This window comes from Pristiophorus japonicus, chromosome 14 (assembly GCF_044704955.1).
Source record: "Pristiophorus japonicus isolate sPriJap1 chromosome 14, sPriJap1.hap1, whole genome shotgun sequence".
NCBI lineage: Eukaryota > Metazoa > Chordata > Chondrichthyes > Pristiophoridae > Pristiophorus > Pristiophorus japonicus.
Genome location: NC_091990.1, coordinates 160,518,986 through 160,586,912, shown reverse-complemented (window position 1 = coordinate 160,586,912; position 67,927 = coordinate 160,518,986). Strand labels below are relative to the sequence as shown.

The following is a 67,927-nucleotide window of genomic DNA, read 5'->3' as shown; positions in this document are numbered from 1 at the left end:
ACATTCGTGGGGCAGAGATTTGGGCTATTTGCCCAACTCTTGCCCAGCGAATGTCCTTCAAACTCTTGCGCCTGGTAAAAGCAGGTGTATAGCTTACTTTTATCAGCGTAACACTTTTAAAACATAGAAAAATGTAATCATTCATTTTTATATTTAAAAGCTCTGTCCATCAAGGTAAGTTTATTTTTTAACCATATCAACACATAGGGGGAGAGGAACTTAATACAATCACAATCGCCAAGGAGCTGGTACTCAGTAAGATAATGGGACTAAAGGCAGATAAATCCCCTGGACCTGATGGCTTGCATCCAAGGGTTTTAAGAGAAGTAGCGGCAGGGATGGTGGATGCATTGATTGTAATTTACCAAAATTCCCTGGATTCTGGGGAGGTCCCAGCAGATTGGAAAACTGCAAATGTAACGCCCCTATTTAAAAAAGGAAGCAGACAAAAAGCAGGAAATTATAGACCAGTTAGCCAAACATTGTGTTTGGGAAAATGTTGGAGTCCATTATTAAAGAAGCAGTAGCAGGACATTTGGATAAGCAAAATTTGGTCAGGCAGAGTCAGCATGGATTTATGAAGGGGAAGTCATGTTTGACAAATTTGCTGGAATTCTTTGAGGATGTAATGAACAGGGTGGATAAAGGGGAACCAGTGGATGTGATGTATTTCATCTTCCAGAAGGCATTTGACAAGGTGCCACATAAAAGATTACTGCACAAGATAAAAGTTCACGGGGTTGGGGGTAATATATTAGCATGGATAGAGGATTGACTAACTAACAGAGAACAGGTGGTCGGGATAAATGGTTCGTTCTCTGGTTGGCAATCAGTAACTAGTGGAGTGCCGCAGGGATCAGTGCTGGGACACCCACTATTTACAATCTATATTAACGACTTGGAAGAAGGGACTGAGTGTAACGTAGCCAAGTTTGCTGATGATACAAAGATGGGAGGAAAAGCAACGTGTGAGGAGGACTCAAAAAATCTGCAAAAGGACATAGGCTAAGTGAGTGGGCAAAAATTTGGCAGATGGAGTTTAATGTCGGAAAGTGTGAGGTCATGCACTTGGGCAGAAAAAAATCAAAGAGCAAGTTATTATTTAAATGGAGAAAGATTGCAAAGTGCCGCAGTACAGCGGGACCTGGGGGTACTTGTGCATGAAACACAAAAGGTTAGTATGCAGGTACAGCAAGTGATCAGGAAGGCCAATGGAATCTTGGCCTTTATTGCAAAGGGGATGGAGTATAAAAGCAGGGAAGTCTTGCTACAGCTATACAAGTTATTGGTGAGGCCACATCTGGAATACTGCGTGCAGTTTTGGTTTCCATATTTACAAAAGGATATACTTGCTTCAGAGGTAGTTCAGAGAAGGTTCACTCGGTTGATTTCGGGGATGAGGGGGTTGACTTATGAGGAAAGGTTGAGTAGGTTGGGCCTCTACTCATTGGAATTCAGAAGAATGAGAGGTGATCTTATCAAAATGTATAAGATTATGAGGGGGCTTGACAAGGTGGATGCAGAGAGAATGTTTCCACTGATGGGGGAGACTAGAACGAGAGGGCATGATCTTAGAATAAGGGGCCGCCCATTTAAAACAGAGATGAGGAGGAATTTCTTCTCTCAGAGAGTTGTAAATCTGTGGAATTCGCTGCCTCAGAGAGCTGTGGAAGCTGGGACATTGAATAAATTTAAGACAGAAATGGACAGTTTCTTAAACGATAAGGGGTTATGGGGAAATGGGTGGGGAAGTGGAGCTGAGTCCATGATCAGATCAGCCATTATCTTATTGAATGGCGGATCAGGCTCGAGGGGCCGTATGGTCTACTCCTGTTCCTTTTTCTTCTGTTGTTGATACGTCCTTACTATACAGTATAAATGCACACGAGGCCCATGCTTGAGAGAAGGTCAGTCTGTGACCTGTGCTTTATTCCTTAGCACTCAAGTGATGAAGGTGGGTGGAGCTTCCCCTTTTATACCTGAAGGTCCAGGTTAGGAGTGTCTCCCACCTAGTGGTCAGTGTTCTCACGGTGTACAACTTAGATCAGATTATACATGGGTTACAATGCTGGTTGAATACATGACATCACCTTCCCCCCCCAAAGTCTTATTGGGATCACAGGTTAAGTCACTCTGGTGGTTTACGCTCTCTTGTAGAGCGCCTGAGTTGGGGCTCCGGTTGCTGGGCGCTGGTCTGAGTGTCTGCTATTTGCGGTGCCTCAGGCTTATCCAGACTGCCCACAGTGATTGGGCTCTCCTCCCTTTGGTTCCGGTGTTCGGTCACGTGCGGTGGAGTGAACTCTACATCGTGTTCTTCCTCTGCTTCTTCTATGGGGTTGCTGAACCTCCTTTTTGTTTGATCCACGTGTTTGCGGCAGATTTGTCCATTGGTAAGTTTAACTACCAGAATCCTATTTCCCTCTTTGGCAATCACAGTGCCTGCGAGCCATTTGGGCCCTGCAGAGTAGTTGAGGACAAAAACAGGATCATTTACATCAATACATCGCGCCCCCGCATTCCTGTCATGGTAGTCATATTGTGGCTGGCGCCTGCTCTCGACAATTTCTTTCATGGTGGGGTGTATAAGGGATAGCCGGGTTTTGAGCGTCCTTTTCATTAGCAGCTCTGCGGGTGGAACCCCTGTGAGCGAGTGTGGTCGGGATCTATAGGCCAACAGGAGGCGTGATAACCGCCTTTGTAGGGAACCCCCTTGGATTCTGAGCATCCCCTGTTTGATTATCTGCACTGCTCGTTCTGCCTGGCCGTTTGAGGCCGGCTTGAACGGTGCCGTTCTGACATGGTTCATTCCATTGCCTGCCATGAAGTCCTGGAATTCAGTGCTTGTGAAGCACGGGCCATTGTCGCTGACCAAGACGTCCGGTAGACCGTGGGCGGCGAACATTGCCCGTAGACTTTCTACCGTGGCAGAGGATCTGCTTGAATTTAAAATGTCACACTCGATCCATTTGGAGTAGGCGTCTACTACAACAAAAAAAATTTTCCCATGAAAGGACCTGTGTAGTCCACATGGATGCTTGACCAAGGCTTAGCGGGCCATGGCCAGGGGCTAAGGGGGGCTTCCCTGGGCGCATTGCCCAGCTGGGCACACGTGTTGCACCTGCGAACACAAAGTTCCAGATCTGCGTCTATCCCTGGCCACCAAACGTGTGACCTGGCAATTGCCTTCATCATGACAATGCCCGGGTGCTCATTGTGGAGTTCTCTGATGAACACCTCTCTGCCCATCTGGGGCATGACTACGCGGTTTCCCCACAGTAGGCAATCGGCCTGAATCGAGAGTTCATCCCTGCGCCTGTGGAATGGTTTAAATTCCTCAGGGCATGCCCTGTACGTGGCTGCCCAGTCCCCATTTTGGACACATTTCTTGACTAGAGACAATAGCGGGTCTCTATTTGTTCAGACTTTAATCTGACGGGCTGTCACGGGTGAGCCTTCGCTTCCGAAAGCTTCAACAGCCATGACGATCTCAGCAGCATGCTTGGTAGCCCCCTCAGTGGTGGCTAGTGGGAGCCTGCTGAGTGCATCGGCGCAGTTTTCAGTGCCCGGTCTGTGCCGAATTGTATAGTCATAGGCGGCTAACGTGAGTGCCCACCTCTGTATGCGGGCCGATGCGTTTGCATTTATGGCCTTGTTGTTGGCTAAAAGAGACGTTAGGGGTTTGTGATCTGTCTCCAGCTCAAATTTCCTGCCAAACAGGTACTGGTGCATTTTCTTTACCGCATATATACATGCGAGCGCCTCCTTTTCTACCATCCCGTAACCCCTTTCTGCCTGGGACAGACTCCTGGAGGCATAAGCTACCGGCTGTAACTGACCCTTGACACTGACATGCTGCAACACACACCCGACACCATAGGACGATGCATCGCACGTTAACACAAGTTTCTTACATGGGTCGTATAGTGTTAACAGAGTGTTGGAACATAACAAATTGCGTGCTCTATTAAAAGCCCTTTCCTGGCTGTCCCCCCAGACCCATTCGCGACCTTTGCGTAGGAGCACGTGTAGCGACTCTTGCAACGTGTTCAATTTGGAAAGAAAGTTACCAAAATAGTTCAGGAGCCCCAGGAACGAACGCAGCTCCGTCGTGTTACGGGGTCTGGGTGCTCTCTGGATTGCTTCCGTCTTGGACGCAGTAGGGCTGATCCCGTCTGCTGCTACCCTCAACCCCAGGAATTCTACCTCTGAAGCTAGGAAGACGCACTTCGCCTTTTTCAGTCGCAGCCCTACCCGGTCCAGTCTGCGTAGCACCTCCTCCAGGTTGTGAAGGAGTTCTTCAGTATCGTAACCCGTGATGAGGATGTCGTCCTTAAAAACCACCGTCCCTGGAATTGACTTGAGGAGGCTTTCCATATTTCGTTGGAAGATCGCGGCGGCAGAGCGAATCCCGAACGGACATCTGTTGTACTCAAATAACCCCTTGTGTTTCGTGATGGTGGTCAGCTTCTTCGACTCACTCGCCAGCTCCTGGGTCATGTAAGCTGAGGTCAGGTCCAATTTTGAAAAAAGTTTGCCACCGGATAGCGTCGCAAAGAGGTCCTCTGCCCTCGGTAGCGGGTACTGGTCTTGGAGTGACACCCGATTGATGGTGGCCTTGTAATCACCACATATCCTGACCGATCCATCCGCCTTGAGCACCAGCACGATCGGGCTCGCCCAGTCACTGAATTCGACTGGTGAGATGATGCCTTCCCTCATTTCGCCTTCTATCTTTTCCCGCATCATATACGGCACCGCTCTGGCCTTGTGGTGTACTGGCCTGGCGTCCGGGTTTATGTGAATCACTACCTTAGCCCCCATGAAAGTGCCGTTGCCGGGTTGAAATAATGAGTCAAATTTGTCCAGGATCTGTGAGCATGATACTTGCTTCACAGAGGAAATTGCATTGACATCGCTCCATTTCCAGTTCATGACAGCAAGCCAACTCCTCCCCAGTAGTGCGGGATCGTCCCCCGGGACAATCCAGAGTGGCAACCTGTTCTTCGAATCTTTGTGGATCACGACTACCGTGGCGCTACCTAGCACCGGAATGATCTGCTTTGTGTAAGTCCGTAGCTGTGCGTCAATTGCCGATAATTTTGGCCTCCTGGCCTTGGACGCCCACAACTTTTCGAACTGTTTGATACCCATCAGGGACTGGCTGGCCCCTGTGTCTAGCTCCATTGAGGAGCACTTCCATCATTATCAGTGGCGTCCTGGTGTATGAACTATAAACGTGCTCCACATGAACTTCAGCTTCCAGCGATTTACCCCAGCGTTCATTTCTGCAATTTCTGCAGGTATTTTGCTCATCTCTGCAAACTCCGGCTGAGTGTGTGCCTCCACGCCTCCAACATGAGCTGCTGTTGGAAACAAAAGGTCCCTTGTCAGTCGATCGTCCCTGACTGCCCCTGTGACTGTCCTTGAGTGCGCCATTAACAGGTGTTGATGGCCCCATTACTGGCCGCATTGTCCCTTGCAATGGCGTGAATCGCCGTTCAACTTGCCATTGTCTCTGTCGAACTCCCCCTCTGGGTTTCGACTACATGTTGGGGCATGCCTGACTGCCCTTGTCTGCCTGGAGAACTGTGTGCTGCTTTAACAATGTTGAATCTCTGTCCCAACCATTCCTTAACACAGTACCTCTCGTCTGTTCTGCTAGTGGCCATGTTCGTGTGGTTTAAATCCCAGTTTCTCGTCGCCATTGATACGTCCTTACTATACAGTATAAATGCACACGAGGCCCATGCTTGAGAGAAGGTCAGTCTGTGACCTGTCCTTTATTCCTTAGCACTCAAGTGATGAAGGTGGGTGGAGCTTCCCTTTTCATACCTGAAGGTCCAGGTTAGGAGTGTCTCCCACCTAGTGGTCATTGTTCTCACAGTGTACAACTTAGGTCATATCATACATGGGTTACAATGCTGGTTGAATACATGACACTTATATTTAAAAACATTTCAATTTTAAATACGTGAGGTGTTTTTTTATTTATTGTGTTGTTTCTGTATTTTTGGGGGTATTCTCATTGATAGTAATGTTAGCTCGTACAAACAGAACTCACCATTACTATCAATAAGAATATTACATTGCGATTGGTCATCCAGGCCCACGTGATCCCAGGTTGCGCTTGCGTTCCTGTGATGTGTGAGCCCATACGCTGGGCTGCGCCTCTAGACCTCGGACCGCTAGTCTACGTTCCTCCAGGACCACCAGGTACTTCCGGAAAATACATTTTGGTCAGAGATGTCCTCCCGTAATTTTCGGGCCAGTGTGATCTGGCTATCTGGCTGTGGGTTGGCGGGGAACAGCGCAGCTGAGGTCGATCTTGTCCGCATCCAAAGGATAGAGATAGACTCGCCTGCTGTCGCTCCATCGTGCTCTTCAGCTTGAGTTGCTGGACCGAGATCGAAAGGGAGCAATCACTGACCTTCTTTTCTGTCTCCTTATCATGGAGAATTTAAAAAAACATTTTATGAGGAGAGTACACCATTGTATTCTGTTGACTTGAGAAAGTGGGACTGAATAATTGTGGAGATCCTCTTCATGAGGGCGTCTTAAATTTTGGAGTTGAAGACCCAGCAAGTAGTCTTCTGTTTAGAACACTGGTATGAAACCATAAGAAAGCAGTCGACTTTTTAATATTTTAGTCTGTGAACTATGTGGTGTAGGTCCTTTAATCTCTCGAACCTGCAGTGGTAACACCAATACCGTATACAGCCTTTAACATACAAAACAATCCCTCGGCACCTTACAGATGAGTAGCTAGATGAATGGGGATCACGTTAGAGGAGGTGATTGAAGGCTTGGGAGAAGATGGGTTTTGTGACGGTTTATAAAGGAAGGGAGATTGGGAAAAGGTTTGAGAAGTCGATTGTTTTGATGGATTAGCAAGGTGCTGGGGTAATATTTAGCTTTCCAAGTACAGTGGTAACTTAATTACGATGTGAGAGTTGTGATGGTTGTATTTGAGGAATTCTGGAACCTCAAGACATCCAGAATCAATAGCAAAAGAAAGAAAAAGTAACAACCTGACTCAACGTGCAACATTGCCACTTCTTGAAACTTTATACAGCTTTGTCTTTGGAATAAAATGTGGATAGCAGAGTTTAGAATGAGTTAGGGCTTGAATATGGTGGAGCTTAGGAAGGTGACGAGAAGGGTGATGGACTCATTACCAAAGCTGTCTAGCATGCTGCAGCATGGAATGGTTGAACATGTGTTCATGTCCACAATCTACTTGATTGCATTCTAATTTCAAGTGTGCTGTATTGGAGAAACACCCAGTGAACGTCAGTCATTTTCCCCACAGGGACGAAAATAATTAGAGGCTGGTTACTCTACATTTCTGTCGTGCGTGTCTTAATGGCTAGCTGCAGATTGACATTGGCAGGCCTCGGGGTTAGGTCCTCTTGGTTAGCAAAAATATTAAGAGGAGACTTTTTGGAATGGATGAAAATAAATTCACTATCTCGTGATGTGTGTTCCTCACTTTAAACTACTGTCTTTTATAAAACCCAAGAGGTTCCTGCACGGCAATGCACTGTATTGCCTCAGTGGTTATGAAGGAAATGAGCACTTGTGTCACATCAGAGTATTTCTCTCTTTACTTCCCGATAGAACATACCACAGCTGGTTTCCTTCAAAGGTCATCCTCGAGTAAGACAAAACTCCTTGCATTTAGTGGCTGGTTAGAGTGGCTCTGTTGTGGTTGATATCTATGTTGACAGATAAGTAAAGAGAGTACTGAACCACTGCTGTATTTCCCTGCTAACCTGGATAGTGTTTTAAGTCTTTTTATACTGGGAAATGGAGATTAAATGCAACCTTCGTTTAACCATTATTAAATGCAAATTTTGCATTCCATATCGGCAGCAGCAAAGGCTAAACCAAATTAGGTAAATTTATGCTGTTACCCCTTTGAACAGTTTAGTTGGTCGAGGATTTGTGACTTGAGTTTCTCTCCTTCCTCTCCACCTCCCCAGGCCCCACTTTCCTAGCTGCTGGTAAATTCCTTGCTCCCGGTCACTGATTCTTGTGTGTACTCCCTGCTGTACTTACAGCCCTTCATTCCAAATAAAGGAAAGCATTAATTGTCTGTGTGTTTCACAGTATCTGATCTGTCCGTGTGCGCCTTGCCTTGCACATTGTGAAAAGTAATTAGACAAATGTTCCTGTCGGCCATTATAAGTGGGCAGTTCCACTCAGCCCACCTTTAATGCACATTAAGGCATTTGGTCTCTGTGCGAACAAAGCATAAATTGTTATTAAAAGCACCAACTCTGACAAGAGCAAATTGTGAAGAACAGATATCTGCTGAGGAGTGAAATTAAAAAGGGATATCTTTAGTATATTTCAATTTAACTGCTTGTCAGTTTATTTTTATGTGCTTTCCTCAATACATCTCTTCTGTCTAGGGCTGCAGATACACTACGCTGCCAGTTTGAGACCAGTAGTTGTTGAGTGTGAAGCACAACCAAAAACATTAGAATTATACTGTGGCCATGTGCATTCTGCTGGCCAACTAACAGCTCTGTACATACCAATTCTTTTTTTATTACTAAGTATTTACACCACAAAAACTGGACATTTGGCCCAAACCGCTACAGGTTTGTAGAGCTGTTGCATTGTGAGTGGCTTAGCCAGTCAGGTGATGTTCACAAAACTCAATAAAACCAGTCAGTTGAGTCTAGGTTATCCACGATGAGGTATACAGTTGTGAGCCTAGTGGATGAACTGGTAATGTGTAGTGTGATTGTTAAACCTTTGTTAATATACCAACTAGTTCTTGATAGCAATGTGTTGCTATGAATTCCTAAGCAAAGAACCTATGAAACAAATACATTACACACGTCTCTTCATCTAACCCCATCAACATATCCCTCTATTCCTTTCTCCCTCACATGTTTACGCAACTTCCCCTTAAATGTATCTATGCAAGTCACCTCAGCTACTCTCTGTGATAGCGAGTTCCACATTCTTGATACTCTCTGAGAAATTCCCTTATGATTTATTGATCTTATAGTTCTGCTCTTGCCCACAAGTGGAAACATCTCCGGGCTGAAATTGCCCCCGCCCGAAACAGGGTGCTGCATCCCATTTCAGCGTCCGTTACTGCTGATATGGATGGGATGTTATTAAGATAGAAATTGCCCTTTTTTGTGGCTGAAACGGAGCGGAGTGTTAATTCCCAGTGGTAATGGCTGGTTTCAGTGGTGTGCCTGCGGAGTGAAGTTTGGACTGCGAAATTCCCTCCTATCCATTTGATGCAAACCATTGTGCTAACGATGCAGCTGCTCCCTGGCCGCCTTAAAGGGCCGGTCTTGCAGCTGTGTCTTGAGTTCGTCTTGACCTTTATTTGCACAGGATGGCCGCTGCCCTGGAAGCTCAGAATGCTCTCATGCACTCTGGGCACAGAGAGCATCTGACTGCTTTCATCTCTGATGGCTTCCAGAGTGTGGCTGCTGTCATGCAGTGTCAGCTGGAGGCTACAGGAGATCTGACTGCTGCCATGGCGTCTGGGCCCACCGGGGGCCTAATGGTGCCACCACACCCCGCCGACCTGTGCTCCAGCAGCTTGTTGGAGAAGGTGGGGTGCTGCCCTGGGGGTGTGGTGCTGGCTCCTCAGATCAGGATATTGATGTTGCCTCTCCGGTTCACATCAGCCCTGAGCCGAGAGCTGCCAGTGCACCATTGCTGCCAACCATGGCTTCGCCCCAGCCACTTCCAACAGGAGGATGCGGTTCATCATCAGCCAGCCCTTCCAGGGCCAGAGCTGGTCGAGGGCGTGTGAGAGGGACATCTACAGCTTCCTCTATGTACACACACACAGCCACTTTCCCAAAGCCATGAGACAGCCACAGGGGAGACATAGAAACATAGAAACATAGAAAATAGGTGCAAGAGTAGGCCATTCGGCCCTTCTAGCCTGCACCGCCATTCAATGAGTTCATGGCTGAACATTCAACTTCAGTACCCCATTCCTGCTTTCTCGCCATACCCCTTGATCCTATGGCATGCTGTAAGGATAGGTCTGCGTAAGAGGGATAATAAGGAGTTGGACAAGGGGTGATAATGGATTATGTGAGTGTTTTTTGAGACCCATTGTGTGGGTTGTAATAAATCTTGATTTAGTGTTTGGAATTTGTGATCAGGTCTCTCATTTCAGTGTGCAGGAATGATGTGTGAGAGGGCTCACAGGTTGGCCCATGGAAATGGCCAGATGCAGACTTAAGTGGGCATTGACTTATGTGAACCGGGCAGCTTTGAGACGGCATTGTGCTTCCTTTGCAGGGTTAGGATGGGGACGGCGTCTCCTGCGTGGCTGCCCACCCGCTCCCTGCTCCTCCTCATACGTCGCCTCCTCTTCCTGCACAGGTGCCACTGCTGCTTCGTCCTTCAACGGCTGCACCCTAATGTTGGCAAAGTTGTGGAGCATGCAGCACACCACCACAAATCTGGAGACACGCTCAGGCGAGTACTGCAGCATACCCCCCTGAGTGATCGAGGCAACGGAACCTCTGTTTCAGAATGTCTATAGTGTGTTTGATTATTACCCTGGTGGCCGTCAGACTCTCATTGTACGCAACATGCCCATCAGTTCTCGGGTTGCGCAGCGGAGTCATGAGCCAAGTGCTCAGCGCATAGCCCTTGTCACCCAGGAGTCAGCTGCATTGTTCATTGGGACCAGTGAAGATGCGTGGCACAGTGCTCTGGCTCAGTATGAATGAGTCGTGGGTGGTGCCAGGTTACCGGGCATCCACGTGCATAATCTTGCGGTTGTGGTCGCAAACGAGTTGTACATTGAGGGACAGGAAGTCCTTGCGGTTTCTGAATTGCTCTGCAGCCAGGTGGGGTGCCCCGAGAGCTACATGGGTGCAGTCAATCATCCCCTGGACCCTGGGATAGCATGCAATGGGCATGAATGTTATCTGGCGCTCCAATTGCTTCTCCCTGGTCATGGAGAAGGAGATGTAGTCGGCACTCCTATAAAGAGCATCTGTGACCTCCCGTGTCGCTGTGTGGGCTGCAAACTGGGAAATGTTGCAGATGTCCGCAGTGACAGCTCGGAACGAGTCTGTGGCATATAAGTTGAGGGCCTATAGTGACCTTCGATGCCACGCTCAGGGCTGTCCTTACCCGTGTCTGTGGCTCCAATTCTGGCTGCAGAAGATTACAGATCTCAGTGACTATGTCCTTCAGGAATCTCAGTCTGCACAGGCACTGATCATCACACACATATCAATGTATGCAAATTGATGACGGAAGACCCTTCCACGATATGCCCTCTCACCCCCACGTCTGTGTGGCAGTCTTGCTATGCGAGGTGGCTCATTGGCTGCTCCCTGTTGCTGTTCTGCCTCCTCCAACTCTACAGCCTCCTGCTTCCCAGCATCTGGCTCCGCTGCAAGCTACCTCCTGGGCAGCTCGCCCATTATCTGGTGAGCGTACTGCACTCTCCTCCTTGGGCGAGGCCCTTGCTGAGGCCCTTCGTGTGGCACCTCTTGCTTGCCCTCTGTGGCCATCTCCCTGGCCCTTTCCATGCTGGTCCACAATGATGCCTGCGGCCCTTGCCCGCTGCCTCTGCAGCCGTTGCCCCCAGCGCCGCCTTCTCCCCCGTGCCTCGGCGGTATGCACAATGCGCAGGAGGCATTGGCCTGCAAGCACTGTCCCCCATCTCTAAGGCTTCCACAAGCACAGCCTCCTCATAGTGGCCTCCCTGCTCTGCAGCTGGAAGGCACCTCCAGCACTCGCAAAGCAGTGCACACCGTAGCCTGGCACTGCTACTCAAAGAAAGCAAAAAAAGTTGCCGACACTAAATCCAATTAAATCACCAAACCTTTAAGGCATTCCGGCGTTGTGCATCAGCAACGATGCACCACTCTCAAAATCCTACTCTTGGCACCGCCACGCAGCTGGACAAATTTTGAAGGGGCATTAGGGCTTCCGGCCCGGAACTTCGCTGGTGCACGCAGTGATGACGCACTTAGGAGTGCTGTCCATCACCGCCGCGGAAGTGGGGGGCAAGAGGTGCAATGCTGCACATCGCCGCTGAGGCGCATCAGGGCAATACGATCTCGACGGCCATTTCACGAGAACTCGGCGACCACTGCACTCGGCAGCGTGGTCCCCGGTTTGAGGTGCTAACAGGCCTTATCAAGAGGGGCAATTTCGCCCCCTATTCTATGTCTAGCCTGTCAAACCCTTTCATAATCTTGAAGGCCCCTATCAGGCCACCCTTCAGTCTTCTCTTTTCTAGAGAAAAGAACCTCAGCCTGTTCAATCTTTCCTGATAGGCATAACCTATGTTGGAAAGCAAGCAACAACATCTGCTTTCTTGTAACATGAAAAAAGACTCATTGCTAAGTTTTAAAAAGTTTAGGAGGTCCAACTTCTTAAGCTCAGCCTTCACCCAGTTGCAAACAGTGTGAGATGCCCTCCTGGGAACTTACACTGTTTGACTTACTGCATGTGGGAATAAGATCAAGGACTTGATCCCATGTTGCACTGCGACTTTTCATGTTGATGTGCAACTGAAACTGCTCCACGCTTGTGTGAAAGTGGGAGTATACCTTGAGTCCAACATTCTGTTAAATACAAAGCAAACCTCTATACTTTTAAGGCTTCATTAATTGTTTTGTTAAATAAAAATGGTTCACCTCGGGAATCTGGTTGGTGCAGTGGGTTAGGCACATTGGCCGGAATTATTCCATTTGGAGCTTGTGGGCAGTTGAAATGTTCAAAATAGGATTCCTGACCTGATCCCGTCTCCAATCCGTCCATTTTGAATTTAATTGCCTGGGGACTGGTTTCTCACAGTTCATGAAACCCAGCAGTTAAACCAAGGCTGGGACTGCTGCGTCCAGGAGGTAAGTAGCTTTATGCCTACCACCTGGATCCAGGGTTCCTACTTAACCCACCCGAGATCAGGGACCCCCCATCCCTCGGCCGCCCCTTCCCCCCCAACGACTATGATGAGGCCGGCCACAACACTCTTTCTTCACCCCCGCCCCCCCCCCTCCCCTGCTGATTGCCGACCCCTCTCCCGTGATACCTCCCCCGGACCTCCCCCTCGCACTGAGGCCTACCTGCCTGCATCCGGCCAACCTCTCAAGCTGGCTGGTTGCGGACAGGAAACTGAGGCCTCGCATTCAAATTAGGCCCTGTTCCCGCCCATCTCAGACCCCGTCTCCCCAAAGAAAATTCCACCCATTGGCTTTCATTTCCTGGGTTCAATTCAGAAAGTTTTCTCTGCTTGATGGTTAAAAGGGAGATGGGTTTGGAATTCTCAGTCCAGTTCCTCGTGGCCCTACAGTCCAAAACTCCCCTTTGGTTTACTGCTAATTAGCAATGTTATTCAGACAAGGCGTGGGAAATGGTAACATTTGTCTCTTGGGTTTGTGACTTTGAAATGGGGAATGGGACATATTGTTGGACCGTATAGTGAGAGTTTTCCTCTGCATTCCGCAGGGGCAATAAGTGACCTGGAAACACTTGATGCTGACACAGGGTGGCTGAAAAGGAAAGCATTCAATCCCCTAGCACACTAACCATCACACATCAAAATCCATAAAAATAAAGATGGTAGTATTTATTGTACTTGTCAACTTCTGAGTTGGTTTCCTAAAAGATGCAGCGACTTAGAATCATCTAAATGTATAAGTAAGAATTCTCAGCAGTGGAAATAAAGTTATCTAGATATTTTCCAATAGCTTAAAGGGAAATCATCTTCACGAAAAACTGTTTGGAAAACCATTTTAATGTTAATTTACAAACGATATAATTTGCATTAATCGCGTTGAATCACATCACTGCATCACTTAGGTGCAACATCAGTCTGACAGCAATGCCACACTTGGCTCTCCCTCCTCACCACTCAAACAAAACATTTGCCAAATGCTTTTGGGCCGGATAGTTTAAAAATAGACAGTTTAGGTTGTGTATTAAAGCAAAGCTGCAGAAAATTAAAAGGCAACCTTTCATGCACTGGGCTTTCCTCTCTGCTTTCCATGCCTTACCTTTAATTTTAAAAGGACACCGCGTGCTGAACATACTGCGTTCAGTAATTAAATAAAATGATTAGTCTCCAAGGGTTAATCAGATTGCTGCCTGCCTGTTCTGCTACCAAATGTTTGATTTTTAAGTGAGTTCATTGGGACATTGCTTCACTGTAAAATGCACTGAAATGATGTGATTTTCACAACTTGCTGTTTAAAATGCCTACATATCACAACACCATCAGCCACCACCGCATGGAACCTAGGAAGATAGCGATGAGATCACTCCTCAGATAACCTTAGATGACTTTGTATGGTAGCATTCTCATTGTGCCATTAGCCGGCTACAGTTCAGTAGACTTGTTCAGAATTCATTTTAATCTGAAATCGTGAATTGAGTTGTAAAATGCACCTGCTCCAAAGAGTTCAGCTCCTTTAATGAACTGTTGTAATATTCCCTGAAGGGTGTTTTTGAAATTTTATGGGTCACTTTCGCCTTCAAATGCTTTGAATTCTGCCTACCATTAAAATAAGGTGAACTCTAATAAAGGTTTTTTGATGTATGCTGTTTGCATACAGTTGGCATTCGTTTCTTGAGTGATGTATGGGGAGGCTTCCAATATTTACGACTTCCATTATTCAGACAGCAGTAGGGAATTGTAAAAACGCATGTAGGGTTTGGCCTGGTGGTGCAGGGTTTTAGTGCACTGTTATTAGCAGCATGAGAAAACTTGGGGCGGGGGGTGGGGAGGGGGGGTGGTGAAGCTGTTGCTTTATTAGCTGAGTCCCATTCACCCATCACCCCTGTGCTTGCTGACCGACACTGGCTCCCAGTCTACCAACATCTCAGTTTTAAAATCCTCATTCTTGTTTTCAAATTCCTCCATGGCCTCGCCCCTCCCTATCTCTGTAACTTCCTCCAGCCCTGCAAGCCTTCGAGATCTCTTGCGCAGGTCCGATTTTAATCGCTCCACCATTGGTGGCCGCGCTTTCAGCTGGCTTGGCCGTAAGCTCTGGCATTCCCTCCCTAAATCTCTCCGCCTCTCTACCGCTCTCCTTTAAGACAAGCCTTAAAACCGACATCTTGACTTCGCTTTTGGTCATCTACCCTGATATCTCCTCCTATGGCTCGGTGTCAAACCTTTATTGATAACTCCCTTGTTAAGTGCCTTGGGACATTTTGCTATGTTAAAGGCACTATATAAATGCAAGTTTTTGTTATTACACTACCATGTTTCACCCCCGCAACTCTCAGCCAATGTTTCTCACCTTTTTTCCCCTCCTCTCCTGGCAGCATTGACTCATCTTAGAGTACATTTCATGGGCAACATCATCATCATAGGCAGTCCCTCAAGGTCGAGGATGACTTGCTTCCACACTAAAATGAATACTCAGGTGACTGATGAACTCATTTTAAACAGTGCAAGATGCCTGTGCATGGATTCTTTTAACGTGGGGTGCCGTTGCACACCAGCCACCACACGGGCTTGACGGAGCAGCAGTCCTGTGGTATCTCATTCATGTAGCCCTTTTCATGTGTGTTCAGACAGTGAGTGCTGGCTAGGTATCTGACCACAGCTCTACTTGGAACTCCTACACGGCAAGCGTGCCCCAGGTGGGCAGAGGAAACGTTTCAAGGACACTCTCAGCCTCCTTGATAAAGTGCAACACCCCCACTGACACCTGGGAATCCCTGGCCCAAGACGGCCCTAAATGGAGGAAGAGCATCTCTAGTCTCGTCGCCGAGAGCATGCAGAAATCAAGCGCAGACAGCGGAAGGAGTGTGCGGAAAATCAGACTACCCACCCACCCCTTCCTGCAACCATTTTCTGCCCTACCTGTGACAGGGATTGTAATTCCCATATTGGACTGTACAGTCACCTGAGAACTCACTTTTAGAATGGAAGCAAGTCTTCCTTGATTTCAAGGGACTTTCTATGAAGATGATGATGATGACCACAGAGGCCATCACAGCTGACCTTGCTGTTCTTTGAACTCTGCACCCAGACACATGCACTTCCAACAGGGGTCACAGGACGGAAGGATTTTTGGTCGAATTCCTCCATTCCTTTCCTAGCTCCAGCTCACTTGTATTATCTTCACTGCTGGCCTGGCTTAGTTCAGCTAACGTGCGAAAGGTCATGAATCCTCCTGATCTGTATTTACCCATTGAGTCATTGGGAGAGCCATTAAAAACGGTATAAATGCTATAAGTGATGGGGCACTTCATGTGCAATGAGATGGTTGTAGTTTTGAATTCCAGGACGGCCTGCCTACTAAAGAACGCTTGCCAGTTTTTGGGTGTCAATTTTGCCAGACTGACCAAGTTGCTGGATGAAGCAACCTTCTGCAGGGATGGGAAAAAACAGTTGCAGCTGTCGAATCATTCTATAAATGCACGTCCTATTGGTCGATTATGGTGTTGCGGTGGCTTTGATTATCGAGCAGTCATGCCCTGACCAAATGACCCTTCTGCTACACAGGAAGTGAATTCCGTGAAAGCAGAATTTGGAGTTGGCATTGGATGGCAACTGGGGATATTAAAAAAAAATGTTTTGAAGAAGAAAATGGAAAAAAGTTGAGGCATTGTGGCATTTCTTGGGACTGGGAAATGCATTTTCAGATATTAATTAAATTGTGGTTAGAAGTGAATGACTTGTGTCTTGCGTTACTGCTCCACACCCACAAAATCCCAAACAGCTTCCATCACTAGTTCAGGCATGTTGCGCAGGTGTTGGTCAAGGGAATGCATTTGGTACAATGCTGACATTTAGAGGGCTGAAGCAGCCAAACGTATATCTCACCAGGTGTTTATAACTGAACTGGAAGATTGCCAGAAAAAAGGAGTGCTTTCCATGCATGAATTGTAGTTGTCTGTCTAAACAAGATGCTTTAAGTATTTGTGCGGAAAGGAAATTAACGTGAGGCAGCCTTGGGGGAATTTGTTAATGAACGGGTGCGGATATAAAAGTTTGCTTGTTTGGACGTGGCTTCTTTAAATTAACAATTATTTAATGACTTTGTACTGTACAATGTATTTGTTATGTAATTTTACCATAGCAAACAACTGTGCACACAAATGAATGCATTTACACATCAGCAACATGTGTAATCTATTTAGTTCAGAGGCTTACTGCTGTGGGCTCAGTAAACTCTGCCAGCTTCAATGGTGTCTCCAGAAATGTATCCAGCGAGTAGTGTAATATAAAGCTCCCCCTAGTGGACTACTGTGGTAATGCAACTACTGATGTAAATACAATAAAGGATCAAAGGTCACATGACAAGTCCCTGTAGCGCCACAGTATGTGTGTGTTTTTGATGTCGTAAGGAAAATATCACAAGTAGTTGAGCCACACAGATGGCGATGTCCCAGGGTAGTTGTGTTGCCAGTTGATCCTGGGCAGGGTGGCAGCAAGGGGATCTGCAATTGGCCTCTAATCCACTGAGGTAATAAAGGGAAAAGCAACCTGATTTCCTGTTGGACGTTCACGTGTGTGGACATTGGATGAGGATTGGATTGGGATCAGCTGTGATGTTCTCTTCTCTCTCCCCCATCCACCCCCATCACACAATTGAATACCATGTATTCACACATGATAGTACTTGGGTGAGCTAATGAGGGCGCCCAGCACCTGTGGAACCAAACCCCAAAAAAGAGTCCATGCTCTTTCAGGTGGATGCAAAAGATCCCAGGGCATTATTTCGAAGAAGAGCAGGGGAGTTATCCCCGGTGTCCTGGCCAATATTTATCCCTCAAATCAACATAAGAAAAACAGATTATTTGGTCACTATCACATTGCTGTTTGTGGGATCTTGCTGTGCGCAAATTGGCTGCCGCGTTTCCTACAACAGTGACTACAACACTTTAAAGAAAAAAAGTACGTCATTGGCTGTAAAACGCTTTGGGACGTCTGGTGGTCATGAAAGATGCCATGTAAATGCAAGTCTTTATGTGTGTATGGTAGAAGAGCAACAGTGACCATGAAAGGTCCAATTCAATGATTATTTGTAACTTGGATAGTTCAGATGACTTGGCTAATTAAGAATGCAACATTTAACAATTGTTTGTGTGTGTGAATTACCTGAAAGTAGGGTATATTGTGTAGCATCATATGATGGTCATTTACCATATAATTTAACATGCACACAACACTTATGCCCTGCAAGTCTAAGGGAGAGTGACTCCTTAGCAAATATTAGAGTAACTTAACTTAAATTTTAAATTAGTAATCCATCTACAGTAGCTGTGATTCATTACTAGTTATAAAAAATGTGGGTCTTTTGGACTAAATTTCTCCTCTCACATCAGATCACAAACACAGTTTGTTCGAGATTGTATGGCTGTAATAATAAATTAATAATGTTTTCATTTGGCCCAGTGTTGTGAAGAAATGTGTTGATTCAGTGAGCAGAAACATTGTTTCATTTGTATCTTGCAGTAACTTTTGTGCCTAATAATTTAAAAATAAGGGGGTTATATTATCTGTAAGTAGCTACTTCAACAATGATAATGAGGAAAATAATATATGTTATAGCAGACTGTGCAAGGATGGGATTACAGACGCCCCCCCCCCCCCCCCTGTTTGCCTTCGTGTCTGGAGAATTTACAGCTATGCCTTGAAAGGGAGGGGGAAAATTGGCCAACAAGTTTCGGGATAAGGTTAATAAAACATTGAACCTGGTCAGACCAAAACTTATGTACATTAAGTCGAACCTTGCTTTTGAACATTACTTTCATTTTTTTTATTACCATAGAGAGATTTGTATTATCCTTTGAAGGATAATTGGAATTTTATAAATGTCCACATTTTGTCCAATTATACACAGAGCTTGCCAGTGTTTCTGCTTTTATAGTCCTCCATTCTTTATGTACTTATAATGGAGATTCAACATCAGAGTCTGTGTAAAAATATATATCAATAGAGGTTGCTGTCTCTAGCACGCAATCTTGTGAGATGGGTCCCATTCCCCATTCTTGATCTTACTCGGGTAGAATTTTTTCATGTTACCGTAAGGGAGGTTATTGCAGGAACTATCTCCTCTGAACCTATCATAGGTTAAAAGTAGATTCTTTTTAAATATGGTCCATTTTAGCAGTGTTCCACATGGTGGAGAGGGGCGTGGAGAATTGCCTAATAAATGTTTTGGACCATACGCTGCTTATATAATCCAGTGTGTACAGTGACTGGTTATATTCATCACTCCATCATCATCATCATCATCATAGGCGGTCCCTCGAACGAAGATGACTTGCTTCCACACCAAAAGGGATGAGTTTGCAGATGTTTCAATGAAGGGCCCGATATTCCAGTCGTGAACTCCAGGGGGTGGAAGATGCCAGTGCGTGGATTTTTTTCGTGTGGTGACCGTTGCACATCAACCACCACACGGGCTTGACAGAGCTAGGCCTTTATCCAGTGGCAAGGGTTAACCAGGACAACTGGAGACCTACTCTGCTGCATGGATCGTGCGCACACATATCGCAATGTGGGCTGGCCCGTGCTGCCCCTGGGCCCTCTGCTCTTCTGGGCCCTGTACCCTCATTCGCTGCACCTCCGCCACGATCTCTCACCGCTCCTCCGCCCCGATCATCACTATGAGTCATCACTAGGGAGATGCCATTGCTTGCCCTTGCAGTGTTGATTTGAAGGTGTATACATTCTAAGGCATGTATCAAAGGTATTTTGATTTGTCTTTCTTTTTGGGATGCGACAGATTCATGTTGGAATGACTATTTTGGGAAGTAATTCTAAAGAAAAACAGTTGTTCATTTTCATTTGCTTCTTTTCCCCATTTATATCTCCATCTAGTGTGTGTCACACCTCAAAAATTTCTCACATCCGTGAGTGGGGTGGGGGGGGGGGGGGGGGGGAGGAGGGGGGAGGGGAAAGAGATCGAAATAATCACCGCCCATTAAGTTCACCATTCACATTGGCTCAAATGTCACATTCGCTCATTTCAAAACAAGTTCCATTCAGTAGAAAAACTTCCAATTAATAATGAAGCACCATAAAACCACACAATAAAATTACTGATTTTTTTAAAATTCCAAGCCTGGAACCAGCAACTATGATAAAGTTAACATGGTACATCTTGACTTGCAGAAAGCCTTTAGAAATGTTTTCCATGAAAGGCTGCTGCATAAACTTAAATTCAAAAAAAATCAACAAGAAACTGACAAAGAAAAGGAGTAATAAGGCTGGATTAGGTTGGATAGCCTCTTGTTGGCTGGCGCGGACACGATGGGCCGAAATGGCCTCCTTCCGTGCTGTAAACTTCTATGATTCTATGAAACTACTAAGAAACTGAAAGAAAAGTAGTGAATACTTGTTAGGGATTGGAGGAAGGAAGTACTGAACGCAGTATCTCCATGCTTGATGCTAGGAGCCCTCCTGTTTCCAATTTAAATCAATGACCAACTCAAACTCAATGCAAAATGGTCAATTTTGAAGATGACACTTAAAGTGGTTGTGGGAGGAAGAGAGGGGAAGGGACCGATAAAAAGAGTGAGCTTAAATCTGAAAATGGGCAGAGGCTGATGAAGTGTAATGTAAAATTATGTGCAAGGTGCTGTTCATTGAAAAAACTCAGGTGACGCCGAGATTTTATGAATGGTGTAGAAACCGTTCACAATAAGGTTGAAAGAGGTCTGAGGATGTTGGTAGACCCAGCAATTGGCATGCCAAAGCACTGTGGAGCATCAGTTTCAAGTCGTTAAAGAAAGATTCTGAGCTGCCTGTTGTTTATGTTGCCAAGGGAGATATTTATATGCTGTTGTATTGCTGAGCTCAGTCATTGTAGCTGGGGTGAGTCAGTCAGTCAGCCAAATAGGCCTAGACCCTGGTGTATGACGGTATATTCAGTACACTGGATATGGGTAATTGGATAGGTGGAAAAACCTTCCCTGGTACACAAACGACATCTTTACCAAGAACCACAGATCCACCTTGGGAAGTAAGAGGAGGGATTGGGGGTGACGCGGAGGGGGGGGAAGGGGGCAATTGTGTTGAGAAGGTGGAGGCACGAAAAATGAAGTAACTGCTTCTTAGCAAATAAGAACATAAGAATTAGGAACAGGAGTAGGCCATCTAGCCCCTCGAGCCTGCTCCGCCATTCAAAAAGATCATGGCTGATCTGGCCGTGGACTCAGCTCCACTTACCCGCCCGCTCCCCATAACCCTTAATTCCCTTATTGGTTAAAAATCTATCTATCTGTGATTTGAATACATTCAATGAGCTAGCCTCAACTGCTTCTCTGGGCAGAGAATTCCACAGATTCACAACCCTCTGGGAGAAGAAATTCCTTCTCAACTCGGTTTTAAATTGGCTCCCCCGTATTTTGAGGCTGTGTCCCCTAGTTCTAATCTCCCCGACTAGTGGAAACAACTTCTCTGCCTCTATCTTGTCTATCCCTTTCATTATTTTAAATGTTTCTATAAGATCACCCCTCATCCTTCTGAACTCCAACGAGTAAAGACCCAGTCTACTCAATCTATCATCATAAGGTAACCCCCTCATCTCCGGAATCAGCCTAGTGAATCGTCTCTGTACCCCCTCCAAAGCTAGTATATCCTTCCTTAAGTAAGGTGACCAAATGCTGCAAGTCCATTTTAGGAGGGAGAACATAAAAAAAAGGTAAATAGCTGGTAAGTAAATAATGATCCAGATATTACGGCCTCTGGCATGCTTCCTACCATCTGGACTGTTTAAGGGCTGGGCACAAGGGTTGGCAGTTGAGTCCAGGCTACCAGCATTGAATGGTGTGTGAGCAAGGAATCTGAGAGAAGCCAGGGCCTTTGCAAGTGCTCAGGGAGTATTGTCTTGCAATGGTCCAAGAAGGTGGGGGTGGGAGGGCAACAAAAGTTTCCAATTAAAAAAATAATTGTCCTGTCTGTTAAGTATAGCTCAAGTAAATTTACTGTCATGTTTTAGGCTGTAATGAGAAAGCAGTAAGTATTATGGCTTGGAATTTGCAGTGGGTAATGACTGTGAACTGTCAGCGTTAGCCGTCCTTACCCCTCTGAAATTGACTGGAAATTCAGGATTTAGCGTTTGCGCAACTAAACACACAAATCCTGAAGTTGCGGTCAGTCATTCCCTGCTCCGACACAGGTTGCGCTGTGAAGCCCCCACCCCCACCACCCCTCCCCACACCCATAGCCGAAGAGCAGTGAAACTGCTTTTCCACAGTAATATCTCTTAAATACCACATTAAATGTTCAGCCTTGTTAGAATAGGTGTAACTGGGGTTTTAACAGCATGTTGACTGGCAAACAAATGTTCTGGTCCTGAAAATATAATTTTTATATTTGTGGATTGTCAAATTTTCTTATGATAAAAATGACAATTAAAAAGAAAACTTTTCTGAAATTTGTTCATGATATTTCAGTGAATGTCCCAATCTTTATTCAGCTCTCTAACATTTTTTAAAAGTCCGGATAAAAGCAGCGTCTCATTTTCTGGTTTCCTGTCTGTGAAAATTCTTCAATGTGCATGGTGTTGTGTGTGTAAATAAACAGACTAATTGCAACAGGAGCAATGTAATTAACTGTGTCCTTTATAGCAACTCCCAAAAAGGTGTCCTAAAACCAACATGAACCAGCATGTTTACAGCAACAATGAATAGCTCCCGTGGGGTCCTAGTGCCTGTCTAGTGTCATGTGACACAAAATGGTCAGAAAACAGGAACATAGGAACAGGAGTAGGCCTTTGAACCCCTCGAGCCTGCTCCGTCATTCAGTGAGATCATGGCTAATCTATGGCCTAACTCCATATGAACATATTCCTTAATACCTTTGGTTAACAGAAAGCTGTCAATCTCCGATTTTAAATTAACAAGTGATCTAACATAGAAAATGAAACATAGCAAATAGGTGCAGGATTTGGCCATTCGGTCCTTCGAGCCTGCACCACAATTCAATAAGATCATGGCTGATCATTCACCTCAGTGCCCCTTTCCTGCTTTCACTCCATACCACTTGATGCCTTTAGCCATAAGGGCCATATCTAACTCCCTCTTGAATATATCCAATGAACTGGCATCAACAACTCTCTGCAGTAGAGAATCCCACAGGTTAACAACTCTGAGTGAAGATGTTTCTCCTCATCTCAGTCCTAAATGGCTTACCCCTTATCCTTAGACTGTGACCCCTGGTTCTGGATTTCCCCAACATCGGGAACATTCTTCCTGCATCTAACCTGTCCAGTCCTGTCAGAATTTGATATGTTTCTTTGAGATCCCCTCTCATTCTTCTAAACTCCAGTGAATACAGGCCCAGTCAATCCAGTCTCTCCTCATATGTCAGTCCTGCCACCCCGGGAATCAGTCTGGTGAACCTTCGCTGCACTCCCTCAATAGCAAGAACGTCCTTCCTAAGATTAGGAGACCAAAACTGAATACAATATTCCAGGTGAGGCCTCACCAAGGCCCTGTACAACTGCAATAAGACCTCCCTGCTCCTATACTCAAATCCCCTAGCTATGAAGGCCAACATACCATTTGCCTTCTTCACCGCCTGCTGTACCTGCATGCCAACTTTCAATGACTGATGTACCATGACACCCAGGTCTCATTGCACCTCCCCTTTTCCTAATCAGCCACCATTCAGATAATCTGCCTTCGTGTTTTTGCCATCAAAGTGGATAACCTCACATTTATCCACATTATACTGCATCTGCAATGCATTTGCCCACTCACCGAACCTGTCCAAGTCACCCTGCAGCCTCTTAGTGTCCTCCTCACAGCTCACACCACCACCCAGCTTAGTGTCATCTGCAAATGGAGATATTACACTCAATTCCTTCAGCTAAATCATTGAAATATATTGTAAATAGCTGGGGTTCCAGCACTGAGCCCTACGGCACCCCACTAATCACTGCCTGCCATTCTGAAAAGGACCCGTTTATCCCGACTCTCTGCTTCCTGTCTGCCAACCAGTTCTCTATCCGCGTCATTACATTACCCCCAATACCATGTGCTTTAATTTTGCACAACAATCTCTTGTGTGGGACCTTGTCAAAAGCTTTTTGAAAATCCAAACACACCACATCCACTGGTTCTCCCTTGTCCACTCTACTAGTTACATCCTCAAAAAATTCTGGAAGATTTGTCAAGCATGATTTCCCTTTCATAAATCAATGCTGACTTGGACCGAACCTGTCACTGCTTTCCAAATGCGCTACTATTTCACCTTTAATAATTGATTCCAACGTTTTCCCCACTACCGATGTCAGGCTAGCCGGTCTATAATTCCTCGTTTTCTCCCTCCCTCTTTTTAAAAAAGTGGAGTTGCATTAGCTACCCTCTAGTCCATAGGAACTGATCCAGAGTCGATAGACTGTTGGAAAATGATCACCAATGCATCCACTATTTCTCGGGCCAGTTCCTTAGGGATGCAGACTATCAGGCCCTGGGGATTTATCGGCCTTCAATCCCATCAATTTCTCCAACACAATTTCCTGACTGATAAGGATTTCCTTCAGTTCTTCCTTCTCGCTAAATCCTCTGTCCCCTAGTATTTCCAGAAGGTTATTTGTGTCTTCCTTCGTGAAGACAGAACCAAAGTATTTGTTCAATTGGTCTGCCATTTCTCTGTTCCCCATTATAACTTCCCCTGATTCTGACTGCAAGGGACCTACGTTTGTCTTCACTAATCTCTTTCTCTTCACACATCTATAGAAGCTTTTGCAGTCAGTTTTATGTTCCTAGCAAGCTTCCTCTCATACTCTATTTTCTCCCTCCTAATTAAACACTTTGTCCTCCTCTGCTGGATTCTAAATTTCTCCCAGTCCTTTTTTTGGCCAATTTATATGCCTCTTCCTTGGATTTAACACTATCCCTAATTTCCCTTGTTAGCCACGGTTGAGCCACCTTCCCCATTTTATTTTTACTCCAGACAGGGATGTATAATTGTTGAAGTTTATCCATGTGATATTTAAATGTCTGCCATTGCCTATCCACCGTCAACTCTTTAAGTATCATTCGTCAGTCTATTCTAGTCAATTCACGTCTCATACCATCGAAGTTACCTTTCCTTAAGTTCAGGACCCTAGTCTCTGAATTAACTGTGTCACTCTCCATCTTAATAAAGAATTCTACCATATTATGGTCACTCTTCCCCAAGGGGCCTCGCACAACAAGATTGCTAATTAGTTCTTTCTCATTACACATCATCCAGTCTAGGATGGCCAGCCCTCGAGTTGGTTCCTCGACATATTGGTCTAGAAAACCATCCCTAATACACTCCAGGAAATCCTCCTCCACCGTATTGCTACCAGTTTGTTAAGCCCAATCTATAAATAGATTAAAGTCGCCCATGATAACTGCTGTATCTTTATTGCACGCATCCCTAATTTCTTGTTTGATGCTGTCCCCAATCTCACTACTACTGTTTGGTGGTCTGTGCACAACTCCCACTAGCGTTTTCTGTCCTTTGGTATTCCACAGCTCTACCCATACAGATTCCACATCATCCAAGCTAATGTCCTTCCTTACTATTGCGTTAATTTCCTCTTTAACCAGTAACGCTACCCCACCTCCTTTTCCTTTCTGTCTATCCTTCCTGAATGTTGAATATCCCTGGATGTTGAGTTCCCAGCCTTGGTCACCCTGGAACCATGTCTCCGTAATCTCAATTATATCATATTCGTTAATAGCTGTTTGTGCAGTTAATTCGTCCACCTTATTATGAATACTCCTCGCATTGAGGCGTAGAGCCTTCAGCCTCGTCTTTTTAACACATTTTGTCCCTTTAGAATTTTGATGTAATGAGGCACTTTTTGACTTTTGCCTTGGGTTTCTCTGCCCTCCACTTTTACTTTTCTTCTTTCTAACTTTTGCTTCTGCCCCGATTTTACTTCACTCTGTCTCCCTGCATAGGTTCCCATCCTTCTGCCATATTAGTTTAACCCCTCCCCAACAGCACTAGCAAACACTCCCCCTAGGACATTGGTTCCGGCCCTGCCCAGGTGCAGACCGTCCAGTTTGTACTGGTCCCACCTCCCCCAGAACCGGTTCCAGTGTCCCAGGAATTTGAATCCCTCCCTCCTGCATCACTCCTCAAGCCACATATTCATCTTAGCTATCCTGCTATTTCTACTCTGACTAGCACGTGGCACTGGTAGCAATCCTGAGATTACTACCTTTGAGGTCCTGCTCTTTAATTTAACTCCTAGCTCCCTAAATTCAGCTTGTAGGACCTCATCCCGATTCTTACCTATATCGTTGGTACCTATATGCAACACGACAACTGGCTGTTCACCCTCCCCCTCCAAAATGTCCTGCAGCCGCTGTGTGACATCCTTGATCCTTGCGTCAGGGAGACAACATACCATCCTGGAGTCTCGGTTGCGACCGCAGAAGCACCTATCTATTCCCCTTACAATAGAATCCCCTACCACTATAGCATCAATTGCTGTTTGCGGAAGAGAGTTCCAAACTTCTACCACCCTTTGTGCGTAGAAGTGTTTCCTAATTTCACTCCTGAAAAGGTCTGGCTCTAATTTTTAGACTATGCTCTTAAAATGCTGGAAAGTTTCAAGAAATAAGGTGGAGATAGACAGATTTCTGAACGATAAGGGAGTCAAGGGTTATGGGGAACGGGTAGAGAAGTGGTGTTGAGGCCAAGATGAGATCAGCCATGATCTTATTGAATGGCGGAGCAGGCTCGAGGGGCCAGATGGCCTACTCCTGCTCCGATTTCTTATGTTCTTATACATAGCAGTGACAATTTTGAGTAGGACCTGTATTCCAAGATGTGGAAATTTATTTGAATACTTTTTTTTGTTTCAAAATGCCCTTTTTGCCATTTCAAATTACTGCGAAAAACCATATAATTTTCAATTCTTGATGCATGAAATACAATTTAAATGTATTGTCTGTGTGTCCATTATTCTGTCGTTGGCTTCTATTTGAATCAATTTATAAGTAACTTACTGCCACTGCAGAAGAATGGAGCAATTGTGTGCTTGGAAGCTTTTGATTAATATCCGATAGTATTGGATTCCTTTATTACTTAGTAAATTATCACAAGGATGAGTTTTCATTTGTGGGAAAATCTTAAGCAATGCAAATTTTGGGGGAAAAATTCACATCAAGCAATGTTGTAATATAGTTAAGTCACAAATAAAAGCTAGCTTATATGAGTAATAATTTTTGCAAATTATACTCATTTTTAAAATGCACAAGTACAAAATGACAATCTTTGCAAACCAAATGCTGGAACAATTTCTTTCAGCACTCATTGTGATATGAGTAATTGTGACACTAGGGCGATAGCCTTCTTTCTGCCTGAAGCGATTGTTATCGTGTTTCCAAAATACAGTCTTTTTTTATTACCAATCTACATTGATCAGTCCCATTAAATCTGACAGCCAATTGTGATTTAGTCATTTTTTTTAAATTGCTGCTATCTACACATTGAGGGTGATGCTAATTTTGGAGTGAAGTCTATGCCCACGGTAGGACCTCTGCATTGACCGATTCTTTCAAGCAACGACCTGGGTAGGCTCAGTGTTACTATCTAACCAAGGCCAGGTTTGCTGTGTAAATGAATTGTCCTTTCAATCTGATCACCCATTAATTTGTGTTAATTGCTTTGTGATGGTGTCATACAGTTTCCTTTGTTGCTCGATTTTAATGCTGCTGACACAGCAGAGATGGCTGGATCACTAATCGGGTAATAGCATCCAGGATGGTAGCGACGGTTGTCCCTAATCTAATTGAGGGCAGATGAAGCCTGGAGAATTGTGTTATTGAGCCCGGAGATTGAGCAGATTGAGAAAGGAGCTGCAACATTTTTGCATCACATCTGCATCAGCGTTTCCTTCATAACTGGTTTTCAGAGTCTGTTGACTATTTTATTTGTAGTGGATCAGTGACTATAGAAACATAGAAACATAGAAAATAGGTGCAGGAGTAGGCCATTCAGCCCTTCTAGCCTCCACCGCCATTCAATGAGTTCATGGCTGGTGAGGTCATGTTTGACTCTCAAAACACAATTTATTTGACATTAACCACTCCTCTTTTTCAAAGTCAGTAAACCTGAATCATCAGGCTTTATTTTTGATCTTTCACTAAACACATTTCTTTAACTATAAACAATTATATTTCAGAATTTAAAAGGCGACAGTCATGAGTACAAGATGAAACTGATTTACTTGCACGACCAATGATCGGGTGTTGGAAAAGTGGCTCAGTTATACTTGTTGGGGGTTCTAGTCTGTCCTTGGTGTAAAGTTAAGGCTGTCCAACAATTGTATTTGGCAAGATATTTTGTGGGGAAAAAATGTCTATTGACTGAAGCAGTGATGAATACAGAATTTATCAAAAGAATGAGGAAGATCTAACGAATTGCATCATCATCATAGGCGGTCCCTCGAGCGAGGATGACTTGCTTCCACATGAGTTCACAGATGTTTCGATGAAGAACCCGATGTTCCAGTCCTGAACTCCAGTTGAGGGGACGGAAGATGCCTGTGCGTGAATTTTTTTTTACGTGTGGTGATCGTTGCACACCAGCCACCACACGGGCTTGGCAGAGCTAGGTCTTGGCAAGGATTAACCAAGATGACTGGAGACCAGCTCTGCTGAATTACAAGTTACATGATGAAGATGAATCCCTTCTACATGAGTGCAGTACTGTATCCCACCATTCTGCACTGAATAGTCAGTTTGCATAACATTTAATTTTTAAGTTTAGCTATTGTGTTGCCTGAACGCGTGTGTACTTGAGTGAAATATACATATACGCAAAATGTACTTGTCCTCTCTGCAAAAGTAAGTTGCTGTCGTCTTCAAAGTTTATGAAACTGCATGGGGGCCACAATTGCCCCTTTCCTTAAGGCCTCTTCCCACCGGAAATTGTCGGCCACGCTGTGGAGTGCAATCGCTGTCGACTTTTCGTGTAAGGACCACTATTTTGAAAATTCCGCTCCTGCGGTATCCCGCCGATAACCCGCCGCCCCCACCGCTCCGCTGCTGCCGATCCGTCCTAAGTGCGTTATCAGAGTGCACACCGTCTGTGTTCAAAGGCGAAATTCTGCTGAGAAAATGTTCCTCCCGCTGGGCGGTGCCAAAAGCTGGTGCAGTGAGGCTGTGGCCTTCTGAAATGATGGTGCGGCTCCCATTAACTGCCGCCATGTTTTTTTTTGTTGGCCGACTGTCATGTCGGGCTGACAATTATGCCCCTGGGTTCTGCTGGGCCACCAACGGGCAGCCTGGCACCCCCACTTGGATGCCAGGCCGCTGGCTCAGCCAAAACCTTCCCTGGTGGCCCAGTAGACCGAACTTTAAAAATTGTGCAGGCTCTCCCTTTTAAGTGTTCATGCAACGGAAAATATGCTGTAGTTGGCAGAGGGAGGATTACGGATTAAGATGGAAGATGTTTGATATCTTAATAAGTACAATCCTATTTATGATCTTTCTTCCTCCTGACGCCTTAACTTTACCTCTGCCCAACTCCGCCCCCACCCCTGCTTTGCAGGTTTGCATTTTTTTTTTAAGACTGGTTTTGTCACAAAAGGATCTATTATGAGGACAGGATGCGTATAAATCCACTCCACAATTGTCTTGTATAAATACCACCAAATCCGTGCTTCTTCTGTACCTGAAACTGTGACCCTTCCATGCAGAAATTCAGATGTAGAGCTGGGCATCACTTACAACAAAGCTGTTCAAATCTTTGTCTTTGTGGGTCATGGAGTCTCTGTGGGCTGCATAGGAAGGCATGTTCCCAACAATTGGCTTACACCTCAAGCTGGTGGTACAGGTACCAACAGTTCCCGGTGTTCTGCTTTTGGATTAATTTGCCAACGTGGCAACAAGCCTTTCCAAACGTCCAATTTCCCAAAATTTAAACAGGATGAACCTGTGAATAGAAATGATAAATACCATTGGGGCTGAGATGCCAAGGCATTCAAGAGCCAAGATTACCGGGCTTGAGGAAACGTGATAGAAAAAAGAAGGGTTTTGGTTATTGCATCTAGCCACGTGATAGCTTTGTCCTTGCTGGCTCCCCTAGTAAGCCTTCCTGTGCTCTTCGATCAAATATGCCTGTGGCTGTGACCTTTAGCCTTTTTGAATCATAGAATCATAGAAATTTACAGCACGGAAGGAGACCATTAGGTGCCAGCTGCCAAAGAACTATCCAGCCTAATCTCACTTTCCAGCTTTTGGTCTATAGCCTTGTAGGTTACGGCACTTCAAGTGCATATCCAAGTACTTTTTAAATGCGATGAGGGTTTCTGCCTCTACCACCCTTTCAGGCAGTAAGTTCCAGACCCCCACCACCCTCTAGGTAAAAACATTTCTCCTAAAATCCCCTCTAAACCTCCTACAAATGACTTTAAATCTATTCCCCCCCTGGTTATTGATCCCTCTGCTAAGGGGGATAGGTCCTTCCTATCCACTCTATCTAGGCCCCTCATAATTTTATGCACCTCAATTAGGTCTGCCCTTGGCCTCCTCTGTTCCAAAGAAAATAGACCAGCATCTCCAATCTTTCCTCATAGCTACAATTCTTCAGTCCAGGCAACATCCTCATAAATCTCCTCTGTACCCTCTCGAGTGCAAACCCATCTTTCCTGCAATGTGGTGACTGGAACTGCATGCAATACTGTGGCCTATCTAGTGTTTGATACAGTTCAAGCATAACTTCCCTGCTCTTATATTCTATGCCTCAGCTAATAAAGGCAAGTATCCCGTATGCCTTCTGAACCACCTTATCTGCCTTTCCTGCTACCTGCACTCCAAGGTCCCTCTGTTCCTCTACACTTCTCAGTATCCTACCATGTATTGTATATTCCCTGAGTCAAGTCCGCTCCGGGGCCTGTGTTGCCAGGGTCGCTGCGCTCTCTCTGCCATCCTCCCCTGAAGGAATTGAATGCTGCTGGGGCACAGCCGAGCAGTCCTGACAGTGCGATGTGGGTAGGAAGAGGCATGGACACTATAATATATAACGGGGTTGTGTTGGCATTGCAGGTTCCTGTCTCCAGAAATAACAAAGTCTGAAACAAATCCCATTCCTGGAACGTTAAACACTTTTCTAGGGCATATGGGTGCCCAGAGATACCTCAGTGTGCGGGATGTAAAGTGTGACCACGATGATGAAAGGAGCTGCCAGACGGGGCTCGAGTTAGACTGCCAGCTGCGAGTTGGCTCCGTGAGCTGCCAGCCCGCAGTCGGCAGGCACTGGGCCGCGAGCCAAGGACCCTGGCGAGCATCTTCGCCCCGGAGCTGGATGGGGAGCTCGATGGGAACATGCTCGTCGAGCTGGAGCCCGAGTTAGCATTGTCTATCCATACAGCGTGGAGGGCCCGACCTGTATGAGAACACCAGCGGCAGGTCGGGGCCATAAAAAGAGCGGAGAGCAGCGGCCTGGGAGCAGCGTGGAGGCATACCACTACAGGGAGCAGCACGAGCTGCAACGGCAGCGAAGAGTGACATCATCAAGGTCCAGGTTGGTGATTGGTGATTGGAACTGGGGGCAGATACAGCAGGAGCGGCAAAGTCGAGGTGAAGGAGCGGCGAGACACTGTAGAGGGACGTGTTCAGGGCCCAGGGGCAGCACGGGCCAGCTCACACTGCGATATGTGTGCGCATTAGGTCCATGCAGCAGAGCAGGTCTCCAGTCGTCTTGAGTAATCCTTGCCACTGGACCAAGACCTCGCTCTGTCAAGCCCGTGTGGTGGCTGGTGTGCAACGGCCACCACACATTAAAAAAAATCCCCGCACAGGTATCTTCCACCCTTCAGGATGTAATTCAGGACCTGGAATTTTAGGTCCTTCGTTGGAACACCTGTTAACTTATCCTCTTTTGGCGTGGAAGCAAGTCATCCTCGTTTTGAGGGACTGCCTATGATATGATGATTCCCTTGCTTTGTTAGTCCTCCCCAAATGCCTTACCTCATACTTCTCTGGATTGAATTCCATTTGTCACTGTTCTGCCCACCGAACCAGCCCATTGATATCTTCCTGCAGTCAATGGCATTCTTCTTAATTATCAACCACATGGCCAATTTTTGTATCACCTGCAAACCTCTTAATCATACCTCCTGCATTTAAGTCTAAATGATTGACATAAGCCACAATAAGCAAGGGACCTAGTACTGAGCCCTGCGGAACCCCTCTCTGCCTGCACACTCAAGCTGTGGGGTGACCACTTCCTGAAACGTGCTTTCCACAAAGCTCTCAGCCTCGCAGATGCATTGCAGTGACGCCAGCCGCCTCTCCAGCTCCGAAACCTGGAGATCGAGCTGGTCTAGCTGGCGACACTTCCTGCAGACGTGGTCATCCAGGCCACACTCGTCCAAGCCACAAGAAGCATCCAGGACTTCCCACATGGCACAGGATGTGCATTCCACAGGACAGAGCTGCCCTGCCATGCCTCTATTTATTAGATTATTAGCTGAAGTTTTTAGTATACCCCTCTGCCCTAACTTACAGAGAAGATAAGGCACCAACCAATCACCTACCTGCTGTCCTGTGATGTCACGCATTGATTTTTTTTTGCTGTTCTCGCTGCTCTCTGCTTTTTAAAAAATAATTCCCTGTTATATCTGCTTTTTCCAACAATCTGCAGGCTTTAAAACCTATCCCCCAAGCTTGATTTCACCTAATCATTACGACTTGATTTCCCATGGCTTATTTTCAGCTTTTGTTTAACCTAGGTGCTTTTACCCTTCATCTAGGTTTCACAATAAAAGTTAATGTGATTTGCAAGTTGACTTTCTCTATAGGCCATTGGACGCCCTCTTCAAAATCCAGTCATGCACACTTTCCAGCAGAGGGACTATGTATAGCAATCATTTCCACTCCCTTCCATTTGCCTGATGATACTAAGGCCAATTCTGCAACAGCCAAAATCCCCAAAAGATCAACAATGAAACTTGCTATTTTCTTTGTATATTTGTCACAACACACAATGCTTTTATCTACCTGCTATGCAGTAAACATCTTCATTGAGGCGTATGAAAGCATGGGCCTTAACACTAAACATCCGTAAGACAAAGGTCCTCCACCAACCTGACCCTGCCACACAGCACTGCCCCCCTAGTCATGAAGATCCACAGCACAGCCCTGGACAACGTGGACCACTTTCCATACCTCGAGAGCCTATTATCAGCAAGGACAGATAAGAAGGTGCGCCTCCAGTGCGCCAGTGCAGCCTTTGGCCGCCTGAGGAAGGGATTGTTCGAAGGTCAGGCCCTCAAATCTGGCACCAAGCTTATAGTCTACAGGGCTGTCGTGATACCCGCCCTCCTGTATGGCTCAGAGACATGGACCATACACAGTAGACATCTTAAATTGCTGGAGAAATACCACCAACGATGTCTCCGCAAGATCCTACAAATCCCCTGGGAGGACAGACGCGCCAACGTTAACGTCTTCGATCAGGCCAACATCCCCAGCATCGAAGCACTGACCACACTCGACCAGCTCCGTTGGGTGGGCCACATTGTTCGCATGCCTGACACAAGACTCCCAAAGCAAGCGCTCTAATCGGAACTACTACACGGCAAGCGAGCCCCAAGTGGGCAGAGGAAACGTTTCAAGGACACACTCAAAGCCTCCTTGATAAAATGCAACATCCCCACCGGCACCTGGGAGTCCCTGGCCAAGACCACCCTAAGTGGAGGAAGAGCATCCGGGAGGGCGCTGGGCACCTCGAGTCTCATCACCGTGAGCATGCAGAAAACAAGCGCAGGCAGCAGAAGAAGTGTGCAGCAAACCAGTCCCACCCACCCTTTCCTTCAATGACTGTCTGTCCCACCTGTGACAGAGACTGTAATTCCCATATTGGACTGTTCAGTCACCTAAGAACTCACTTTTAGAGTGGAAGCAAGTCTTCCTCGATTTCTAGGGACTGCCGATGATGATGATATGCATGGTACATTTTTAAAAACTTAACTTCAAAAATGAAACTTTTTTTCCATCCTGCAAATATTTACAGAAGTTTTAAATTTATATTTCCACGTGCTTTTGCTGTCAATCTCTTCCAGTCCCTATCTCCGTTCCCGAGGATATTGAGTTCTGGCTAGTACACATTTTCGTAAGTGTGCTTGTCGCTTCTGCTACTTTGCCTGAGTGACCATTATTCATGTATGAGCCTAAACGTTATTTGACTTAATCTCCCAACCTAACATTCATAAACTTGCTCTAGCAGTAGTTACTGGATAGTAATTAGGAGTGAAGAACCCTGGCTATTTTTTCCCCCTTCCGTAACTAGGCTATTTGTAGTTTATTGCTCTGCAGCTGAGGTCAGACTACTCATAACGGACTCGGGATCAAACATAGGTCTTTTGCTGTTCTATACAGTTCAGCAACTGCCTGCTCTTTCCAGCTGAACCATTGGAGAAATGTGTGAGTAGTCAATTTTAGCACCAAATTGGGAAACTGTGTCTCTGCTTAGATCAACTGAAGCACCTGTGTTGAAAAACCAAAGTGATGTGGAGGGTATGATGGTAATAAACTGACTTTTTTAAAAAGGATTTTAAACACAATAAACAAATGCCATTTTAATTTTTACTGCTAAAGTCACTACCTGAAATAAGTTTTGTTTCTAGGGCTATATTCCTTAGAATTTGGACGGTTAATGGGTGAATTGATCAAAGTTTTCACGATATTAAGGGGAACAGATAGGGTAGATAGAGAGAAACTATTTCTGCTGGTTGGAGATTCTAGGAATAAGGGACGTAGTCTAAAAATTAGAGCCAGGCTTTTTAGGAGTGAAATTCGGAAACACTTCTACGCACAAAGGGTGGCAGAAGTTTGGACTCTTTTCAGCAAACGACAATTGATGCTCGATCAGTTGTTGATTTAAAATCTGAGATTGATGGATTTTTGTTAGCCAAAGGCATTAAGGGATATGAGCTAAATATGGTGTTAAATCACAGATCAACCATGATCTCATTGAATGGCGGATCAGACTCAAGGGGCTAAATGGCCTACTGCTGTTCCTATGTTCAATTGTACCTCTTCCCTCTCAACTGCACTTGTGCAGACAGCAGCACAATGCTGACCTGCCCCAATGATGTTTCTGCCTCAATATTTTCATTCTGCAGAATGAAAATTCATAATGATACTGGGCTTTTAAGCATGGTGTAATCTTTCTTATTTGCCTTCTGTCAGCCGGCGACAGCCCAGTGTTTATCAGGTTCCATTCACTGAATGCAAATGATTTTTTTTAACAGCTTATCACACCTTTGCCAGTGCAAACTGGAATAAATGACTCTGCCTTGGCTAACCGTATACAACTGACATTTAGGTCAACATCCTAGTAACAAAGTCATCAAATGCTGTAGCATTGATCCAGCAGTCTGTACTACCTATTTGTCAATATTCTTTTTTAAATCAAACATGATGTGACAAGTCAGTAGTTTGTGCAAAGCTGCAAAATCTATGGACCTATGAATAAGTAACCCATCTGAAGAGTGTACTGACAGCAAATTTTGGGGTTGATGAGATAAGAGAAACAGAACAGAGCTTCTTTTTCTCTCTCTCCCTGCCCTTCCACCGTAACACTTTTCTAAAATAATTTGTTCCTGGGATGTGGGCATCATAGGCAAAGCCAGCATTTATTGCCCATCCCTAATTGCCCTTGAGAAAGTGTTGGTGAGCTGCCTTCTTGAACCACTCACTGCAGTCCGTGTGTGAAGGTACCCCCACAGTGCTGTTAGGAAGGGAGTTCCAGGATTTTGACCCAGCGACAATGAAGGAACGGCGATAAAATTCCAAGTCAGGATGGTGTGTGACTTGGAGGGGAACTTGCCGATGATGATATTCCCATGTGCCTGCTGCCCTTATCCTTCTAGATGATAGATGTCGCGGGTTTGGGAAGCGCTGCCGAAGAAGCCTTGGCGAGTTGTTGCAGTGCATCTTGTAGATGGTACACACTGCAGCCACGGTGCGCAAGTGGTGGCGGGAGTGAATGTTTAAGGTGATGGATGGGGTGCCAATCAAGTGGAGTGCTTTGTCCTGGATGGTGTCGAGCTTCTTGAATGTTGTCGGAGCTGCACTCATCCAGGCAAGTAGAGAGTATTCCATCACACTCCTGACTTGTGCCTTGTAGATGGTGGGAAGATTTTTGGAGTCAGGAGGTGAGACACTTGCCGCAGAATACCCAGCCTTTGACCTGCTCTTGTAGCTACAGTATTTATGTTGATGGTCCAGTTAAGTTTCTGGTCAATTGTGACCCACAGGATGTTGATGGTGGGGGATTCGGCGATGGTAATGCCATTGAATGTCGAGGACCGATGATTAGACTCTCGCTTGTTGGAAATAGTCACTGTCTGGCATTTGTATAGCGTGAATGTTACTTGCCATTTATCAACCCAAGCCTGAATGTCATCCAGGTCTTGCTGCATGTGAGCATGGACTGCTTCATTATCTGAGGATTTGCAAATGGAACTGAATACTGTGCGATCATCAGCAAACATCCCCTCTTCTGACCTTATGATGGAGGGAAGGTCATTGAGAACCAGTTGAAGATGATTGGGCCTAGGACACTGCCCTAAGGAACTCCTGCAGCAATGTACAGGGGGCTGTGATGATTGACATCCAATCACTACAACCATCTTCCTTTGTGCTAGGTTTGGCTCCAACCAGTGGAGAGTTTTCCCCTGATTCCCATTGACTTCAATTTTACTAGGGCTCCCTTATGCCACACTTGGTCAAATACTGCCTTGATGTCAAGGGCAGTCACTCTCGCCTCACCTCTGGAATTCAGCTGTTGTGTCCATGTTTGGACCAAGGCTGTAATGAGGTCTGGAACAAAGTAGTCCTGGCAGAAGCCAAACTGAGCATCAGTGAGCCAGTTAATTGGTGAGTAAGTGCCTTTGATGGCACTGATGGTACTTCCATCACTTTGCTGATGATTGAGAGTAGACTGATGGGGCGGTAATTGGTCGGATTGGATTTGTCCTGCTTTTTGTGGATAGGACATACCCAGGCAGTTGTCCACATTGTCGGATAAATGCCAGTATTGTAGCTGTACTGGAACAGTTTGGCTAGAGGCACAGCTAGTTCTGGAGCACAAGTCTTCAGCACAACACCTGGTATGTTGTCGGAGCCCATAGCCTTTGTTTGTTGATATCACATGGAGTAAATTGAATTGGCTGAAGACTGGCTTCTGTGATGGTGGGGACCTCGGGTGGAGGCTACTATGGATCATCAACTTGGCACTTCTGGCTGAAGATGGTTGCAAACGCTTCAACCTTGTCCTTTGGACTCACGTACTGGGCTCCGCCATCATTGAGGATGGGAATATTCATGGAGCCCCCTCCTCCCGTTAGTTGTTTAATGGTCCACCACCATTCACGACTGGATGTGGCAGGGCTGCAGAGCTTTGATCTGATTCATTGATTGTGGGATCGCTTAGCTCTGTCTATAGCATGCTGCTCCGTTATTTAGCATGCATGTAGTCCTGTGTTGCAGCTTCCCCAGGTTGGCACCTCATTTTTAGATATATCTGGTGCTTCTCCTGGTGCTTCTACATTCCTCATTGAACAAGGGTTGATCTCATGCCTTGGTGGTAATGGTAGAGGGAGGGATATGCTGGGCCATGAGATTACTGATTGTGGTGGAACACAATTCAGCCTCATGCCCAGTTTTGAGTTGCTAGATTTGTTCTGAATCTATCCCATTTAGCACAGTGGAGGGTGTCCTCAGTGTAAAGACGAGATTTCGTCTCCACAAGGACATAGAAACATAGAAACATAGAAAATAGGTGCAGGAGTAGGCCATTCGGCCCTTCTAGCCTGCACCGCCATTCAATGAGTTCATGGCTGAACATGCAACTTCAGTACCCCATTCCTGCTTTCTCGCCATATCCCTTGATTCCCCTAGTAGTAAGGACTTCATCTAACTCCTTTTTGAATATATTTAGTGAATTGGCCTCAACAACTTTCTGTGGTAGAGAATTCCACAGGTTCACCACTCTCTGGGTGAAGAAATTCCTCCTCATCTCGGTCCTAAATGGCTTCCCCCTTATCCTTAGACTGTGTCCCCTGGTTCTGGACTTCCCCAACATTGGGAACATTCTTCCTGCATCTAACCTGTCTAACCCCGTCAGAATTTTAAACGTTTCTATGAGGTCCCCTCTCATTCTTCTGAACTCCAGTGAATACAAGCCCAGTTGATCCAGTCTTTCTTGGTAGGTCAGTCCCGCCATCCCGGGAATCAGTCTGGTGAACCTTCGCTGCACTCCCTCAATAGCAAGAATGTCCTTCCTCAGGTTAGGAGACCAAAACTGTACACAATACTCCAGGTGTGGCCTCACCAAGGCCCTGTACAATTGTAGCAACACCTCCCTGCCCTTGTACTCAAATCCCCTCGCTATGAAGGCCAACATGCCATTTGCTTTCTTAACCGCCTGCTGTACCTGCATGCCAACCTTCAATGACTGATGTACCATGACACCCAGGTCTCTTTGCACCTCCCCTTTTCCTAATCTGTCACCATTCAGATAATAGTCTGTCTCTCTGTTTTTACCACCAAAGTGGATAACCTCACATTTATCCACATTATACTTCATCTGCCATGCATTTGCCCACTCACCTAACCTATCCAAGTCGCTCTGCAGCCTCATAGAATCCTCCTTGCAGCTCACACTGCCACCCAACTTAGTGTCATCCGCAAATTTGGAGATACTACATTTAATCCCCTCGTCTAAATCATTAATGTACAGTGTAAACAGCTGGGGTCCCAGCACAGAACCTTGCGGTACCCCACTAGTCACTGCCTGCCATTCTGAAAAGTCCCCATTTACTCCTACTCTTTGCTTCCTGTCTGACAACCAGTTCTCAATCCATGTCAGCACACTACCCCCAATCCCATGTGCTTTAACTTTGCACATTAATCTCTTGTGTGGGACCTTGTCGAAAGCCTTCTGAAAGTCCAAATATACCACATCAACTGGTTCTCCCTTGTCCACTCTACTGGAAACATCCTCAAAAAATTCCAGAAGATTTGTCAAGCATGATTTCCCTTTCACAAATCCATGCTGACTTGGACCTATCATATTACCTCTTTCCAAATACACTGCTATGACATCCTTAATAATTGATTCTATCATTTTACCCACTACCGATGTCAGGCTGACCGGTCTGTAATTCCCTGTTTTCTCTCTCCCTCCTTTTTTAAAAAGTGAGGTTACATTGGCTACCCTCCACTCGATAGGAACTGATCCAGAGTCAATGGAATGTTGGAAAATGACTGTCAATGCATCCACTATTTCCAAGGCCACCTCCTTAAGTACTCTGGGATGCAGTCCATCAGGCCCTGGGGATTTATCGGCCTTCAATCCCATCAATTTCCCCAACACAATTTCCCGACTAATAAGGATTTCCCTCAGTTCCTCCTCCTTACTAGACCCTCTGACCCCTTTTATATCCGGAAGGTTGTTTGTGTCCTCCTCAGTGAATACCGAACCAAAGTACTTGTTCAATTGGTCCGCCATTTCTTTGTTCCCTGTTATGACTTCCCCTGATTCTGACTGCAGGGGACCTACGTTTGTCTTTACTAACCTTTTTCTCTTTACATATCTATAGAAACTTTTGCAATCCGTCTTAATGTTCCCTGCAAGCTTCTTCTCGTACTCCATTTTCCCTGCCCTAATCAAACCCTTTGTCCTCCTCTGCTGAGTTCTAAATTTCTCCCAGTCCCCGGGTTCGCTGCTATTTCTGGCCAATTTGTATGCCACTTCCTTGGCTTTAATGCTATCCCTGATTTCCCTTGATAGCCACGGTTGAGCCACCTTCCCTTTTTTATTTTTACAGTGCGGTGGTCTCTGCTACCAATGCTGTCATGTACAGATGCATCTGCAATAGGTAGATTGGTGAGGACGAGCTCAAGTAGGTTTTTCCCTCATGTTGGTTCTCTCACCACCTGCCTAGTCTGTCAGCTATGTCCTTCAGGACTCGACCAGAAAAAAGAAAGACTTGCATTTATATACCCACTTTCACGACCACTGGACATCCCAAATCGCTTTGCAGCCAAAGAAGTACTTTTGAAGTGCAGTCACTATTGTAATGTAAATGCAGCAGCCAATTTGCACATAGCAAGCTCCCTCAAACAGTAATGTGATAATGACCAGATACTCTGTTTTTGTTATGTTGATTGAGAGATAAATATTTTCAGGACACTTGGCCAATATTTATCCCTAAGCTTGACTTAGTATTTATTTCATTCAGTTCCTGGTTTATCTCGAGTTGCATTTGCACGTTTGACTCCAAACTATGAGGCTTCTGCTACTTTTAATCCCACGGCTGCTGTACACTGTTTTGTTTGCTTCAGTTAAATTAATGTTGTCAGTTTTCAAATCGGTTACAAGACGGGGAACCACAAGGTGCCCAGCTGCTTGAATGCTGTTGATTCCTGGCCAGTCCTGGAACGATGCTGCTAAGTCTGCAGCAGAGCCACTTCAAAAGAACTGTTAAGAGGGCGTTAAAAGTACTATTGGGTTGTTGAACGCCAACAATTTGAGCTGAGCTGAGGAAATTGTAACAGGGGGCCTTTCTTGTTTCTGTGTCACACAGCATTGCCTGTCAAGGGGAAGGAGCTGCCTGTCTCTAGGCTCAAGGTGATGTACAGGAACATCCTGGAGTGACTTTCTTCTGTGGGGATGTACTTGTGCTCTACTCTACAACTTATAGGTTAGCAATACTCGCTGCCCATTATGGTGACATGAGAACTGCCGTATTTATGTTTCAATGCAGTTTTGACAGAAGCTGGATCCATTTAAATGCCTTTGTATTATACCTGAGGATTGCATCCAACAGCAGGAGTGCTGTCGGCGGCAACCCAGAAGTATAAATGGTCTGTAATTTCCTCATTGTTTTCGACCCAATTACAGCGCAAAAGCGGTATTGTGCCGATTTTTAGTGAGGAAACTTGAGCGTAACTAATTTATGCTGGTTTTACGCTGCAACATTGCTATGGCAGTGTTCCCTCTAATTCTTTCTGGGTGTGTGGTCCCTTTAATGGGTTGCACAGCCTATTCAAAGTTTCGTGCATGCGCAAAATTGCACATTTGAAAAGCTGGTCCCGCGCACCCTAGGACCGGCAGACAGCAGTGCTGCGCAGGGAGGGTATTGCTTGCAAGAACTGCGAATACGAAACGGATTCCTTATCAGAGGGCCCCACAGTACAACCTGGTGGATCAAACCTTAGAAACATAGAAACATAGAAACATAGAAAATAGGTGCAGGAGTAGGCCATTCGGCCCTTCGAGCCTGCACCACCATTCAATGAGTTCATGGCTGAACATGCAACTTCAGTACCCCATTCCTGCTTTCTCGCCATACCCCTTGATCCCCCTAGTAGTAAGGACTTCATCTAACTCCTTTTTGAATATATTTAGTGAATTGGCCTCAACAACTTTCTGTGGTAGAGAATTCCACAGGTTCACCACTCTCTGGGTGAAGAAGTTTCTCCTCATCTCGGTCCTAAATGGCTTACCCCTTATCCTTAGACTGTGACCCCTGGTTCTGGACTTCCCCAACATTGGGAACATTCTTCCTGCATCTAACCTATCTGAACCCATCAGAATTTTAAACGTTTCTATGACGTCCCCTCTCATTCTTCTGAACTCCAGTGAATACAAGCCCAGTTGATCCAGTCTTTCTTGATAGGTCAGTCCCGCCATCCCGGGAATCAGTCTGGTGCACCTTCGCTGCACTCCCTCAATAGCAAGAATGTCCTTCCTCAAGTTAAGAGACCAAAACTGTACACAATACTCCAGATGTGGCCTCACCAAGGCCCTGTACAACTGTAGCAACACCTCCCTGCCCCTGTACCCAAATCCCCTCGCTATGAAGGCCAACATGCCATTTGCTTTCTTAACCGCCTGCTGTACCTGCATGCCAACCTTCAATGACTGATGTACCATGACACCCAGGTCTCGTTGCACCTCCCCTTTTCCTAATCTGTCACCATTCAGATAATAGTCTGTCTCTCTGTTTTTACCACCAAAGTGGATAACCTCACATTTATCCACATTATACTTCATCTGCCATGCATTTGCCCACTCACCTAACCTATCCAAGTCACTCTGCAACCTCAAAGCATCCTCCTCGCAGCTCACACTGCCACCTAACTTAGTGTCATCTGCAAATTTGGAGATACTACATTTAATCCCCTCGTCTAAATCATTAATGTACAGTGTAAACAGCTGGGGCCCCAGCACAGAACCTTGCGGTACCCCACTAGTCATTGCCTGCCATTCTGAAAAGTACCCATTTACTCCTACTCTTTGCTTTCTGTCTGCCAACCAGTTCTCAATCCATGTCAGCACACTACCCCCAATCCCATGTGCTTTAACTTTGCACATTAATCTCTTGTGTGGGACCTTGTCGAAAGCCTTCTGAAAGTCCAAATATACCACATCAACTGGTTCTCCCTTGTCCACTCTACTGGAAACATCCTCAAAAAATTCCATAAGATTTGTCAAGCATGATTTCTCTTTCACAAATCCATGCTGACTTGGACCTATCATGTCACCTCTTTCCAAATGCGCTGCTATGACATCCTTAATCATTGATTCCATCATTTTACCCACTACCGATGTCAGGCTGACCGGTCTATAATTCCCTGTTTTCTCTCTCCCTCCTTTTTTAAAAAGTGGGGTTACATTGGCTACCCTCCACTCGATAGGAACTGATCCAGAGTCAATGGAATGTTGGAAAATGACTGTCAATGCATCCGCTATTTCCAAGGCCACCTCCTTAAGTACTCTGGGATGCAGTCCATCAGGCCCTGGGGATTTATCGGCCTTCAATCCCATCAATTTCCCCAACACAATTTCTCGACTAATAAGGATTTCCCTCAGTTCCTCCTCCTTACTAGACCCTCTGATCCCTTTTATATCCGGAAGGTTGTTTGTGTCCTCCTTAGTGAATACCGAACCAAAGTATTTGTTCAATTGGTCTGCCATTTCTTTGTTCCCCGTTATGACTTCCCCTGATTCTGACTGCAGGGGACCTACGTTTGTCTTCACCAACCTTTTTCTCTTTACATACCTATAGAAACTTTTGCAATCCGTCTTAATGTTCCCTGCAAGCTTCTTCTCGTACTCCATTTTCCCTGCCCTAATCAAACCCTTTGTCCTCCTCTGCTGAGTTCTAAATTTCTCCCAGTCCCCAGGTTCGCTGCTATTTCTGGCCAATTTGTATGTCACTTCCTTGGCTTTAATACTATCCCTGATTTCCCTTGATAGCCACGGTTGAGCCACCTTCCCTTTTTTATTTTTACGCCAGACAGGAATGTACAATTGTTGTAGTTCATCCATGCGGTCTCTAAATGTCTGCCATTGCCCATCTACAGTCAACCCCTTAAGTATCATTCGCCAATCTATCCTAGCCAATTCACGCCTCATACCTTCAAAGTTAGCCTTCTTTAAGTTCTGGACCATGGTCTCTGAATTAACTGTTTCATTCTCCATCCTAATGCAGAATTCCACCATATTATGGTCACTCTTCCCCAAGGGGCCTCGCACAACGAGATTGCTAATTAATCCTCTCTCATTACACAACACCCAGTCTAAGATGGCCTCCCCCCTAATTGGCTCCTCGACATATTGGTCTCGAAAACCATCCCTTATGCACTCCAGGAAATCCTCCTCCACCGTATTGCTTCCAGTTTGGTTAGCCCAATCTATGTGCATATTAAAGTCACCCATTATAACTGCTGCACCTTTATTGCATGCACCCCTAATTTCCTGTTTGATGCCCTCCCCAACATCACTACTACTGTTTGGAGGTCTGTACACAACTCCCACTAACGTTTTTTGCCCTTTGGTGTTCTGCAGCTCTACCCATATAGATTCCACATCATCCAAGCTAATGTCCTTCCTAACTATTGCATTAATCTCCTCTTTAACCAGCAATGCTACCCCACCTCCTTTTCCTTTTATTCTATCCTTCCTGAATGTTGAATACCCCTGGATGTTGAGTTCCCAGCCCTGATCATCCTGGAGCCACGTCTCTGTAATCCCAATCACATCATATTTGTTAACATCTATTTGCATAGTTAATTCATTCACTTTATTACGGATACTCCTTGCATTAAGACACAAAGCCTTCAGGCTTGTTTTTTTAACACCCTTTGTCCTTTTAGAATTTTGCTGTACAGTGGCCCTTTTTGTTCTTTGCCTTGTGTTTCTCTGCCCTCCACGTTTCCTCATCTCCTTTCTGTCTTTTGCTTTTGTCTCCTTTTTGTTTCCCTCTGTCTCCCTGCATTGGTTCCCATCCCCCTGCCATATTACTTTAACTCCTCCCCAACAGCACTAGCAAACACTCCCCCTAGGACATTGGTTCTGGTCCTGCCCAGGTGCAGACCATCCGGTTTGTACTGGTCCCACCTCCCCCAGAACCGGTTCCAATGCCCCAGGAATTTGAATCCCTCCCTGCTGCACCACTGCTCAAGCCACGTATTCATCTGTGCTATCCTGCGATTCCTACTCTGACTAGCACGTGGCACTGGTAGCAATCCCTACCTTCCCTACAAACAGTGGACAACCGTCAACCGCCTCAGAACTGGTCATGGTAGATGCTGCCACCTTCTCCATAGGTGGAAGATTATAGCATCCCCATCAGGTGACTGTGGAGCTCCTAATCAGACCCTGGAGCACTGCCCTCAGAGGAAATTTGCAGGCAGCCTACAGGATATACACAGGCTGTTACACCGGTAGCTTTGGCCTGGATATCCAATTTGGATATTGACATTTGATTTGGTTTGCTACCACCATGCGAAAGAGGAAGGGGGAACATTGTGAGATGAGTGAATTTCCTAATCTTTCCTGCAGTGTGCTCCAAAGAGACGGTGGGAAGAATAATTGTGGCTTGCCGCATACTTCACAATTTCACCTTGTGGGACGGACTCAGTCTGGATATATCTGTCAAGGAACCGTGCTCTGCTCGGTGGAAATCTCTCAGTGAAACTGGAAATTCTGTTGAGACACTGGAGACAAACTGAATAAATAAATATATATACATATATATATTTATATTGGAGAGAAGCAGTCTGACACTTAGCTTCAACTCCCAACCCTTACTGTGACGAATGGCATATGTTGCATACCTTTTTTTTCCAAATGAGAAGTATTTTTATTGCCACATTACAGAATTTAAATGACTAATCATGCAAGCCAATCACTTGATTTCTAAAATAGTTCCAGTAAGAGGCAAACAAAACTGAAGCGCAGATCTCAATTCATTATTGACTCAAAACAAGTCAGTTTTTGAATGACAGAAACCAACTCAAAACAAACTTGAAAGTTTGAATTTGGCCCGTTCCTCTTGCCAAAGTATGGCACAACATTTACAAAACGCCGATTATACTGCATGCGCCTCTTTGCACGCCCAGTCTTCTTCTTCCTCTTCTCTTGCTTTGCCACCTTTGGAGTCTGACCTTTTACTTTTCCAGCTCGAGCAAAGGATCCATGCACCTTACCACCCAATAATTGAGCAACTACTTCCAGAGTGCAGTGCTCAGTGATACCACATTGGTCAATGATGGCATCATCATCTAAGGGAGTGCCAGCCAAAAGGATTACTTGGTCAACAGCAGAAACTCCTTCCAGGGATTCACCATGGGCCTTAAGTTCCCTAACTATCTCTTCCCCAGTCACATCAAGTGTGTGGGTATTTTGAGTGCGTAGAAACAGCTACATGGTGGTTCCTAAGGTCGGCCCGGCTCGACAACGACGACCAGCGACGTATCGACACAGAGAAATGTATGCCTTTATAGTGTTCCGCACAAATTTCCTCGGGCCCCTATTGGTGATGCTGCAGTTGAATTTGTTTCATACTGGTTTTTAAGTGCTGACGCAGGTAACCAAGCAGGAAACATGGGCATAAGTTCCCGTCAGCTAAAACATTGTGGAAACAGACGTAAATTTTGGCAGGATTCACGATCGCGGAAACTCCGGGTCCATAACTCAATTCTGTTAACAAAGATGGCTTCAACTGGAACTGGAATTTCACTTGCTGTCTCCAACCCAAACTCACAGCAGTAGCAAAAATGCAGTCTGTTGGTTCAACCATTTTGGGATTTGGCTGTAGGGTGGGCTAGGCTAGCACCCCTCCTGTACAGGCCAGAGACTTGTTTGCAGCACTGAGGACCTGATATACTGATGAATCATATACTTGCCTTGGAAGGGAGTGCAACGATGATTCACTCGACTTCTTGGGATGAGGGGATTGTCCTATGAGGAGAGATTGAGTAGACGAGACCTACATTCCCTAGAGTTTAGAAGAATGAGAGGTGATCTCATTAAGAATTTTATATGTTTCAAAGGGTAGTTGATGGGAGGATGTTTCCTCTGGTTGGGAGTCTAGAACTAGGGGTCACAGCATCAGAATAAGGGGTTGGCCATTTAGGACTGAGATGAGGAGAAACATCTTCACTCAGAGGGTGGTGAATCTTTGGAATTCTCCACCCCAGAGAGCTGTAGATGCTCAGTCATTGAGTGTATTCAAGATAGAGAGGAATAGATTTTTGAATACTAAGGGAACCAAGGGATATGGGGATAGTGCGGGAAGGTGGAGTTGAGGTAGATGATCAGCCATCATCTTATTAAATAGCTGAGCAGGTTTGAAGGGGCGAGTGGCCTACTCCTGCTCCTTATTCATATGTTTTTACGAATGGTCCTTCCTTTCCTCAGTATGACGAAGGATCTGAGCCAGATTGCTAAACTCCAAACGGCAGCTTTGCACCAAGTATGCACGAATTGCACATTCACTGTAGTGTTAGTATGTTTACGGTGAATTTTCCATAACGTTCAAGGGGTATTAAACAACTGCAAACAGTGACTCTTTCCCTGGACAGTAACGTCCTTGATGGACGACCGGGTTAGCAAGAGCAAAAACTTCACGAGGTCTGTTCAGAATACCCCAGTAACTTGACCTGCTGAATCTGAAAATACAGCTGCCTCTACTTTCATGCTGAAGTTGGAATTATGGACCTAAATAACCTCTTTTGATTGTGAGCATGAGCCTGTGTGTGAGCGTGAACCTGTGTGTGCGTGAGCCTGTGTGTGCGTGTGTGTGAGAGTTGTGTGTGCTGCCTCATTTAGATTACTGGATCCTTGCCAGCAATGGAGCAGCTGTTTGTGGCAAACCAGGAATGTAAATGGACTATTGGATTTGGAATGTGCTATGTGGGAAATCACAAGTATTTTATCCCTCCGTAGCACATGGTGTTGTATTACCAATACATTGGACCACCCATTCAATTAACTTTAACTAGAGATATGCTTATCGTGTTACTGTAGTTTATATTGCTTTGCATATACAGCTTTTATTTATAATTTAATTCAAAATATAATTATTAGTGGTACGGGTTGAGCCTCTCTTTCCCCTCCCGCTCCCCCCCCCCCCGACTTGAATACCCACCCTTAGGCAATCAGTGCCTTCAGAATCGGACCGAGGAAGGAATCTCCGTCTTCAAGAGACCAGAGAATATTGGTGAGTATGAAAAAAATGCATCTGCGCATGCGCCACCTGGCGGCCGGGAATGGTGCCGGACGAGGGGTGGTGTCGGATAAGAGAGTGCCGGATAAGAGAGGTTCAACCTGTATCATGTATTATGGTAGTATTGAGAACATTGGTAGAAAATGTTCAAACTTCTTTGATCAATTCTTCCTAAATTGAGGAATAAAAAATATCTCTCATTTTATCTTGTTACATATTTAAAATAATATATTTTCAAACAAAACTGTTTTTTGGCATACTTGCAGCGTTCCAACCGTTTTTTTGGGGCCCAAGTATGCCAAAAAAAATCAGCCAAGTTTCCCCGTTTGAATTCTTCATTTTGGCGCCACCTAGCCTGTCGTTTAGCTTTGGAGGTGGAGCCCAAGATCTGTGCCAAAAAGATCGGGTTGCCACGGTAACCAGGGACACAATGCAGGCTGAGGCTGGAAAGTGAAACATGCAGCCAGCTCGCAGAAACCTGCAGAAGCACATTACACATTGCAGCAACTTACCTCCATTAAATTATTAAAGTGTAATGACAAAAGTCTATCTCTTTCCACCCACCGATGCCGGTACTAGTTCCCGCTCCTATCCCTGGCCGAATGGCCTTACGGTCCCAACACCTATCCCAGGCCGAATGGCTTCCCGATGCCAGTCCCCGCACCGATCACTGGCCAAATGGCCTCCCGGTACTGGTCCCCGCATTTATCCCAGGCCGAACGGCCTCCTCCCTCCCGATCCCCGCACCTAACTATACCCGAAAGGCTCCCCCTCCGCTCTTTCCCACTCTCTCTCACCTCTCTGCCCGGGCATTTGCTGCGCAAATTTACTTACCTGCGCTGATTCTCTTAATGCACCAGAAGGTTTCTCTACAGAGGCCACATATGCCGTCCTGAGAAGAATTGGAGTGAATCGGAGTTGGCCAAACTTGCTTAACTGGCCACATATAGTGGGGGGTGGCAGGTTACGCCCCCATGACACGAAAAAAAAACCTAAAAAAAATCGTCATTAACTGAGTTACGCTGGCGCACATTGATTGGGGAAACTTGTATTTTTTAACTCAGGCCAAAAAAAGTGGCGCGTGCCAAAAAAACGGCGCAAATCATTGGGAAAAATTGAGTCCATAGTGTTTGGGGTACAGAAGATTCTCTTCAATAATGAGGATTCTCCTTGTGTAAAAAACAATCTGTCTTTTCAGCTACTGGGACCACGTGTTAATTCTCAGCATCTTGAACAGAATAATGTTTTTCTCTTGTGCAGATGCTGGTTGCATTTCCATATAAAAATGGCAGTGATTGTTAAATGCTCATACTCAAAGTTAACATGAGTCAACAGCTGCGTGGGAAAGGGCTGCAGCAAAAAGCAATTCAATTTCACAGACGTCTCTTTCAATGGTTACTTGCTGAGAAGTACAACACGGATTGTTATTACTTATTGCCGACCTCATTGAAGTAAGTCTGAGTCTTTAATAGCTATCTAAAATCCATCTGTGTATCCTCATTGTTCATGGGGTGAAAATAAAACGCCCTGTTTGTTTTCATTCATTTCGTATTTGTAGATCACGTATCGGCAATGGTTGAGGGGAGGATGGGCCTGATTGAATTGCTTGCCAATACAGGTACAGCGTCCAGAATCCGGCAACCTTGGGGCCGAGGCCATGCTGGTTTTCGTATTTTTTCGGATTTTGGATCAGACATTAAAACGGCTCAGCACAACCCAAACTTAAGCATAAAATATTAAAAGGAATGTGCTCATAAAGCATGAAATAGAATAAATAACACAAATTCACAATACCTGTAAATCTCAATAAACAGCAGAGTGTGTGAATCAGGCCGAGGGGAGCACGTGAGTCAGGTCGGGTCGAGGGTCATTCGACAAGGCTCAAACTGATTGCACGCCGGACTACTCAATAGCAAATGCGCTTTTGTTAAAAATGTCTGGTTTTTGGACAATTCCGTTTTTGGGGACGTTGTACCTGTACTTGCTTTGCCTCACATGTGAAGAATGGAGACTTGAATGCTCATCCTATAATCATACCCCAGTATGTGTTCACACATCTGGAGAGGAGGGAAAACAGGAAGTAGGCTAGCTTACTTGAAATTGGTAAACAAAATCCAGTTCATAATTCGTAAATGAAATCAGCCACTTCTGCCCTTCCTGCTTTCCACCCCCTCACTTTTGGTTTATTTAATCTTTTTTCTTATTTTCTTTTGTTTTTCCCCATCCACTTGAAGAGAATAAGATGTATAATTCACAGATTTCTCCACAGATATCATTAGCGCTGGTCGACAATTGACCAATCTCTGTGTGGGCTTTATACCATACATGGAATTGTCAGCTTAGTGAGATCTTTTTCATATTTAATTAAGGTGATAGAGAAAAAGAACTTGCATTTTTTTTATAGTGGCTTACTCATTCAAGACTTCTTGAAGCACCTTACAGACAATTGATTGCTTTTTGAAGAGCAGGCACGATTGTTCTGTAGGTTAATGCAGCAACCAACTTGTATGTCACAAGGTCACATAAAGAGCAGATGAATGACTGACAAGATATTTCTGTTGCTGGTCATGAAGGTTGAGGGAGGAATGTTGGTCAGGACACAAGGACAACTCCCTGCTCTACTTCAAATGGTGGCGTGGGATCTTTTACATCTCAATTGAAAAATGGCACCTAATGCTCCCTCAATGCTGCACCTAAGTATTAACCCAGATGTGGGGCTTTAACATGCAACATGCATTCTGTCACACAGCTAGGTGAGAGTGCTGAGGCAAACTGAGACAAATTGGAAAGCGAGAAAAGTGATTTACAGCAATGTCACCCAAATCAGCCTGCACACCACACATTAGTCCAGCTTAACTTTTGAAGGAGCTCAAAAGTATCGCCAGACGAAAAAGATTTGATGCTCCCGGGAACTAATGCTTTCGCGCTCCAAGAGGGAAGTGGAGCGCTAAACCAAACACGACCACTTCCTGTAGCACGTTAAGTGTGTAAGAGGGGTGGTAGTGGCAGAGCACTGAGCAATGTTTGGGGCAATGCTGCCGTCTTTACAGGCTCCTTCCCTCGCTTAAAGGGAAGGGCCAATGATGGGTTGAATGAATCTTCATGCTGTCTCTAAGACTACGGGGACCTGCGCTATGGGCATACCGGCCCCAAGCACTCTGAGAGACTGCAGGGCTGAGGAATCGCGGGGTCAAAAGAAATTAGAAGGTACCAGACTGGGAAGAGTAATATATTTTGCCCTACCTGACCACCGTTGCTTTTAAATATCACTCCCCAAGCGGCCAGCCGAGGTGACAACGCCTCCTGCAGCTGCCATTGACACTCGGCGATTCTGCAGGTGGTGGCAGCGAATATCACTTCCGGGGCGCTAACTGGGTGTTGCGCACCGGATGACATCATGATCTCCGGGATGCAAGAGAGCAAGACGGTAAATGTTGGCACCAGCGCAAAACCGCTGGGGAAGTTCGCAGGCATTGGTGAAATCGCCGCGCCCGGTCAGTAACCCCTTAGCGCCCCGTTACCGCCCACCAAGGTGCCAATGGGAGGCGCAAACCAGACGAATTTCTCCCTCCTTATTTTTAACATCTAATTCCATCGATTTTTAATTACTCATCCAACGTGATCTAAACAAAATAGCCGATGAATACTGTGGGCTACAAATTTTACCCACGTGCCTCTGAAGATAATTCAATGCTGGTGAGGTAGAGACTAAGCCCACAGATCTTTATTGTCTCTTCCTTCCCCCATCTGTTCTATTCTTGCAGTATGTGTTCATTATATACAGGAAGCTGGGTCTCCTCGTTAGGAGTCCAGTGCTCCAGACTGCCTTGATTTTATTTATAGTAATCCACCTGTTTATGTTGCATGCAGATATTATATTCTCTAACAAAGTATTGCTGGTGGAAAAAAATGATACACTATGAATTAAAAAAGATTGCCACAGGAACAAGTTTTGTTGCTCGTGGCGATCACTAACATTGAAAGAAGATCTTGCTGTCAGACTAGACGTGCCTTTTTATGTATTGAAAGAGGGAAGGATATGATGGATTGCAGTTAGTGATTTATTGCTGCTGCCTGCTACTGTCTACAAATCAAGAACACAGGAATAGGAGCCTAATTATTAATTTAACATGAGAGTTGAGTACATTCTCATATTACTTCTGTTCTGGAGTGTGGTCTTTCAATATTTGATTCCTTGTAAGGTTTTGGATAATTGCAGATCAGCATTTAATCTTATTAATTGATCTGGTGTTGAAACGAATTACCTGCCATCATTTTCTACTTGCGATTATTCTCCAGTTCATGCTGTTCCACAGATTTCTGACTGTGGCTTTGGTTGGGGCAGAAACTAGTGAAGATTAAATTGTACCACTTCTCTTCCATCCACAGTAATTTAGGATAGCTGTCTGGGAAGAGACACCCACTAATAGTTGTGTGCATTTATCACAAGCACAATCATAATAACATAAGAACATAAGAAGCAGGAACAGGCCATTCAGCCCCTCGAACCTACTCCACCATTCAATAAGATCATGGCTGATCTTCTACCTCAACTCCACTTTCCTGCATTGTCCCCATATCCCTTCATTCCTTTAATATCCAAAAATCTATCCCCTCTGCCTTGAAAGCTCTGGAACTCCCTCCCTAAACCTCTCTGCCTCTCGACCTCTTCTTTCCTCCTTTAAAACGCTCCTTAAAACCTACCTCTTTGACCAAGCTTTTGGTCACCTGCCCTAATTTCTTCTTGTGTGGCTCGGTGTCAAATTTATTTGTTTTGTCTTATAACACTCCTGTGAAGTGCCTTGGACGTTTCACTATGTTAAAGGCGCTATATAAATACAAGTTGTTGTTTTTGTTGAATATACTCAACTGCTGAGGCTCCCCAACCCCTCTGTGGCAGAGAATCCCAAAGATTCACCACCCTCTGAGTGAAGAAATTTCTCATCTCAGTCCTAAATGGCCAACCCCTTATTTGGAGACTGTGACCCCTGGTTCTAGACTCTCCAGCTAGGGGAAACATCCTCCCTGCGTCTACCCTGTCACACCCTGTAAGAATACTGATTGCATTTACACTGCTAAACTATTGGTCATCTTATGGAAATTTGATACATTAATTCAGTTATTACTTGTTTAAGGTGGTGGATAGGCTGCCTACCAAGCGGGCTGCTTTGTCCTGGATGGTGTCGAGTTTCTTGAATGTTGTTCAGCCCCTTCCATCCAGGCAAGTGGAGAGTATTCCATCACACTCCTGACTTGTGCCTTGTAGGTGGTGGAGATGCTTTGGGGAGTTGGGAAGTGAGCTACTCACTGCAGAATACCCAGCCTCTGATCTGCCCTAGTAACCACAGCATTTATGTGGCTGCCCCAGTTGTTAATAATTAGCTCTATTGCTACTGAAATATATTACAAGTAGCAGAAATGAATGAATAACACAAAATATAATTCATCCATATTGATGTTCAGACCAAATTGTTTGGCCTATTTAGTTTTACAATAACACTAAATTAAGGACGAAGAAGTATCTCCGCACACGTTCCCTTTCAATAGCAAATTGTAGACATTGCCAATGCCAATATTGATCCTTGTCTTGAATGTTAAAAAACGCTGAGACCAGGGAGCTTTTCGGAGTAAAATCCCACAGTTGCCACTTCAAGATGCACTCAAGTTCTTATTTTTAAGCATTTTGAAGCCTCTAGTTCCCATAATCTGTCTCTGATTGCCTAAAACAGATGGCCTTGTCCTCCTTGATGCTGATTTAAGAAAGGAATATGTTTCTGGAAAATGCACATTGGACCGCAGTGTAAGTCCTGGCCGCTGCATTAATCACTTGTCTTGGTGTAGCATCAGCTCATTGTCGTATTGATAGATTTTCAGGGTGTAGCCTCCCTATTCCACCACATCTTTCGCACCATTCCAGATCTGACAGCTTCCACCACGTGACCTGTGGGTGTAGGAATGATGCTTTTTGTTCAAGGACTGCAGGGCACTCACTTCATGGTGCATCTGCCAGTCTATAGATGATGCTGGGATAATTTCTTTTGACTCATTGTTTGGGGTTGGGAAGGTCGGGCAACGTGCTTGTGATCTGCATCATTTATCAGTCATTGGTTTCAAATCCATAGTCAGCAAAGTGGGGGAAGGGATATCTGTCCCAGCCGGAGCTGTAACGTGCTGACTGGCTGTCTTGCATGTTGCACATTCTAATGAGAGCAATGAACAGACTTTGCTTGCAAAATGAAATAGCTCAAAGCTGAAAGAGTAAAGGAGACCAGACTGCTCACATCAGTATCTAGTTCTGATCAAAATCTGTTGAACTTAGACTCGAAAACCAACTGGACTGATATTTCTCCTGTGAAGTATCTTGGGACATTTCACTCCGTTCAAGGTGCTATATAATTGTTGTTGTAAATTTGATCCTCTTGATAAGAACACCATTGCTGGGGTGACACATCTGCCTTATATAGTGGCTTTCACGACCACTGGACGTCCCAAAGCGCTTTACCGCCAATGAAGTGTAGTCACTGTTGTAATATAGGAAACGTGGCAGCCAATTTGCACTCAGCAAGCTCCCACAAACAGTAATGTGACAATGACCAGATAATCGGTTTTAATGATGTTGATTGAGGGCTAAGTATTGGCCAGAACACAGGAGATAACTCCGCTGCTCCTCTTCGAAATAGTGCCATGGGTTCTTTAATCTCCAGGGCAGACAGGGCCTCGGTTAAACATCTCAGTTTATGCTGATTGTGGATTGCATTTAAATGATTATTGTTGCAGTTGTCCATTTTGTTTTTAATTTTGTTATTACAGTTGCTCGCTGCATCATCGAGTACTACAGTAGTGTATTGATTTGTGGTTAATCAAGCATACTAACTCTGCTTGGATTTGGAAAGACGTGCACAGGAGAGCATGATCTCTCCACTGCGGATCAATCTTGCATGTGTAGAGATGGCTGGCAATTGCTGGCATTCCTCTTGCTGGGCAGTTCACTACAGAGCTGGGAACTATCCCAGCACTCAGCAATAGAGAAGCACCATTATCAAAACTATAAGGGCTTTCATTCCTGTGATGTATGCACCTGTGAGTATGTTCACAGATTTGTAGAGCTGTTGAATCTGGAAGAGTCCGTGTTCCATGTTTTTACTGAGTGTGTGAGGTTGCAGCCCCTCTTCCAATATTTGAAGGGCTGCTCCTCAAATTCTGGTTGCACTTCAGTCCCACACTCCTGATCTTTGGGCACCCTTTGCGGAGGGGAGCGGGTAGGTTCGAGGGCCTCCTCGTAGGACGGCTCCTGGACATGGCCAAGGGGGCCATCAACCTGCCTCTCTTCCGCGGTTACATCCGAGCCAGGGTGTCCCTGGAGATGGAGCACGCGGTGTCCACCGGTACACTCGTGGCCTTCCGGGAGAGGTGGGCGCCGGAGGGACTGGAATGCGTGGCAGATGAAGTATAATGTGGATAAATGTGAAGTTATCCACTTTGGTGGTAAAAACAGAGAGACAGACTATTATCTGAATGGTGACAGATTAGGAAAAGGGGAGGTGCAACGAGACCTGGGTGTCATGGTACATCAGTCATTGAAGGTTGGCATGCAGGTACAGCAGGCGGTTAAGAAAGCAAATGGCATGTTGGCCTTCATAGCGAGGGGATTTGAGTACAGGGGCAGGGAGGTGTTGCTACAGTTGTACAGGGCCTTGGTGAGGCCACACCTGGAGTATTGTGTACAGTTTTGGTCTCCTAACCTGAGGAAGGACATTCTTGCTATTGAGGGAGTGCAGCGAAGGTTCACCAGACTGATTCCCGGCATGGCGGGACTGACCTATCAAGAAAGACTGGATCAACTGGGCTTGTATTCACTGGAGTTCAGAAGAATGAGAGGGGACCTCATAGAAACGTTTAAAATTCTGATGGGTTTAGACAGGTTAAATGCAGGAAGAATGTTCCAAATGTTGGGGAAGTCCAGAACCAGGGGTCACAGTCTAAGGATAAGGGGTAAGCCATTTAGGACCGAGATGAGGAGAAACTTCTTCACCCAGAGAGTGGTGAACCTGTGGAATTCTCTACCACAGAAAGTTGTTGAGGCCAATTCACTAAATATATTCAAAAAGGAGTTAGATGAAGTCCTTACTACTCGGGGGATCAAGGGGTATGGCGAGAAAGCAGGAATGGGGTACTGAAGTTGCATGTTCAGCCATGAACTCATTGAATAGCGGTGCAGGCTAGAAGGGCCGAATGGCCTACTCCTGCACCTATTTTCTATGTTTCTATGTTTCTATCACCCCTGGCAACCAAATTTTAATTTGATGTTTTTTGTCTTAATTTGTTTATTGTGCCGGTTTTAGTGTCCCCCGCCCCCCCCCCCCCCCCCCCCCGCTTTTAGCCAGGGGCCACTTGTATAATTTGTGCATTGGTGCCCTCTTTAAAAAAAAAACGCAACAAATAACAAAACAAGGGGGCACTTGAAAAGTTTTTGGAGTGTGCCCCCCCTTTAATCAGAAGACACTTGTTTATTGTCTTACAGCAAAATAGTTGTAGAGCTGTTGAGTTGAGAGTGGCTTAGCCAGTCACGTGATGTTCACAAAACCCCAGCCAATTGGGTTCAGGGGATCCACTATGAGGCAGGTGGTTGTGAGTCTAGTGGATGAACTGGTAACGTGTAGTGTGATTGTTAAACCTTTGCTAATAAACCAGCTAGTTCTTAATACAGGTGCAGCGTCCAAAATCCGGAGTTCCGGAATGTTCCGGACACCGGATCGATTGGTGGCAGGGTTGTCCGGAATCCGTACAATGTTCCGGGATCTGGACTCGCCGACCCTGCCAACCTTGAGGTCCCGCCGTTGCCTGACCTCAGGCTGCGCCTCACCATCCCTCGCCTCGCCGCCGCCACTGCCCAACCTTGGGCCTCGCCTCACTGCCCCTTGCCCCGCCGCTGCCCGACCTTGGGCCTCACCTCACCGCTGCCACTGCCCTTATTTCGGGGCCTCCTCGCCGGCCCGCCCGAATGCCACCTCCGCAACGGGCCCACCCGAACACTTCCTCGGCGGCAGGGCCCGCACGAACAACTCATTGGCAGCTAGGCCCTGCCCGACGACCTCATCGACTGGGCCGCCGACCCGAAAAGCTCCCCCCGCCCCCCCCCCCCCCTCCCCATTCTGACGTTCCGAAATCCGGAAATACCGAAGCTTGGCTCGGGTGTTTCCAGATTCGTGATATCAGAAAGAAGTTCCAAAGTCCAGAAAAACGCGGAATCCAGAATGGCCTCGATCCCGAGGTTTCCGGATTCGGGACGCTGCACCTGTAGCGATGTGTTGCTATGAATTCTTAAGCTAAGAACCCGTGAAACAAATACCAACTGAACAAGTACTTTGGTTTGGTATTCACTAAGGAGGACACTAACAACCTTCCGGATATAAAAGGGGTCAGAGGGTCTAGTAAGAAGGAGGAACTGAGGGAAATCCTTATTAGTTGGGAAATTGTGTTGGGGAAATTGATGGGATTGAAGGCCGATAAATCCCCAGGGCCTGATGGACTGCATCCCAGAGTACTTAAGGAGGTGGCCTTGGAAATAGCGGATGCATTGACAGTCATTTTCCAACATTCCATAGACTCTGGATCAGTTCCTATCGAGTGGAGGGTAGCCAATGTAACCCCACTTTTTAAAAAAGGAGGGAGAGAGAAAACAGAGAATTATAGACCGGTCAGCCTGACCTCAGTAGTGGGTAAAATGATGGAATCAATTATTAAGGATGTCATAGCAGTGCATTTGGAAAGAGGTGACATGATAGGTCCAAGTCAGCATGGATTTGTGAAAGGGAAATCATGCTTGACAAATCTTCTGGAATTTTTTGAGGATGTTTTGAGGATGTTTCAAGTAGAGTGGACAAGGGAGAACCAGTTGATGTGGTATATTTGGACTTTCGGAAGGCTTTCGACAAGGTCCCACACAAGAGATTAATGTGCAAAGTTAAAGCACATGGGATTGAGGGTAGTGTGCTGACATGGATTGAGAACTGGTTGTCAGACAGGAAGCAAAGAGTAGGAGTAAATGGGTACTTTTCAGAATGGCAGGCAGTGACTAGTGAGGTACCGCAAGGTTCTGTGTTGGGGCCCCAGCTGTTTACACTGTACATTAATGATTTAGACGAGGGGATTAAATGCAGTATCTCCAAATTTGCGGATGACACTAAGTTGGGTGGCAGTGTGAGCTGCGAGGAGGATGCTATGAGGCTGCAGAGTAACTTGGATAGGTTAGGTGAGTGGGTAAATGCATGGCAGATGAAGTATAATGTGGATAAATGTGAGGTTATCCACTTTGGTGGTAAAAACAGAGAGACATTTGAATGGTGACAGATTAGGAAAAGGGGAGGTGCAACGAGAACTGGGTGTCATGGTACATCAGTCATTGAAGGTTGGCATGCAGGTACAGCAGGCGGTTAAGAAAGCAAATGGCATGTTGGCCTTCATAGCGAGGGGATTTGAGTACAGGGGCAGGGAGGTGTTGCTGCAGTTGTACAGGGCCTTGGTGAGGCCACACCTGGAGTATTGTGTACAGTTTTGGTCTTCTAACCTGAGGAAGGACATTCTTGCTATTGAGGGAGTGCAGCGAAGGTTCACCAGACTGATTCCCGGGATGGCAGGACTGACCTATCAAGAAAGACTGGATCAACTGGGCTTGTATTCACTGGAGTTCAGAAGAATGAGAGGGGACCTCATAGAAACGTTTAAAATTCTGACGGGTTTAGACAGGTTAGATGCAGGAAGAATGTTCCCAATGTTGGGGAAGTCCAGAACCAGGGGTCACAGTCGGTAGGGTAAGCCATTTAGGACCGAGATGAGGAGAAACGTCTTCACCCAGAGAGTGGTGAACCTGTGGAATTCTCTACCACAGAAAGTTGTTGAGGCCAATTCACTAAATATATTCAAAAAGGAGTTAGATGTAGTCCTTACTACTAGGGGGATCAAGGGGTGTGGCGAGAAAGCAGGAATGGGGTACTGAAGTTGCATGTTCAGCCATGAACTCATTGAATGGCGGTGCAGGCTAGAAGGGCCGAATGGCCTACTCCTGCACCTAGTTTCTGTGTTTCTATGTTTCTTTTACAATTCTCACTTCGAGTACTATGATAGCCCTGCCTCCATAGTTGTCTTTTGCTTTCTCTCGCAGAGAAAATACTTGCAAATCTCTCATTTAGGTGCACTCTGAAGAGACGGAGAGGACAACGAGTAAACTGGATAAGGAAGTTTAAGGTAGAGGAGATAAGAAATGTATGTTAAAACCACTTAGCTGCCTGTCCCTGTGCACAATGTGATAAATGCAGTCTGCTGCTTTTAATTATGTTTATGTTTTGCTTCAAGTGGACGCCTTGGGTATGTGGCTTGGGACTGAATACTTCTCACCAAGGATTTCTCCATTGTTACCTGCTCTGGTTAATAACACAACAGGAATGCCTACTCTCTCAGGTGGACATAAAAGATCCCATGGTACTATTTTGAAGAAGAACAGGGGAGTTATCCCCGGTGTTCTAGCCAATATTTATCCCTCAATCAACATCACTAAAACAGATTATCTGGTCATTATCACATTGCTGTTTGTGGGAGCTTGCTGTGTGCAAATTGGCTGCCACGTTTCCTATCATCATCGGCAGTTCCTCGGAATCAAGGCAGGCTTGCTTCCACTCTTAACATGATTTCTTAGGTGGCTGTACAGTCCAATATGAGAACCACAGTCTCTGTCACAGGTGGGACAGATAGTCGTCGAGGGAAGGGGTGGGTGGGACTGGTTTTCCGCTGCCTGCGTTGATTTCTGCACGCTCTCGATGATGAGACTCGAGGAGCTCATTGCCCTCCCGGATGCACTTCCTCCATTTAGGGCGGTCTTTGCCAGGGATTCCCAGGTGTCAGTAGTGATGTTGCACTTTATAAGGGAGGCTTTGAGGGTGTCTTTATAACATTTCCGCTGCCCACCTTTCGCTCGTTTGCTGTGAAGGAGTTCCGAGTAGAGCGCTTGCTTTGGGAGTCTCGTGTCTGGCATGCGAACTATGTGGCCTGCCCAGCGGAGCTGATCAAGTGTGGTCAGTGCTTCAACGCTGGGGATGTTGGCCTGGTCGAGGACGCTAATGTTGGTGCATCTGTCTTCCCGGGGATTTGTCGGATCTTGCAGAGACGTCGTTGGTGGTATTTCTCCAGTAACTTGAGTTGTCTACTGTACATGGTCCATGTTTCTGAGCCATACAGGAGGGCGGGTATTGCTACAGCCCTATAGACCATGAGCTTGGTGACAGTTTTGAAGGCTGCACTGGCGCACTGGAGGCGGTGTTGGATCTCGTCGTCAATGCCTGCTCTTGTTGATAGGAGGCTCCCGAGATAATAGAAGTGGTCCATGTTGTCCAGGGCCGTGCTATGGATCTTGATGACTGGGGGGCAGTGTTGTGCGGCAAGGACAGGCTGGTGGAGGACCTTTGACTTACGGATGTTTAGCGTAAGGCCCATGCTTTTGTACGCCTCAGTAAATATGTCGACTGTGTCCTGAAGTTCAGCCTCTGTGTGTGTGCAGACGCAGACATCGTGCATGTACTGTAGCTCGACGAGAGGCTGGGGTGGTTTTGGATCTGGCCTGGTGATGGCGTAGGTTGAACAGCTTCCCACTGGTTCTGTAGTTTAGTTCCACTCCAGTGGGGAGCTTGTCGACTGTGAGGTGGACCACCGTTTTCTATATTACAACAGTGAACACACTTCAAAAAGTATTTCCTTGGCTGTAAAGCGCTTCGGGATGTCCGGTGGTTTTAAAAGGTGCTATAGAAATGCAAGTATTTCATTTTTTTTTTCTTTTTTGAAAACTGTGAGTGACTTCAGTAAGTGAGTAGATCATTCTGTAATTATTTAACAGCAGTGCTCCACAAATTTGGTTGCCCCTGCCATTAGCTCTGAACTTCGAGTAATATTGAGTTCTGGAAAACAGACTTGAAGTAATGTATCGTAAGTTTAAAATGGCTGATGCCTAAAAATAAGGTTAGAAGGATGTCATGTGATTTACACCAAAGATCTATCATCCAAGTGCAATTTATCATTATGATGTATCGAGGTATTCATATATTAATCTTCCAACTGAGAAGGAAGTGGGACTTACTCCTGATACGCCCAGTACCTGCGTCTCTGTGAATAAGCATACTGGACATTCATTATATATTGTATGAATAAACACACTTTATATTCTAAATTATTTGAGTGTGTTTAAGGGACATTGTCACTTTTTTCTCTTTTTCCTTTTCTTTCATCTTCCTTTCTCTCTGTGGGGACATTACATGGCCTCAGTTCTGTACCTAACTGCGCAGATAATGAATCGTAGATACGATTCTGTGCTTTGCTAGACTGTGGAGCATCACGTTGGTGCAATAACACTTTGAGCCACTGTAGTATCTCCTCTTAGCAACTCACAAGGCAGGTTTAGATGAAGAAGGCTGAAAGTACCACTCTTGCTGACCTCGCATGGGAATGTAAAATGTTTTAGTGTACGGGGTGTCGCAGTTGTGTGAGGCGGACTGGTTGGGCTCGGTGCTCTTTACCTTTCCGCCATTGTTCATAGGGTTATATGTAACCTTCAGGGCTGCTGACCGAAGGCCGCGTGGCTCTTTGTCGGCTGGCGCGGACACGATGGGCCGAAATGGCCTCCTTCTGCGCTGTAGATTTCTATGTTTCTATCGCATTACGCTGTTTCTGAAATGAGCCCAGTGTCTTGGCCTCAACCATCCTTTCTGGCAATGCACCTCAGCATTGATTACATTCTTTAAATAAATAGCTTGTAAGGCCTCTCCCAGTTTTTGACCAGCGATTAGATTGATTGCTCCCTTCTGCACTACCTCTTGGGCCTGGATGCCACCTCCCCATGTCGTCATAATGACCAGAACTATTTGCAGTATTCCAGGTGCGGACTGACCAAGATCTTATATGGAGCATGGAGTGAACTCAATTCATCTGGCAATATAAGCCAGCATCCTGTCTAGGTTGTTTATTGGTCCTTTGCTCACTGTGTAAGTGATGCGATGAAGTATTTTTGTCTAGTATTGGTAGGCATCCATTTAAATTCAGTCCTAATACGAGGAGTACTATAGCCAGCATAATCTTGAACCAATCATATCCCCTTACAGTCTTGCACGTTTCTTCAGTTTCAGGCTGGAGACTCTCGCTTAAATAATTCCGTGTAATTGGTTCATTTCATATATGACAGTTTCTTTAGAAATCTGAAGGGTCAGATATTTGAAATCCAAGCCATTCTGGTAACACTCTTCCGGGTTGTGAGAAGAACTGTTCATTTCAAATTAACAGTCAATTTCAAATTCTTGGACAAAAGTGGACCATTTTGAGATTGCTGGAAGAGAGAAAACATTGGTTTGAATTTCCAAGAAACAGTTTTGACTACCTGGGCTCCCGTAGTGATCAGAAATTCAAGAAAAAGAAACACTGTTATTAGATTAGGTTTAGAGTTGTGTTCTTTTTATTATTTTGTCTACTCGAGGAGTTAAGTGGAAGGATGTCCACTGTAAATGTATATCTGTTGCTTATTTTCTTCTTCATGTTGTGTAAAATAAATCTGCTAGCTATTTTAAAGGAAGACTTACATTTATATAGCGCATTTCATAACCACTGGACATCTCAAGGCACTTAACAGACAATTAAGTACTTGGAGTATAGTCACTGTTATAATGTGGGAAACGCAGCACACAGCAAGTTCCCACAAACAGCAATGTGATAATGATCAGATAATCGGTTTCTGTTATGCTGATTGAGGGACAAATATATGGTCAGGGCACCGGGGATAACTCCCCTGCTCTTCTTCGAAATAGTGCCATGGGATCATTTACGTCCACCTGAGAGGGCAAATGGGGCCTCGGTTTAACGTCTCATCCGAAAGACGGCAATTTCGACAGTGCAACACTCCCTCAGCACTGCACTGGAATGTCAGCCTAGATTTACAGTTACATTGAGGTTTAATGTGATGCTCTGCCGTTTCTGAAAATTAGGAGTGAGATGTTATAGAGGCATACGATAAATTCAGTAACTAAAAGCAATAACCAAACAGAGTGTGCTCTTCATTTCCCAGTCATTTTATGAAAACGTACCCTGATCTAAAGGCACCGATAGAAGGTATGAAAAGTTGAGATCCACTGACCATTAGTGTTCTGATATGTGAGAGTTGAAATAATGTGGAACAAGAAGGTTTGTGATTCCAGGTCATTTATGTTACTAGGTACAGAAAGAATCCTAGCATGGGCACAGCAGTCCCCCATTTTTATATCCATGCTCAACATACAACGTAGTTTAAGTGACAATGAATTGGATGCTTTTTTTTTTTGCAGCAAATGAGAAGTGTCACGTTTTAACATAGAAACATAGAAAATAGGTGCAGGAGTAAGCCATTCAGCCCTTCGAACCTGCACCACCATTCAATAAGATCATGGCTGATCATTCACCTCAGTACCCCTTTCCTGCTTTCTCTCCATACCCCTTGATCTCTTATCTGTAAGGGCCATATCTAACTCCCCCTTGAATATATCCAATGAATTGGCATCAACAACTCTCTGCGGTAGGGAATTCCACAGGTTAACAACTCTCTGAATGAAGAAGTTTCTCCTCATCTCAGTCCTAAATGGCTTACCCCTTATCCTTAGAGTATGTCCCCTGGTTCTGGACTTCCCCAATATCAGGAACATCTTCCTGCATCTAACCTGTCCAGTCCCGTCAGAATTTTATATGTTTCTATGAGATCCCCTCGCATCCTTCTAAACTCCAGTGAATACAGGCCCAGTCGATCCAGTCTCTCCTCGTAACAAAAAAATGAAGGAAGCAGTTAGAATAAGTGGCTATCGATACAGACACCATAACATTATTTAAAGGGGAATTGGATAGCTATTTGAAAAGGAAGAATATATTGAAGATTTGGGGAAAGGACAGGAAAATTGGATGAAAGTAGATAGCTCGAGTTGCCAATTATGATGGGTAAAAGGCTTCCTCCTGTGCTGTAATTCCTATGATTCTAACAATGAGGAAATGTCCTTGCTTCACTAAGTACCCCACAGAATGAAGTGAGACTGTTTACCATGGCTCGTTTTGGAGCTGCTATTAGTTGAGATCAGCATTGATGTAAAGAGCTTCCTTTTGCTTTCTTAACTCATTTAATTTAATTTATTGTTTTCATACTTTTGAGATAAAAGGAATGGGCAAATTCTAGGTAAAAGCCAATCAGAGGCAAGCTTTTCCAAAGATGATCAGAATTAAGAATGAAAGTATACAAAGCTTGCTATTGCCCGTCATTTGGCCCAGCTCTGAAGTGCGGTATGTTCCCGATAGAATTACAACAGCCTACTCCAAATCTGTGGCAACCACAGCATAGGACAGTAGAACCACTCTTTACAAAGTGCATTTTGTTTCCAAAAAGGTTTTTGAGAACTTAATGATGGGGGGGGGGGGGGGGGGGGGCTCTTTTACTCTTACTGATTCCCCCGCTACGTAACATCTTTGGAATCGCCAGTGGAGTTCAAAAATTGCAAAATCAGACAAATTCATCATCATAGGCAGTCCCTCGAAATCAAGGACGACTTGCCTCCACTCTAAAAGTGAGTTCTCAAGTGACTGTACAGTCCAATACGGGAATTACAATCTCTGTCACAGGTGAGACAGATAGTGGTTGAAGGAAGGGGTGGGTGGGGAGTCAAGTATGCCGGACGCTCCTTCTGCTGTCTGCTCTTGATTTCTGCATGCTCTCAGCGATGAGACTCGAGGTGCTCAACCTAGATGCTCTTCTTCCAATTAGGGTGGCCTTGGGCCAGGGATTCCCAGGTGCCGGTGGGGATGTTGCATTTTATCAAGGAGGCTTTGAGGGTGTCCTTGAAACATTTCCTCTGCCCACCTGGCGCATGCTTACCGAGTCGAGCACTTGCTTTGGGAGTCTTGTGTCGGGCATGCAGACAATGTGGCCCGCCCAACGGAGCTGGTCGAGTGTGGTCAGTGCTTCGATGCTGGGGATGTTGGCCTGAGCGAGAACACTGACGTTGGTGCATCTGGCTTCCCAGTGGATTTGCAGGATCTTGTGGAGGCAGCGCTGGTGGTACTTCTCCAGCGCTTTGAGGTGTCTACTGTAAATGGTCCAGGTCTCTGAGCCATATAGGAGGGCAAATATCACTACTGCCCTATAGACCATAAGCTTGGTGCTAGATTTGTGATCCTGGTCTTCAAACACTCTCTTCCTCAGGTGACAGAAGGCTGCGCTGGCACACTGGAGGCGGTGTTGGACCGTGTCGCGATGTCTGCCCTTGGAACGAAGCTCTCGGTGAAGCTGTTGACGATGGCTTGGAGTTCAGCCTCTGAATGTGCGCAGTTGCAAGCGAGGTCCGCATACTGTAGTTCGATGACAGAGGATGGGATGACCTTGAATCTACGGCAGTACAGGGCAGTAGTGATACTGGAGGTGACGAAGGTTGAACAAGTTCCCATTGGTTCTATAGTTTAGTTCCATTCCAGCGGGGAGCTTGACCCCAGTCTGGACGTGGATTGTGTCTGTGGTGGGTCCGTTGGTCAGGATCACGGCTTGCATGTCGTAGTGGAGCAGGCGGAGGATGGTGACATTTTAATCAAAGTGACTATTAATCCACAGGATAAGCACAGGCTTCAAATTGGGACGATTTTGGGAGCTGTGCTTTGATAACCTACTGCAGCAGTTATTTTAAATCACAGAAAATCTGAGAGTGAACACAGATTCTAATTTGACGAAAACTTGTCTTGAAAACCATTCAAATTATTTTTTGGCTAAAATAATTCAAGTCATCCTCATAACAGCTCCGCAGTATTAGTGTGAATCTGCATCGGCGATGGAGGAAAGTGCTCAACTGAATAATTATTTGAACTGTTCTTCTTTAGTTTCCACGTGCAACTATTGTAATAGAGATCCCCCTCGTGGGCTACTGCTCCACCTAGTGGACCACTGATGTACTGCAACTACTGAGGTAAATAATAAAGGATCATGTAGCAAAGTCACATGATGAGTTTTCTATTAATGAGCCATCTTGTGTGTAGTGTGTTTGTTAGTGATGTCGTAAGAATATATCACAACTATAAATTATATGGCCAGTTCATTAGATATATTCAAAAGGGTGTTAGATATCGCCCTTACGGCCAAAGGCATTAAGGGATATGGAGAGAAAGCAGGAAAGGGGTACTGAGATTGAATGATCAGCCATGATCTTATTGAATGGCGGTGCAGGCTCGAAGGGCCGAATGGCCTGCTCCTGTACCTAATTTCTATGTTTCTATGTTTCTGTGTTAATGCTTTTACATGAAGCCATATGAATTTGCTGCACTCGCCATGCCATTGCAAACCTTCCCTTTTACACTTGTTGGTGAACTTGTCTTTAAGTCCCAAGGAGTTTTGTAAGCTTGTTGACCAGTTGCTGGATACATAGCTCCAGACCTTGTTCTTAACATCGCTTTGGGAAAGATTGTGGCTGTTTGTCCGAGTGTTTCAAGTAACCTATCAATTCGAACTCGGGCAGCACTTTAATGAAGATTGAGCGAGATTTTTCATCCTCCTCTCTTTCTTTTGTTGGTGTTGCTCTACAGAGTATTTCACACTGAGTGCAAGGAAGTGGAGATTAACACTAAACTGCTGGATTGCTGATGGTGAGGTGAGATGTGGATAGCAGCTGGTGCTGAAGAAGCATAGTCACAAGATGCATTAGTTTGCAATAATGAAAGCTGCTGTAAAATAATACTGGGGAAGCAATGACCAATTAAATGTTCATATTTTCAGTTCTTGGGTTACATTTTTGCTCATTAATTAGCATAATGGTTAATTATGCAAAGCAATTTTGAGAAAGTTGCCACCCACTTTTGGTATTCAACAGACAGATAGGTACAAGAAAAACAACAACTGCCATTTGTTCAGGGCCTTTAACATAGGAAGGCATCCCAAAGCACGATGGAACAATAATTGACACACAGCTAAAGAAGGAGTAATTAGGAGGGGTGATTAAAAGCTTTGTTCAAACAGGTAGGTTTTAAGGAGAATTACTTAAAGGAAGAGAGAGAAGTGAAGAGCAAGAGGTTAAACAAGTGAATTCCAGAACTTAGACGGCAGATGGCACATCTGTCAATGGTGAGGCGAGGGAGTGGGGGTGTGCAAGAGGCCTCTGCTGTTGTGGCTGTTCTTTGTTCTTGTTTACCTGAACAAAAGTGTCATTTCACTGTATAAAGCCACTATTGACGAGTGGGAACAATGATCCCGGCTTCTCCAAGGCAAACTTGTGCTGTGTGATGTTTATTCTAAGCAATAAGGGTAGCTACTGTTGCAAGGTTGCGTTTATCGTATGCACTGGATGAATGCAGAGCACCAAACCTTCAATGGGTTTGTAACGCACCCACTGTGCTGTAACAAGTTAACATATGTTTTAAATTCTGTGTGAAGGTTGAAAATGTTAAGGGTGCCACTGTCTATGCACATAACTAGTTGGCTTCCACATTTAAGGAAGTGGCCCTAGAAGTAGTGGATGCATTGGTGATCATTTTCCAACAGTCTATCGACTCTGGATCAGTTCCTATGGACTGGAGGGTAGCTAATGTAACACCACTTTTTAAAAAAGGAGGGAGAGAGAAAACGGCTAATTATAGACCGGTTAGCCTGACATCACTAGTGGGGAAAATGTTGGAATCAATCATTAAGGATGAAATAGCAGCGCATTTGGACAGCAGTGACAGGATTGGACCAAGTCAGCATGGATTTATGAAAGGGAAATCATGCTTGACGAATCTTCTGGAATTTTTTGAGGATGTAACTAGCAGAGTGGACAGGGGAGTACCAGTGGATGTGGTGTATTTGGACTTTCAAAAGGCCTTTGACAAGGTCCCGCACAAGAGATTGCTGTGCAAAATCAAAGCGCATGGTATTGGGGGTAGTGTACTGAAGTGGATAGAGAACTGGTTGGCAGACAGGAAGCAGAGAGTTGGGATAAACGGGTCCTTTTCAGAATGGCAGGCAGTGACTAGTGGGGTGCCGCAGGGCTCAGTGCTGGGACCCCAGCTCTTTACAATATACATCAACAATTTAGATGAAGGAATTGAGTGTAATATCTCCAAGTTTGCGGATGACACTAAACTAGGTGGCGGTGTGAGCTATGAGGAGGATGTTAAGAGGCTGCAGGGTGACTTGGACAGGTTTGGTGAGTGGGCAAATGCATGACAGATGCAATATAATGTGGATAAATGCGAGGTTATCCATTTTGGTGGCAAAAACACGAAGGCAGAATATTATCTGGAGTGCGGCAGATTAGGAAAAGGGGAGGTGCAACGAGACCTGGGTGTCATGGTTCATCTGAAAGTGGGCATGCGGGTGCAGCAGGCGGAGAAGAAGGCAAATGGTATGTTGGCTTTCATAGCTAGGGGATTTGAGTATAGGAGCAGGGAGGTCTTACTGCAGTTGTACAGGG

At 45.4% G+C, this 67,927-nt stretch overlaps 1 pseudogene; it reads right to left on the bottom strand.

Moving 5' to 3' along the window:
* Positions 1 to 16,023: 16,023 nt before the first annotated feature.
* Positions 16,024 to 45,658, bottom strand: LOC139280287 (ubiquitin-like FUBI-ribosomal protein eS30 fusion protein; annotated as a pseudogene).
* Between the last annotated feature and the right edge of the window lie 22,269 nt (positions 45,659 to 67,927).